The sequence below is a fragment of the Pholcus phalangioides genome, unplaced genomic scaffold, assembly GCF_987345545.1.
Source record: "Pholcus phalangioides strain wild (caught in Gottingen) unplaced genomic scaffold, Ppha-v1.0 ptg000015l_1, whole genome shotgun sequence".
Lineage (NCBI taxonomy): Eukaryota > Metazoa > Arthropoda > Arachnida > Araneae > Pholcidae > Pholcus > Pholcus phalangioides.
Window position 1 is genome coordinate 90,590,469 of NW_028301608.1, and position 61,681 is coordinate 90,652,149.

The 61,681-nt window shown below is 36.9% G+C and overlaps 3 protein-coding genes across 3 annotated transcripts; all 3 read left to right on the plus strand.

Moving 5' to 3' along the window:
• Positions 1 to 488: 488 nt before the first annotated feature.
• On the plus strand, positions 489 to 30,022 carry LOC149077015 (uncharacterized). The gene is made up of 3 exons (XM_089244749.1): positions 489 to 747; positions 18,151 to 19,075; positions 27,143 to 30,022. Exons 2-3 carry the CDS (start codon positions 18,252 to 18,254, stop codon positions 27,543 to 27,545), a joined length of 1,227 nt encoding a protein of 408 aa, XP_089100875.1. The 5' UTR covers positions 489 to 747; positions 18,151 to 18,251; the 3' UTR covers positions 27,546 to 30,022.
• A 2,002-nt stretch (positions 30,023 to 32,024) lies between these two features.
• On the plus strand, positions 32,025 to 40,521 carry LOC149077016 (uncharacterized). Its single transcript, XM_089242631.1, has 3 exons — positions 32,025 to 32,124; positions 35,097 to 35,352; positions 39,476 to 40,521. Exons 2-3 carry the CDS (start codon positions 35,180 to 35,182, stop codon positions 39,780 to 39,782), a joined length of 480 nt encoding a protein of 159 aa, XP_089098757.1. The 5' UTR covers positions 32,025 to 32,124; positions 35,097 to 35,179; the 3' UTR covers positions 39,783 to 40,521.
• A 2,255-nt stretch (positions 40,522 to 42,776) lies between these two features.
• Positions 42,777 to 46,484, plus strand: LOC149077017 (uncharacterized). Its single transcript, XM_089242632.1, has 2 exons — positions 42,777 to 42,981; positions 45,781 to 46,484. The coding sequence occupies exon 2, from the start codon at positions 45,794 to 45,796 to the stop codon at positions 46,226 to 46,228; it is 435 nt and encodes a 144-aa protein (XP_089098758.1). The 5' UTR covers positions 42,777 to 42,981; positions 45,781 to 45,793; the 3' UTR covers positions 46,229 to 46,484.
• The last annotated feature ends 15,197 nt before the right edge of the window (positions 46,485 to 61,681 follow it).

The following is a 61,681-nucleotide window of genomic DNA, read 5'->3' on the forward strand; positions in this document are numbered from 1 at the left end:
TTGTTTGTGATTATTGATACTACCCAAGTGTAATTGGTGAGTTATACAAATATGAAAAAAGTTCCAAATGAGTCTATTATGTGTCTATTAATGCAGTCGGACCCAGATATAATGATAAAAAATTTCACGATGTTACCCCGATACCATGTATACGTATGAATTATCGTGTGTACATATATTACGATTTATCATGTTTACCAACGACGCGACGCTTGTGTTCGATACATAATCGCCAGTAAAAGTGATTCATTTAGGGAAATATATCCAATTTACCAAAATGCTTGGTACTTAAATATGTATATAATAATATTGTTATATGCGATTATTATATGTAAAGTAACCACATTTATCACATTCACCGTAACGTAAGCATTGAAATTCTTGTATTGGCGAGAAACAATAACCGTGAGCGCGACTCAAAAAAACTTCCGTCACAAATTCATAAAATGAAAACAAAATCGCCAAGACAGGCTTGTCAAAGAATGGTCAGTTTTCTTGAAGTTGGCGTAGGAACCAGCTGGCGGGGGGAAGAAAAGAGAGAGAGTTGGTTTGAGGAAGAGAAAAAGAACCGTTCTCCTCCAATGAAGCCATCATTTGTAAGCAGGTAATGAGCCAGGTTCAAGTCAGTCTGTGGTCTTCATCTCGCTCTCTTCAGTTTAACCCTGTTACCTACCTTCCTGCGGTCAGTACATACTAATTGATGCTGCTCACGGACTGACACAGTTTCCCGGTTAGATAACATGATTGGTAAGTAGAACTTTTTCTGTCTGAAGAAAGAAAAAATTAATTTTATATTACTTATGTTACATAAAACTTTGGTGATGAGAAATATCTTTTTCAAATAGAAGTACATGTACGGTAGAAGTCGCCAGGACCGAACTTACCGGGGCAAGGTGAGAGAATAATAGCTAGGGCCCTCTCAATCCCGGGAGTAATCGAAATTTTAGAAAATGGAAATCATGAAAATTCCAAGTAAACAAGGAGAAACAATTTCAGAATTGATAAAAATTCAGAATAATAGAAATAAGTACAGTGAAACCTCGCTATAACGTTACTCGATATAACGATAAATCCCTCTAGAACGATATTTTTTTCCAAGTCTTGCTTAGAAATGTCTATACTCTAATGTCAAACTGCTGTCTCTCGATATAACGATAAACCCTCTACAGCGGTATATTTTTTTGGTCCGTAGAGTATCGTTATATCGAGGTTACACTGTAGTTTGAGAACTGATGAAAATTCAGAAGAAACGGAAGAAATAGTTTTAGAAAATTCTTGAACATTTAGGGAAAAAATGAGAAAAATAGTTTCAGAGTTGAAGAAAATTCACTGACTCCCTGAACTAATGAAAGTTTAGAAGAAAAAAAAATGAAAGAAATACTTTTAGAATTCCAGAAAATTATGAAAATTCAGAAATACAGAATTGATTAATTATTTCTTTCTAATTAATGAAAATGCCAGATTTCCAGAATTTATGAATACAATCTATTGCTACCGAAAATGCGGGGCCCGGTGCGACAGCACCTGTCACGCACCCTTAAAGGTGGCTTTGGAAGCTGCTTAATAGCTTTAATAGCTAGAGAAACAGCAGAGATTCTTAACCTATTTCTTGGCCGCAACCTAAAATCAATAACAAGATCAGTTTCGTGACCCATGGGACTGTTTTTTTCTCGAAAACTGATGAAACTAGTGAAGCCATAAGTGCATTTATAAAAGGACTGCAAGTGGATTTGCACGACAACATCCAGGAAGTCTATGCAAATCAAGTTTGGGTCGTGACATACAGTGAAGAATCCCTGGCTGTAAACAAGTTTTCACGACCCATCTCGGTAGCCAACCACGAAGCAAGTTTGGGTCATGAACCATAAGCTCAAGAATCTCTGGCTGTAATTGTTTTTGTGCGAAAAATCTCGAAAACCCCCTTCGAATCGAGTTTGGGTTAAGACCCATAGCGCTCAAGAATCTGTGGCTGCATATGGATTTGTATGGCCTATCTCGGGAGCCCCTGTGAATCTTGTTTGGTTGGGGACGAAAGCACAAGAATTCCTAGCTATAAGTGAATTTGAACGACCCATCTCTGAAGCCTCTACGACCCACGTTTGGGTCGTCATATTAGGTTAGAAGCCCCTGCTATACAGGGCGCATAGCTGACAGACGCATGACATTTTACTGACGAACCATTAATCCTAGAGGAGGTCGCGGTAGCCCAAATCGACAAGATACTCGCCTAAAGAACCAAAGGATATTCAGAGGTGTCGCGAGTTCGATGCCCGGTTCGCCCTTGACAGAAAAATTTCCTGACACAGGGGTACAACAGAAACGGTGACCTGACCACCGAAGAATATTACTACCGCAGGGAGGCCCACATCGAGCACCAACCTCTAGGTGAGTATTAAGAAAAGCGGCTGTTCGGAATCGACAATAAATTGTAGGTCCCGGTCTAATTAGCCCTCGTGAGTGTAGAAAATGACCTTGGTGCGGCAACAGTGATCAAATGATCCTAGAGGCATACTTCCAATTAGAAAAAATATCCAATAACGTGTAGTGCCCGGATATGTCATCCATGTTGCAAGGAGTTGTATAGTCATCAAAATAAAAATGTTACCTTTTTTTATACGGACACCTTGTACTCAAAGATCATTGTTAGAAAGTTGTTGCTCTATCTCTCCTGAAGCAAACAAAAAAATACTAGGTTTCTAAATTCAATATTCGCTGGGATATCAGAACTCGATAAACGGAAGAGAATTGGGAAAGTTGAGACAGGACAAAACAAGTTTCTAATTGGGTATTTGAGCACAGAGTGTCCCTATAAAAAGTTACTATTTTTATTTCAATAACTATGCAACCCCTTGCAACATGAACGACATGTCTGGGTACAACATTATTTGGAAAATTTTTCTAATTGGAAGTATCCTCTGGGATCAATGGTTCGCCAGTAAAATTCCATACCCTCCCCCCCCTCCCTCCCGTTTTCTATGCACCCTGTATAGTGCGTACTTTACTCTTTCACTAATAATAAAAAATATGTAACTTTATCGTTAATGAATTCACCTAAAAGCGTGTGCCAATTTCAATTTTACTGTAATTCGAGATATTTTATCATAGCTAGAGAGACAAGTCCATGTCAGTTTTACTAAAAAAACTGATTTAATAATTCACGACCCATGGAAAGTTATTTATATCCCTTTGGGTCGAAAAGTGTTCGTTTATATTTTTTATGTCTGTTTTGTCCATTGTGCTGTTTGTTCAAATAAAATAAAAATAAATAATAATAAAAAACAGTTCTATTAAACCATTAAAATGGGTATTTTTATGCTGAATAAATCTATAAGAAAAGGGCATTATTTATATTGCAAATAGTTACTCAAAATCATTTATTTCATTTCTATACTTTTATTTTCCAAAATCAAATTACAATTGCATGCAAGAATTCTTTTAAGTTTTTTTTTTTTAATTTTAAATCCAATAAGAAGATTAATCGAAATTTGCAAATAATAAAATAATTTTTAAATTACAATTTATCTATTCATTGATAAGAAATTGCGTCAATAAAATATAGAATTCAACAATGCGCGTTACTCAGCAATCATTGAAATAGTAATTGATTCATGGTAATTTTTACTCAAAGCTTTATGGTGACGCTTATACGACGGATTAAGCTAAGAAGAAAGTGATTACGTGAATCCGTGAGCCAGTGTTTGTCTGTAAATGAAATTATTGTAAAAAAAAAAGTGTTTTTATCAGGTCAAAATAACGAGTTTGGACTCTACTGAACTATCGACCTCGTAAAAGTCGGCCTTGCGGGCACCGGGTTTTTCTTCATCAACTGATGAGACCTTTTAAACAACAATCTAGGTTTTTTTTCACGATAATCTTCGATAAATGAACGTTTTCAGATTTCATTTATGAAAAAAATGTTTCGGTTTTATGTACAGGGTGTCCTGTAAGTCCTGATTCGACTTTCATCTCACCAACCGTTCGTCGTCGAACCTGTCTCTCCTGAAGCCAACAAAAAAAATACTAGGTTTCTAAATGCAATATTCACTAGGATATCAAAATTCGATAAACGGAAGAGTTGGAAAAGTTGAGACACAGGGCAATAAGTTTCTAATTGGGTATTTGAGCACATGGTGTCCCTATAAAAAGTTACTATTTTTATTTCAATAACTATGCAACCCCTTGCAACATGAATGACATGTCTAAAATGATTTCAATTTAAGAAACGCTCAAAATGTCTTTAAGAACCACTCTGTACCAGTTTTGAGAGTGAAAATACAGTGTACCAAAAATAAATAATCTAAATTTTTATACGGACACCCTGTCCTCAAAAACACAAATTGAAAAGTTGTTGCCGTGTCTCTCCTGATGCCAACAAAAACATTTTTACGTTTCCAATAACAATATTCGCTGAGATATTTGAATTCAAACATTTCAGCGAATATTGCAATTGTAAACATGCAATTTTTTTTTGTTGGCCTCAGGAGAGACACGGCAACAACTTTCTAACTGGAAGTTAGATAACATGTTGGGACTGTATAAATAACTTGAGATTTTTTTTCATTTTATGACACGCTATATTTTTACTCTGGAAACTTGTACAAAGTGATCTTATTCCGATCTGATCTATTCCGAGTATCATTCCGAACACATTTTGTGCATTTTTTTTAAATTAGTACCATACCTCTGCGACGAACGCTTGATGTGATCTTAGCACTTACAGGAAACTCGTTTATAATGACCTCGGTTGTAACGTCAAAACTTGGCTTTCTGGGCTGATTCCCTTAGACATGCGTAAAGAATAATGTTAATAAACCTTGCTTATACGTCGATGAAAATGCCACGACCTCTGATATAACGACAAATTTTTCATTTTTTTGCGTCGTTTTGTGCCGTACCTAACGATGCAAAAAGGGATTTTTAAGAAGTTTGGAGCTCCGAATGCTCCTAGTTAGCATATACGGGATATTACTGTATTTATCCGTAATTTCTCCCCTTTAAGACTTTTTCAGTTATAAAAACGTCTTGTTTCCCCCCCCCCCGGTATTTTGAATGAAATTCACTTCAGTAATTAATCTTTACTGTAATCAGAAATGAAGGCATTTTGCATAATTTACACATTGTGTAAAAATGAATATGACTAAATATCCATCTCACTTGTTAGTCATGTTAATTTTTCCCCCGTGAAATGCATTTTAAATCACCGCATATAAATTTTCTAGTACTATATTTCTTGCCAAGGATTATTCATTCTCTATGTATGTGGTGATTTCTCTGACAGTGGGTAATATTTTTGGCGAGAATTGGTAATATCTCGTATTTATGATCCCCCCAAAACATCGTTTTCTCCGGATATCAAATATAGTCACCCTGATAAAAATAAAATAACAGCTTCTTGCACAGCATTTTATCGCATTTGATGACATTTTTCGTCAAAAAAAGGTTTCGAAAATGGCAAACACTTCGGTTATTAGCATAAACATTCACGGAATCTTTGGTATCGTTATAATCGAGCTTGAGCGTATACTATATTTTACATGTTATCAAATCCAGACATAACTCGAATATTCACGTCGCTCGTGGTACTTCACTGACCTATTTGGTTAAGCAAATGTCTTGAAGAAACTTCCAAGACACCCTTTCATGTCGCTGTACGTACCAGAAGCCTTCAAAGAACTTTCAAATTTCCATCAGAAATGATGCATCACATATAAATCACTTTTACTTTTTACTTTTCTATTCCCCCAATAGAGGTACCTGGCTTTACTGTGTCTAATTTATTCTTCCGGAAGTGAATCAGAATCGGGTTAATTGAATCGTATAGCTGACACTGTTAACCTCAATAATGTTGGTCTCCTTTCAAATAGATGCTAACGCTACAATCGAGTTCACATCATTCGATCTTATCATGATAGACATTTATTTAATAAAATATTAACCGAGAGACATGAAATGCGTTGAAAATTCAATCTATGATAAAACAGTGGTACTTAACCTGGTTCTTAAGCCAATCCCCCGGGTTTTTTATTTAACAATTACAAACATATAATACACAAATAAAAATACATGATACACAAATACAAATACATGATACACAAATACAAATACATGATACACAAATACAAATACATGATACACAAATACAAATACATGATACACAAATACAAATACATGATACACAAATACAAATACATGATACACAAATACAAATACATGATACACAAATACAAATACATGATACACAAATACAAATACATGATACACAAATACAAATACATGATACACAAATACAAATACATGATACACAAATACAAATACATGATACACAAATACATGATACACAAATACAAACATAAAATGCGCAAATGTAAGCACATAATACACGAACACCGATATACAGCGTCATTATAATTGTAGTTCCCGTACTCTGGCTAGTTTTTTAGCGAGTACAGCCAAATTTTCAAGATGTCTTAATGAGACCATAAGAGAGATTTATGCAATTAAAAAAATAGTTCAATTTTTGACCACCAAGTAAAAAAGTGGAGCTTTTTTTTTCTTTTATTGCATTTCCTTCTTTTTTTTCCAGGTCCATATAGCGTATACAGTCAAACCTCGTTAGTGCGTCACCCGGTTAACACGTCACTCCGCTTAACGGGTCACTTTTTGGAAGTCCCAATTGTCCTCAGGCAGGAACTGACACAACTATGGATTACTCCGTTTAACGAGTCACTCCGCTTACTAAGTCATATTTTTGCTCTCCCAAGAGTGACTCATTAACGAGGTTCGACTGTATACCTAGTTTCAATGTAATACGTCTACCAGAACGCGCGCTACGGTCGAAGTAGTGTCAGAGTACTGACGGGCGCTACATTGGTCTGAGCAGTGTCAGTATGTTGAAGCTACTCAGACCTATGTTGCGTCCGTTCTGGTAGACGCATTCCATTGAAACTTGGTATATACGCTTTACGGAACGGGAAAAAAGAAAATAAAATAAAAAAACGCCACTTTTTTGCCTGGTGATCAAAAATCGAACTATTTTCTTATTGCATAAATTTTTCTCCCATAGTCTCAATAAGATATCCTGAAGATTCAAATGTGTTCGGATGAGTGATTTTTGAGAAAAAATATTCAGAGTACGGAAACTTTAACTATAATCACCCTGTACAATACACAACTACATACATACGCAAACACGTTGTGGTCTTAAGGGACCCAAGGGCCTTGAGCAATTAGTTTATTGAATATTTTTTGGCAACAATGTTAGTATATTTACCAACCCACACGGGTAAAAGGCTTACATCCCGGAAGGGACAGAGCCTGGGTCTTGTTTGGTCTGACAGTATATTTATTAGATATGTTTCAATGTATCTTCGTTTGCGTGTATATTTTCGAATAAAAGTTGAGAATTAAATTACTTACTGAGAGAAGCTCAATATAATATATCACTCACCACATTTTTCTCGTTTTTATTATATTGTACTCTTTACTTGTACATTCAATTTTTTTGTTTTTTTGCTCTTACAATACATCCATCAAAATGGTTTCGTACCTTTAAATTAACTTCAAATTCTCGCTCTCCTTCAAAAAACTAATATGATTACAATCAAAAATTTTTATCTTGGAATATTTAGCACGCGTGATTAAGAGTAACTAATCTAAATCAATATTACTATGAAAGAACTTTTTCCCCCCAAAAGGATACTTTGTCATCATTTTTCATTCTGAAAAAGGTAGGGGGCGGTTGCGCGTGAAATAATTTAATTGTATTCAATTAGATCAATAATACATTTTAATGAAGGGATTTTTGTACCCTAGCAGGCCTAAAAAAGATGTACCCTATTTTATTGCCCTACAGCAACCCCCAGAAAGAAGTGTGATCTCTCGGAAAAAGGTAAGCAATAAAATGAATTCTGCCGAGTATTTTATTACCCGTGCGCTCACGTCAATGGATATTTTCTTCTCTAAAGACAGTGTCACGTTCCAAAAAATGACGGTGCCACAATATATTTCTCTCAAATGTTCTGATGATGATGACCCGACAGCTCTTTCAATATGGACTCATTCCATAAAAAATCGACCAAAAACATCGAGACAGTTTCATGTGATCGACTAGGATTTTTTTCAAATTCGGTACACGTACTGGTGCTGTCCAGGTATGAAAATGATCATAGTTTCAACGCTTCGCGTACTTGTGACAAAAACAAAACCATTTACATTAATTAAAAATGGTTGAAACCATTAACAATAGTTTTGTTCTTGTCACAAAATTTAAATTCATGTAGCTCCAGAAATACGAGGAGTGGGTAGTTGAAATTTTGATCATTTTGATACCTCGACAGCACCTGTACGTGTAGCGGATTTGAAGAAAACCCGAGTCAGACACGCAACTGACTATCCATGTTTTTGTTCGATTGTTTATGGAATATGGGAGCCTTCTATAAAACATCAAATAAAACGCATTCCTTTTTACATGATTACTTTCCCTGATGAAAATTTCAAACGTATAGCGTGACGTGTTCAAGGCGTCGTATTTTGGAGGGCTAGCAGTGTACTACATGTTCATTCTATCTAGAACAGTGGTGCTCAATCGGTACTCCGCAGAGCCCTTGGGATTCAGTGGCCACTCAAGGAGAATAAAACAAAACAGTAAATTTGATAAATAAATAAATAAAACATGCTCCGCCGAAAAAATTTTATACTAAAAAGGGTTTCACGTGTCAAAAAATGTTGGGAACCACTGTTCTAGAACATGCCATCGTCTTCAGAGAAGAAAATATCCATTGACGCACGCGCGTGCTGATAAAGCTGAGGATTAAGCATGCAGAAATACTCAGCAGACCTATTTCATTACTGACCTTAGTCCAGAACAACAAAAACAAATCTGAAACAATCAATTTTTTTTTGCTTTTCTTTCTTTCTTTTTCGGCCACGCAATGTATTGCATATACTATATTATTATACTACTGTATTACATACTATACAGAATTTTTTTAACATAATTTCCAGGCTATATGGAATAATTTAACGTCATAAACAGTTATCATACGCAGTATTGTTCTATAACAGTTCTTGCAGTTAAAAAACTCTTATATCGAGTTTCGTCAATGTACGTGCAGTATATTAAAGACATTAATGAATGTAACGGACTTGTGATGTACCAGAAGCTGCGAGATAAATTGCCGTGACAGCAGCTAGAAACTCTCCCTGAGAGGAAAAATTCTGCTCTTGGGGTTAAAGGAGAGAAAAAAAAAGACATCATACTCAATTTACTCGAAAAAACTCATTTACTACGGACTAAACAGCTTTCACAAGCATACCTTTTGAATGACTCGTTCGTGTCAACGATCACGTAGTCCCTCATAAATTGTGATTCAAGAGATATTGACCTGTTGATTGTAAACAAACAGCTTTGGTGACATTGAACAGGAAGCCGCTGTGGTGGTCGAGTGGTTATAGTGCCGGACTCGTGATGCGAGGATCCGGGTTCGAACCCCACAGTGGTGGTCGGCTGAAGTTGGTTTTCTGTGGTTCCCAACTTCAAGGCGCAAATGCGAGCCGATCTCCCCGTTAAAAAGTCTCGCCACAGAGAGCAACAGTCCTACAACGGTAAATCATTCAACCATAACACTTCACTCATAGTTAGAAAAACTGGGGGCAGATGACAGCACTACACATAACAAGCATTACACAGAAACAAACTTTACGTCAGGTTGCACGCACATTCCCGCATGTACCTATTCGTTGGGGGGGGTTCCGCGGGGGGGGGGGTGCATGTGTGGTGTAGCAGTAGTAGGTAGGGGCTCAGGGATCCATGATGTTCTTAAGTCAGCCACCTCGTTGGGCAATTTGCCTGTTGTGGCGTTGTATTTGTATTTGAACAGATGTCGTCAGACGTCCATGACAGACCATGTCTTGCAAGATTGATAATAATGTGGCCGAAGCTCTAATTGTTCAGAATAGCTGCTATGGTCACACACACACAAACGTGAATCATATAAAGACTTCCGAAGAAAATTCATTTCACCAACTTGCAAAGATGTTGCAAATTAATTTTATACGAAGGTTTTTAACAGCTATTAAAAACCTTCGCATGGACAGCAGAGAGTGGCAACATCCTCGGATAAGTTGCCATCTGGTGGCGGTGTGAGCAATTGCGAGCTTTGGCCCGAGTTAGGTCAGACCGTCCATGTACGGTTCCGTTGAGTGCACACGAGCTCCAAGAAAAGATTGGGATATTCGTTGCCTCTGTAGTCTAGTGCGTTCACCCGGAAAGTGAAACGACGTGGGTTCGATTCCCCGCAAGGGCAGTTGAATTTTCTTTCTTTCCTAAATATATCTTCACATCAGCCAGCTGTTAAAGCCTTCTATAGATAAGCGAAGAGTGACACATCATCCTCGGATAAATTAATTTTCCTACTAAAAAATCTCCAAGATATTTCTAGTGTTAAATTGTTTTTTGAAAATAGGTCTAGACCAGTGTTTCTTAACCTTCTTTGCCCGTGGCCCCCCTTTTTACCATATTTTTTTCTCCTGGCTCCCCTGTCTAAGCCAGAGTCTTCCACCCTCATCCAGAAGCGAGATCCTTCCTACTTGTTGAATTGGATTTTTTTTTCCTTAAATTTATACGGAACAAAAATTTTGTAATTAAGATTGATCTCCGGGCCACTGGGCTAGAATTTATTGAGCTGTCCGAGTTCTACTCAGGGCCGTCTCAACATCATGGACCTGTAGGCAAAGTAATGTCCTTGTAGTCCCATACATAGCTGGAAGTGGCAGCCCACTAAATTACTACTTATTTTCAGAATTTATTATACTGTATGAAATCTCATGAAGTGGTGTTCTCACTCATGGACATGAAATCCCGGGGCATGGAGTGGGACTGACAGAGCCCGATAGATGGAACCCGATATGATTCTCATTATTTTTTGTTTTTTCATACTATAAATTTAATATAGAGGGGGCCCATGAAAAATCTAGCCAGGGGCCTGCGAAAGACCCCATCCTAGGGAACGTGCTGCAAAGTGTATGCAGTCAGACCCAGATGGGTCCACGCCTTAAGATGGCCCCGGTTTTATGGGTGGTTTTGCTGAATTCTGTAAGTAGTCCCACTTTTCTCCTATCATATTTCACTTAAAAGCTTTATTTCTTCACATCTTAATTTTTTTTCTCAGCTCTAGGTGGTCCTCAAAATCACCTGTCATTGCCCTCTTTCTACTTCATTTTATTCCGTGGCCCTCCTTGAAATATCCCAATACCACAAGGAGGCTATATGGCTCCTGGTTGAGAACCACTGGTCTAGACCAGTTTCCCAAACTTTTTGTTCCATATATCGCCCCCTTCTTCAGAAATTTTTTCTCTTATCACCCCCAACGCGAGTGAACTCATAGAATCCTACGTTATATAATCGTAGCTTCTATCGCCCCCTTGAACCATTCCATCACCCACCAGGGGGCGATATTGTCCACTTTGGGAAACACTGGTCTAGACTTTACTGTTCACCGCGGGTAAGAAATTTCCAAATAAAACAAAAAAGTTTCATATTCCTATCACGTTGTAAAAATGTGCCGTTTTACGAATAAAGCTTGAATTACACAAAACTTCGGAACTTAATTTTATTATATGTGCTTATTATGCCACCTTCTCTGTCAAATATTAGTTAAAACCGTAACGGAGTCTAATCCCCAAGTCGCATAAGAAATACTAGCCATCGTATTATGCTAGCTTTGATTGAGTTCGGGGATGATTTCTCTCATTTTTCCCTGATAAACCCAATTTTCAAAAGAATATACAAAGATAGAATTCACATGGAAATCGTTAGAAATCAAAGCTACATATTGCCCAGCGTATTGGAAGATTTTTATTGTAATCTTTGGACCAATTCCGATTGATTACCTCTGTCAAAATTAAAAAACAAAATCTTCTGTCAAAAACTGTAAAATATGATGATTGTCAATCACTGATTCATACATTACAAACTAATCTAATTCAGTGGTCTTCAACCGGGCACCCAGACGCCCAAAAGGGACCAACAAATCATTACGTCCTAATCAGAAAAAATGTAGCTTTTCTATCAATAAAATTAAACATTATTACCCACCATCTTCGGGGGAGGGGGGGAATTATTGGGCCCATGAAAATGAGGAAACTACAAAGCTTCTCAAAAATAGCGATTACCTCAACGCTGGACGCAACATTCGGTCATTTGGCAATTTGAACGGCTTATTTTCAAAAGGGAACATTTACACTTTTTTCGAAATGCGCTTTTTGACGGTTTCTGAATCATTATGATGAGCTCTTTTGGATTATGCAACAGGATTAATCCAAACGGGGATATTTTTTGTAGAAATTAAAATGTGAAGTTGGTCGTTTCTATCAAAAGGGGGACATGTCCAGCTTGTACATTCACTCCGGTGTTTTTTATTCAAACGAGAACATAACAAGCAGGTTGTCCTCTACTGGCGTTATAAGAGATTTTTTTAAAGCGGCACATTTTTCAAAAGCGTTTTCAAAGTCGTGTTGTGGGAGTAGAACCTCTCGACCAATTAGTTAGAAGATCCGCAGAGGAATATGGACGAGGTGCGGTTTAGTAGTAGTAGGACCTCTCGATAACAGACACCCACGGGACTGAAAATTTTGTACGCTAACGCGGAGTGCCCGTTAATGTATAGTAAAATGCGTTAGAAAAAATGCATTCGCGAAATGCAATTGCCCCCTGTGATGTAATTCAAAAAAGTGTCCCTTAGTGGAGGTGTCCGCTCGAGAAGGAGCTTTGTAACATCCCGGGCACCTTAACAGTGGAGGTTCCACTGTAGAATGATCGTGTTTTTTTCTGTTACTCACGAGAGTTGTAAGGGTACCTTCTTTGATAAGGTGAAACCTTTAGAAATCAGCAGTTGGAGTAGAAATTTGCAATTTTTCAGAATTGTCCAGCTCCAATTTTAATCAAAAGGGAGCAGCATTTCCTTCCTAATTTCCTTTCAAAATGAAACATTTCCAAAAAAAATTTCTAAGGGCCCTTTCACACGGAGCGGATGCGGATGCGGACGCGGATGCGGATGCGGGTCCGGAAGAAGTTTTAACAATTGGAATATACTGCGCCTTTCAGACGAGCCGAAAAATCTCCGCACCTAGGAAATGTTCATGCGGGTCCGGACGTCGTCCGCATGTGTCAAAACCTAAGTGCGGGCTCCGCATCCGCACATAGAAGTTTTGACAATAGGTTTATTCGGGGCTATTCAGACGATGCGGATGCGGAGCGAATTCGTCCGCATCTTTGGCTACTTTTTGAAGGTGATTTTTCACGGAATTTTTTTAATTATTTGCCATAAATACCCTTAAAAACACCATATGATGGTCCCTGCTCATTAATATAATGTACCTACATACGTGTATCCCTTCGTTTCCTTCTGAGATTGAGATATAGCAACTTTAACTGCCTTTTGTCCATATTTCACAATTTTATACAATAAAACCTGCCAACAAGGGCCACTGACGGGACCAAAATTATAAGCCGTTCAGTTCATTACGAATATTTAATTGACTACATACTTTAATAACTTTAAAATTTAATTTAAAAATTTTAATTTTTTTCTTTTTAAATTTTTAAAATTATTTAAAAATATGAATATCTGAAATATTATTTTAAATAATTGTTATTTTTTTAAATTTTTAATCTGTTAATTTTTTTAAACTTTAAAAAAAATACTTTTATTAAACAACGTTATCCCCGTACGACGTTCACTCAGGGCCAGATTAAGTCGTTTGAAGACCCTAGCACTTGAATATTTTTGGTGGTTCCCCCGATACCTACAAGTATATTTTACTCAATATTCAGTCTATAAACTTAAAAAATGAAATTTTATATTTCAGAAATGACTAATCTAAGGATGGGATTTCACTATAAAAGGTTTATGAAAGTTATTTTATAAAACTTGAAAAAAGCAACTAATAAATTTATTGGTTGCATTTGCTCTAATGCAACCGATAAATTTATTAGTTGCTTTTTTTTAAATAATTGTTATAAAATTTTTATAGTGTAATCCGGCCGGGATTATACTATAAAGTTTTATAAAAGAACTTTTATGAAAGTTGAAAAATTCAACCAAAGGCGCATCGGTTGCATTCCAGAAAATGCAACCGGTGCACACACGCACACACATTTTGCATTCAAAAAATTCAACCAATAAGATAATATTGGTTGAATTTTTCACGTTTTATCAAAGAGCTTTTACAAAACTTTTATAGTGTAATCCCGGCCTAAGGCTGGTATTACACTATAAAACTTGAAAAATGTAATCAATAAACACATCTGTTACATTCGAGCGAACTTAACTGATCGGCCTATCGGTTGCATTTTTCAAGTTTTATAAACTAACTTTTATAAAACTTTTATACTGTAATCCCGGCCTAAGACAGAATTGTGATGTGAATATTTCTAAGCACAGACATTTTGAACGTCCCCACCCCTCCCCTTTTTTTCTACTTGCAAATTCTTTGATATCTCCTGAATTTTTTTTTTAGGAACATATTAGTTTCGGATGTTTTTGGATTGGATTTTTCGAACATTGGATGTTTTTGGAATTTTTCTTTCATATTTTTCCGGAAAGACAGATTTGTTTTCAAAATCTTTTGAAAATATTTTAAGACATTTTCTCCCATCGACTACTTGTGAGGATCGGAATGAAGATATCTTTATTCCCATATTCTATGTGGCTCTAGACTAAACCACCAAAGAATACCTCTAGGCTGCATATGGGCACTGAATCAGGGGTGAAGGAGAAAAACAGTTACAAAAATTGCGAAAAAATAGTTTTTATGCACGAATTTCAACCTAAAGATGCGGGCGAAACACCCGCATCTTCAGTGCTCGTGTGAAAGGGTATGCGGACCCGCTTCCGCATCCGCATCCGCGTCCGCATCCGCTCCGTGTGAAAGGGGCCTAAAGTGAACATTTTCACTAATTTTCTTCAAAACGAAACATTTCTAAAATTTAAATGTAGATAACACCCTTGAATGTTAGTCAAGAAACTAGTGTCATATTTAATATAATAAGGATATTTGAATATACATAATATTTACATATTCTTATACCACTACCGTATGCTTGCTATGTGCTGTTGGGCTATTTCCTACTTCTGCAAACAGTCCATTCCGGAGAAAAAGGAGGTTTTTGACTTCTACCGTAAATTTAGTAATTGTTTAAATGTTCCCTTTTATAAATACGTCCTCACTTAACAAAATTTGTTCAAAAATTACCCCGAGATACTGTATTTCGAAACAAACAATATTTATGTTTTCCGAAAACAACTGACCGCAATTGCAGTTGCATCTCAGAAAATTTCATATAAACGTGAATTCCAATTACCCTTCGGGAAAAAAAACAATTTCAAGAAGAAAAAATTGCTGATACTGAATTCCAGGATATATTTCGAGACTAGAAAACAAAATAGTCGTGGTTTTGGTTGGAGATGGTTGATTAGATGCTTCGTCTTTGTGAAAGAAAGGAAAAAAAAAACACGTCAGTCATGTTTTCTCTCGCATGTTTTAATGTTTTATTGCTCGTCCTTCACCTGTAGCCCGAAGCGTTTTACTACCCAACTGTGTTTTTTAACAGGTGAATTAGCGATTTGCCTCTTTTCTCTCTCTCTCTCCACTATATTAGTTCAGCTTGGTTTGTTTGAACCAAAAAAAAAAAATTTTAACCTAGGCGTAGATGTCAAGATCATTTTTTTTTCATTCTTCATAGATGTTTGTCGAGGAAATAGAATCCATAGAAAAAAATATATACAGTATATATTGTCGTTAAATCTAAAGGTCATCATTCACAGAGATGATATGTTGTTACCTTCTCCTTCGCACACGTGTAGAAACCCTATCAATTATATAGACGTATATTTTTGCCTACTACCAGTCTAGTTGCAATCGATTGCCCTTCGATCATTATCCTGATTTGGTCTTTTATTAGGCAGTGTTTCTTAACCCTTTATATACGACATCGGGAAAAGTAGAATAAAAAGGAAATTACAATAAATTAAAACAAAAATATGAATGTAATGATAATAAAAAATATTTATCGTGTAAATTATTTGGTAGGTCATTTTAGTTCTAATTAAAGACAACCAGAAAAAATGTTTTTGAAATAATTCATGATCAAAGCAAATTATCTAACCTCTCTCTGGTACTTTAAAGTACCATCAGGATACAGAGGGTTATCCTTCTTTCACTCGTGGGCCCCCTTGTCTTCTCCAGAGTCTTTTCCCTCCCTTATGCAAGAGCAAAACCCCTTCCTGCATGTTGAATTTATTTTTTGAGCAAGTTAATAATAGATACTGAACAAAAATCTCTTAATTGAAGTCGATCTCTGGATCCATGAAGCAGTGAGGAGTTCTTGTGGGGTTCTGTGCAGGGCTGTTTCAACACCATGAACTCGTGGGAAAAATTTTGGTCTGAGGGCCCTGTGCTTGGTTAGAAGTAACAGCTTACATTTACATATTCTTGAAAATCATAGTACCAGATTTCGACAGTAAGCCCCCCCCCCCCATAGACATCAGAGGTGCCACATGTATTAAGATGACCCTAGTTCTATGTAGGGCCATGTAAATAGCACCAGGGGACCCTTTACCTGGTTGGAAGTACCTGCCAACCAATACCTGACGCACTTATTTTCGAAAAACATAGTATCAGCTCTTGTATATATATTATGAATATATACATCATCACATATGATATGAGTGAATAGAAGCACAGGGCCGTGTCTTGGTGGGGCCTTTTCATTAAGAAGGCACTGGTTCTATGAAGTTCTAAAATAGCCGTTTTTCCTTCATATTTTACTTGAAGCTTCATTTCCTCACATCTGAATTTTTTTTTCACAGTTGTTTGTGGCTCCTCTTAGCAGCTTATCATGGCTCCCCTCCAACTCGTTTTTCACCCATGGCCCCCCAGTAATATTTCAGGGCCACAAAGGGGCCATATGGTTCCAGGTTGAGAAAGACTGTTCTAAGGGAATATATTCTGAACGCTTTTTTTTTTGTGGAAATAAACTCTGGTCCCTTCTCTCGTTGTTACCTGAAATTTTCCCGAATCTGCTACAAGAAGAGAATATATACTCGTATGAATACATATTCTGTTTAATCGTCCCGTATTTGTTTGACGTAAATGCGTATTTTAATTCATCTGACGGTATTGGGTGCATTCGTAAATAGTTGAGTAACGAAATCCTTTAAACCAGGGGTCCTTAAACTGTGTGCGCCTCTTACCTTTGTCAAAGGAGTAGCGGACTTAACAAAAGTTTTTTCCGGAAAAATTCTTTGTTTAACTGCTCTGGGGAGCCGCGGATAAGGGTTGATTGGGGAAAAGGGAACCGCGGGTGTAAAAAGTTTGAGAACCATTGCTTTAAATGATCATATCGGCTGCGGGTGAATCTTGTAGACATATCTAATGATACCGGACTCTGATTTTAATAACCCTTCCGGCTGGGCACCACGCCTACACCAGAACTACCCTAAGGGGTATGCGACAGGTGCGGTCACACCGGGCTCATCGTTTTAGGGGGTACTCTCTTACATGAATAATAATTCATGGTCTATCCTATCCATTCCGTTGAACATTTTAAACCGGCGTTCGACCCATGGTCTTGGTGGCTGGCGGGGCTTTTTCTTCTTTTTCCAGCATGGCCCCAGCCGCAAGGTAGCCTGTTTATATCCCACAAGGGACAGAGCGGGGGCCATGTTTGGTGTTTGCATAGCTCAAGCCCCGTACACCAATAAGAGCGTAGACGCGACTCTTCTGTGCACCTCTCGTCAGCCAAGTAAAGGGGCTACGTCACTCTGTAGGTATGGCTTCTTAACCTTACGGCATACTCCGTTCGTCTAGGACGAAATAAGCCCCGGAAAAGTGGACGTATCACTTTAGGAGAACGAGAAGAGACCTTTTTAAGAATGAAACCTATTCTATTCGCTTTTTTGGACCAACGCAGAACAAATTTTCAAAAAACCCGAGTCGCTCGTCAATGGGAATGTACAAATCAGTGATCCTAGTTGCATCGGGCATCGTGTATTTGTCAATCTTTTATTTTCAAAGCTATTTTTACCTATTAAAATAATAATTCGATTGTTTACGTTCATCTGATCATGATTCGGTTTTGTTTTTTGGCAGGTTCAACGTAGGAGGATACTGATGAAGTTTTTCACTTTTGGGAAGAAGGATACCATTTTTTGAATTGACTCTTTGAAACATTTCTCGTTCGGACGTCCAAAATGTCCGACAAATCGGCAGATAACGCTGTCCTCACAGAATCAAACAACCTCCGCGTCACCTGCAGCGTGTCCACGCAGACTCCAGAGATGCCTCGACACGCGAGCGCGATCGCCGAATCGAATCCGATCGCTCAGCAAGCGTCGTCGTCGTCGTTTGTCGTTCTTCGAGTCGACAATCCGAAAGATTTAACGAACTTCGAAAAAGAAGCTAAAGCTCTCGACATTCCGGACGTGGTCGTCGAATACATAAGGGATTCGTGCACCCTCACGGGCAACACCGATGATGCCGAAAGAGAATTGGGGGCAACGAATCCTGGTTTTGAAAGTGCCGACAGCCTCAACCGGATACCATCCAAGAGAAGTTTCACAGAATATCAGGGAAGCGCACCACCCAGCAGAACCGGGTCCGTTAGTCGTCTTAACAAATACTTCGACGAGCCAACCGAATTCAACGAGGGTTTGCTTTCGGTAGGTTCTCAGAACAACCGTATGTACCACAGCATGCCGCGGAACGTCATCAAGAAGCATCTACTGGATGAGTTCAAGTTGCACAGCCAGCCATCTTCACCCCGGCTACCGAGAATTAACGCTGGGGAAAGAATGGACGCCGATTACTCTAACGTCAGCCTTTATCCTCCTCCAATGCTGAACGGGATCGGTAACGGTTTCGTGGCACCCCCGTCACCGAATTTCGGTTACCGTCCTATGGAGAGCGAAACCTCTGCTGTTTACACCATCATAAAGACCTACATCGACACGAACGATGTGAGAGGAATCCATTTCTTGCCACCCATGATGGATTCGATGAAATCTACTCCGAAAGTGTGAGTATAGATTGTTTATTTGTGTTCGATCGTACAATTGGAGTATCGATTCCTTTTTCTTTTCTTTTTTTTGAGGATACACCTCTCTCTATGTTTCAGAAAATGCTATTATGTAATGAGGTCAACTGTCAGTACCCGTGCTTTTTAGAATGCCATGATCCGAAAACTATCATTTACGTCACACATGCTCAACGTGACCCACGGCCATATGTGGCCCCTCGGAGTCAGCTTATGTATCCTGCAACCACAATCCTAATTTCGTGAAAATGAACTAAGCGGCATATTTCCAGACCATTCAAGTGAACTGCAATGCAGTTCCACATCCCTTAAGTGGCTCGCGGCACATTCCCGGATCATTTGAGTGGCCCTTGACATGTTCCGAGATAACTTAAGTGGCCCGCGGTACGCTCCCAGATCACTTGAGTAGCCCATCGCATAGTCCCCGATCATTTAAGTGACCCGTGGCGCAGTTGAACATCACTTGGGTGGCCCGCGGCACATTGAAGATCTTGTGCTATAGGTGGTGTTGAGTCATCGCGTCTCAGAAACATGATGTCTTCAGGGGGTTGCATTATCATGCTACTCCACGTATGGAAAGGCTGTTTCAAAACCCACCACCTTCAGCTTCTCAATGACTTTTTGGTGGTGGGGCATCGTGACCTAACCCAGTGGTTCTCAAACTTTTGCCATCCGTGACTCCATTGCTATGACAACGTACACCCGCGTCGCCCAGAATATTCTAAGAATCACTCCAAAGCATTGAAACCGCTGATCTAACCCATAGCTTGTCCACGAGTCATTGACAGTTGAAACTTCGGAGACGATTTTTGCATTCGTGAAAATTTGATAGCCGTTGGTGTCTAATGATAACACTTCACCCAACATCTTTTCTTCTGCTTCCAAATCATTCTAAAAACATTCACAAATTCATTCTAAAAACTGGAGCATTTTTCGTCGGATTCCTTTGTTGTTTCTTGATTATCGCTGAGAAATCAAGTCTTCAGAGTTTTTCTTTTGTAAGATTTCCATCACGTATGCTTCTGCAGGCCAGCAAATCACATTTTCACCGATTTTTTTTTTTTTTAACTTTTCTTTTGGGGGATTGGGAAGAGACCCATCCTCATCTTCAATCAGATATCGAAGCAACATTTTTTGCACACCTGTTTGATGTTTTTTATCGCCCCCTGGTCCATTGGCTGAAGAAAAGACGTAACATTGGGGAGGGTTAAAAAAATCACTTTAATTTCCCTGCAATTGTTTTGGTCATTATTGAACGGAATTATCTGGTCTGTAACTCTTATCCCACCCGTAGATATTCACTGTCATTATATATGTAGTTTAAAAAAAAACCATGCTTAAAAGAGAAACCCCGGTAATCCTAACTTTTTGCTAATCTAAGCAGGTCCAGATCCCAATTAGTTCGGATCAGCGGGGTTCTACCGTACTTATTTATATTAGAAAAAAATGTAACTACTTTTTAAATAAGTTAATTGAAGGCAGGCTTTATTTAATTTGCAGTCATATGGTCGTTTACGGCCAACGAAAGGGAATTAGGACTAATAATAAGGACTTGCAAGGCTCAGAGAAGAAAAAGAAAATGTAATTCACCCTCGTCTATTCGGCGTAGTTTCAAATTGCCAAACTCACTCTAGCCCCAAGGCAAAGATCGGTTCTGAACATGAGCCTCATAAAATAAAATCACGTGGCTCGGGCAATGCGACCTAACCAATCAGTGGAGAGCGATGTTTGCGAAACTTTCCATTCCCCGCGCAATCTCAAACAAGCAATTAAGTTGACATGCTAATATGTACATAGTTTTACCAATAGAGTAGAAGTCATTCAAAGGTAATGATATTAGAGAACAGCGGCTAAATCCATTAAATCAATCTCTTTTCAAGGGCGTTTCATCAAGTTTCAGGTTTTGCCCATGTCCCATGCCATATTTCTTTGTCGAACGTCAATACATGAGTAAATACTGTATATACAGTGTGCATAGGTAACAGGGCGTATAGAATTTTACTGCCGAACCGTTGATCCTATAGGCATATTTCCAACTAGATAAAATATCCAAATAACGTGTAGTATCCAGGTACGTGATTAATATTGTCCAATGTCTTCAAAAACCCAATTACAAAGTTGTTCCCTGTTTGAGGATGATTTCCTGATGCCAACAAAACAAAAACAAAAATTCCATGTTTCTAAGTGCAATAGATATATTCGAAAAACGGAGGAAAGTTGGGTCATTGTCCATCATTGTCCTCACTCACGGGCGCGTCCGTCATCTACTCAACAAGTTGAATGCCTGTGGTGACTCTTCCGAACGAGAACAAGTGCATTCTCGCTATTTCCCATGAAGTTGTTTACTTTAATTCTGCCACACCATCAGATGTACCTTTTCGTCCATTTTTATAAATTTACTTGAACAGGTTTCTTTTCGAGAGAGTGACCCCTTTTATACAAAATTTCTTCTCTCGGAAAATAACTTCAGGGGATTTTAGATTTGATTAAAGATGCATACACACACGCACACACACACCTGAAGAGAGAACGAATCCAATCCAACTTCTGAATGACAGAATGTTCGAAACTTCTCAAAATTCTTTTCTCTTCCTCGGAATGGCATAAGAATTTGTGTCATTTTGCCAATTATGTGTTCATTACCAATCATTATTCTGATTTCCTTATATGAAGCAAAGCTTTATCTCGGTCAAACACACGCGTTTGGTTCCTGTCTACCGTGGCAGTGATTATGTAACAAACGTAATCTTTCATCGCCAGGAGCCAGATCTAGAAACATCTCAGACACGTGTGTTCCTCGTTTACCTCTTTCTACTTTACTATTCGTCGAGTTTCCAAATGCAAATGAAAAAAAATTGTTGTAATAATTCTAGGCTACAACTTTTCCTGCTCTGAATAATATGTACTCTTATGTTCGTTCTCGTGATGAATATCTCGTCTCTTCGTTTTCATACGAGGGGAAGTCCATTTCGCTCTATTCAGTCACAATATAAATTTTAAAGTAGGAAAAATTCATTTTTTTTAAAAATATGTCTCTAAGAATATGATTTTAAAATGGGATTTTGAATTTTTATTTGGGGAAGGTTGCTTAAAGTACAGGGTGTCTCATAAATTCGTAAATAGTTTAGAAACTCATAAAAATTGGAAGCATTGGTATGTTTCAATGCGGTTTTTCGAAAGCGCACGAATAAAAAAATTTTTTGGCCAGAAAAAATTTCGTTCAAACTTTTATCGATAGGGAGAGCTGCACGAAAGCAAATCACTGGAAAAATTGCGCAAATCAGTAAATAAACCATCCTATACAATGCAGGGTGCTCATTTCTGAATTTACCTGTTACAGGTACTTTTTCAGGTTTTGTTTTCAATAAAAACTAAAATAGTTTTTTTTTTAACTGTTTAATGTTGACATCGGTCGATAAAAAACTATTGGTGAAGTTGTTTTACCTCAGCCACGAATCACCGGCTGAAGCTGTGTCCAAACGTTTCGGACACAGAAGAGATTGAAGAAAAGTTCAGGTCATAATTTTGTGATTTGCTTTCGTGCAGAATCGACAAAAATTTAAAGTATTTTTTTTCCCTGTACTAAAAAAGGAACCCCCCCCCCCCTTCAAGAGAAAAACTTTTTCGCAAACCGCATTCAAATACACCAATTCCTTCGCAAATTTTTATGAATTTTTCAAACCCTTAACTGTAGAACGTGTTGCGGAAAAATTAATAATTTTTTTTTGCTATCACACACAAAAAAACTCGTGTGCGTTCAGCTCCCTGGTTATAATCTTCAACAGAAAATTCCCCGACAACAATTCATCGTCACGCGAAAATCACCGAAAACAAAATTCATCGATCAGTAAATTGACTGAAAATTAATTCATCGGCTAAGATTCACCTCCAATCAATCAGCACAATATTTGTTATACTTTATTGACGAAAATCCAGTTCGAAATAAACGTAAAATACAGTGGATCCCTCTTGTGTACCGTTTTTCAAAACAACCATCATTAAAAGAAAACGTTGTGAGTGGGAAAACGCTCTAAACGGGGAATCTCGAATGAGTATTAATAAGTGTTGGGTCCACAAAAATAAATCGCACTAAGCGGAAAAACGTTCTAAGTGAGAGTGTTATAAACGTGATCCCATGTACTGTACATTGTGGTTGATTACAAATATTATAGTACAGTCTTCGTGCATCTAATACCACAACGAATTATGGTGGGTGAGTTTTCCTGTACATGAATCAATGTCGGCGAAATTTCTGTTCATGAATTTATGTCCGTGAGTTTTTCATCAATGAATTTATATCGGTAAATTTTCTTTAGATGAATTTTTTTTTTAATTTAGAAGAATTGCTGTCGGTGAGTTATGCGTAGGTATTTATGTCAGTGAAATTTTCGTTGGTGAATTCATGTCCGAGAATTTTATATCGGTGAATTTTCTTTAGATGAATTTTCGATTGATGAATTTATGTCAATGAATCAATTTTCCTTAGGTCAATTTTCCGTTAATGAAATTGAATTTCATTATGGAATTCGTTAGTGAATTTTTCTCCGATGAATAGCCATCGATTAATTTACAACAGTGAGTTTCCCATCAATGAATTCATGTCGGTGAATTTTCCTTAGATGAATTTTCCATCCATGAATTTATGTCAGGGAAATTTTTGTTGATGGATTTACGTCAGGGAATTTTATGAAATTTTCATCGGTGAATTTATTTCGGTGAATTTTCCATCGATGAATTTATGTCGGTGAATGGCTTAAAAACTGATATCTATGCTAATGCACCATATTTGCTAAGAAAAATTGCTACAATAATTAATACAGTCTGTGAAACACGAACATCACATTTACCCAGATACGCTGTAGAGCATCAGTAAATATATCCAGTTCGTACAATTTTCTGCAGTCAATTTAGATTGAGCTGTTATAATATACAGTAGAACCTCGCTACAACGATACTCTATATAACGATAAATCCCTCTACAACGATTCTTTTTCTTGGTCCGCAAAATGTCAATATATCGAGATTCCACGTGTTATAAAAAAACTGCGTTCGATTGGGAAACATCCCCGATACCAAATTGGATACTTATGATTATAAAATATTCGTTGAATTTCCAATTGCATGCGATATCGATAACAAAAATAGCTCGTTTTATTCCCCTCTTCTCTTTTTTTCATTGCTAACTCATTAATGTTTCAACTGCCGATTATTGCGAGGTCAGTCTTTCGCGACGACAAATTGGCATATGCTTATGAAAGAGCTGCTCAGTGTCAAATTCCCACATTTGCTACTTTCATTTCCACACGTAGAATTCTGTTACTTCATTTAAAGTGTTTTATTTCTCATTTATCAAACATTAGTGCGGCTGTCTCGTGTTTTTTCCCCTCTTCTTCTTCTATAGTCATTTAAGAACAATAAATAAAATGTCTGGATATTGCGTTGCAATCACTATCGTTGAAATGACTTTTTCCGTATGATCACGCTCTTTATTGGTATATATTTACCAATTCCCTTCCTATTATTGTAATCTTGTGCAAACGTCGAGATCTTTGCAAAGCTTCATTAATTTGTAGCTTTCATCAAAGACTGGCTTCTTTGTTACCTTAACCCAAGGGTACTCAACCTTTAAGAGAGGGCGGGCCACTTCATTGGTTTGTAAACGTGCCGCGGGCCACTTGAGTGATCTGTGAATTTCTGAATTTCTTTTCTGTAACTGGGCTTTAGCCTGTTGTCTGTATTTTCATTTTTAAATGAATAAATAAATGTGCCGCGGGCCACATAGGTCATGTAGAAGTGTGCCGTGGGGTGCTGCTGCTACTACTACTACTACTAAACCACACATGTACCTCATCCATATTCCTCTGCGGAACCTCTAACGAATTGGTACATGCGGGAATGTGTGTGTACGTGTAGTGAAACCTGACGTAAAGTCTGTTTCTGTGTAATGCTTGTTATGTGTAGTGCTGCCATCTGCCACCAGTTTTTCTAATTATGAGTGAAGTGTGACGATTGAATAATTAATCGTTGTAGGACTGTTGCTCTCTGTGGCGAGACTTTTTAATGGGGAGATCGGCTCGCATGTGCCGTGGGCTGCTGGAATGATCTGTGCAGCGGATAACTTGAGTGATGGGGAAGTGCGCAACGGGCCGGTCAATCGCTCTGAGACTGTTTCGCGGGTCACTCAATGACTGCAAATATGCCGCAGGTCACTCAAATGATGTGAAACTGCATTACAAGTCACTTGAAAAAAATGGACCTTTGAAGGGTAAATGTAACCCGTGAGATCCAAATACATTTTTACTTGATTTATTTTGTGAATTTTGTCATTCCGGATCATTAGTGAATATCAGAAAGTGCTAATTATCGATCACTGAATATCCGTTATGTGTGTGTGTGTGTGAGAGAGAGAGAGAAAGAGATCGGGACCTAGATAATTGAGCAGAGAATGCATTTCTCATGAAATTTTAGATCTAATTGATATGCTTCTTTTTATGCTTCGATATTTTGTACCTCGAGTAGGAATGTAATAGGGTTACCAGACCTGTATTTAGCCGTTCGGATGGTTCTCGCATGAGCATGGGACTCCAAATTTTCCGAGAAATTATAATTTCCTTTTGTATATTAAATTTCTTCATTATTTGGCGCGTGTAAGATAACATATGGCATAGGCCCCCCTCCAATTACAAATACAAATACAAAATACAACGCCACAACAGGCAAATTGCCCAACGAGGCGGCTGTACTTAAGAACATCATGGATCCCCGAGCCCCTACCTACTACTGCTACACCACACATGCACCCCCCTCCCCCCCGCGGAACCCCCCAACGAATCGGTATATGCGGGAATGTGCGTGTACGTGTAGTGCAACCTGGCGTAAAGTTTGTTTCTGTGTAATGCTTGTTATGTGTAGTGCTGTCATCTGCCCCCAGTTTTACTAACTATGAGTGAAGTGTTATGGTTGAATGATTTACCGTTGTAGGACTGTTGCTCTCTGTGGCGAGACTTTTTAACGGGGAGATCGGCTCGCATTTGCGCCTTGAAGTTGGGAACCACAGAAAACCAACTTCAGCCGACCACCACTGTGGGGTTCGAACCCGGATCCTCGCATCACGAGTCCGGCACTATAACCACTCGACCACCACAGCGGCCTTAATTACTTTTAATATAATACATGGTGATTCAAATTGTTTCTCCATAGGACTAACTCTGTAGTCTTTTACTTTAGAAGTATACTGTCAGTTACAGTGGAACATCGTTTATACGACGTTCAAGAGGCCGAGTCAAAATGTCGTATAAATGTGTGTGTAAGTCGAACAACTAAGACTTTTTTAAAATATAATGGCTTCTCTCTTCCACAGACATAAAATTATGTCTGATATATTATAAAATACAATATTATAAAATTCAATGATCACATTGATCATTTTTGTCGCACCACGGTCATTTTCTGCACACGAGGGATAATTATACCGGGACATACAATTTATTGCCGATTCCGAGCGGCAGCCTTTTTTTTTCTTAATAGTCACTGAGCGGTTGGTGCGCTAACCCCTTGATGTGGGACTCCCTGCGGCAGCAATCGTTTTTCTCTGGTCATGTCACCGTTTCTGTTGTATCCCTGAGTCACGAAAATTTTCTGGCAAGGACGAACCGGGTATCGAGCTCGCTACATCTCTCAAGGCGACTGTCTCATCGACCTCGGCCGGAATGATCGGAATTCCACCGGAAATGATCGAAAGAACTTACTGTCTAATATTCATATTTATCACCCATTCGTCAAATAGAGATCATTCGAATTTCTTGCCATAAGCTTGTAAGCGAAGGGGTTAAGTATTCTTTTGGCGTAATTTTTTGTCCTTATCGTGGTAAAACTGGGTAACTTAACCTTTCGGGCATCAATTCAAAAAAATATGGTCAGTGGTGCGTGTCTGTTGTTTGTTAGTAGGTTTGCATGATTTTTTCAACATAATGTGAATAACTTCTCTTGTGAATAACTGTGAATGTTTCTCTTACGCAATGGTATTGATGAATGTTATGTCTCTTCCAGCAAAAGGAAGTTCGAGTTCGTACCAACGCCTGCAGCTGTCGAACGCAAGAGACGACGGCTTCAATGCGTGACAGATGCGTGTTCGCTGATGTTCTTCCTGCCAGGAGTCTTGTTGGCAGTCCTAACACCAATCTTCATAATACCGATGTTTCTGTACCCGATATCCTACTTCCTATATCTCGCCCTGATCTTCGTGGCATCCGGAGCTCTGTCAGCGTGCATCATATTCTTCTCGGGATTCATCGGAAACATGGTGTGGTACTACGATGAGAAATCCAAGAAGCTCAGACTTAGGCTCCATTGTGGTACGGGTCCCGTGAGACATTTCTGGGGGAATGGATTCTATGGTTGGAGCGATGCGGCTGCGATTAAAGAGAAAGACGCGAAAGAAGTAATCATATAAAATGATAACACATGCAGATGTTTCTTTCTATTTCGAACTACAAAACAAGGAGATAATAGTTATGATAACTGAACACATCGAGAACACATTTAATTTTGAGTGTGTATGTGTACGGCTGTGTGCATTATATTTCGCGCATAATTTTGATAACAATCATGAATGAAGTGAAATTTGACGATGATTTGATTGGTACATCGTTATTGGCAGCTACAGGATGTGATTCCCTATTCAAATGTGAGTCGTGTTCTAAAGACAAAAATATTGCAACAGGAAGTATGTTCTTTATATAATAAAGCTATTATCACAAGAAAAGAAATCCCTGTAAATATTGTCACTCTCTTTGCACGACAAAGTTCATGTCCCAAACATGTGGAATGATCGGTTGTGTCTGCAGTGGTCCTGTGAATTACACGGTGAGCCTAACAAACGATGAAGGCCAGTCTTCAAGTCCTGAATAGAATATCAACTGGCATATCGGTTTATGTGGAGAAGTCGGCCGTCTATGTTACCTCAGTGTTTCGAATTGCGGGCTGAGTTCTTCTTCAGATCTTAGAATAAACAGTGGTAGAGAAATGGCAGAGATATTTTTAATTTGCTCCACGTCCTCTCAGTATTCATGGTTATACGGTGCAAAAATCAATTTGTGTAGTCGAGCACAGTTTTTTATAAGTGAACTTGAAGAGTAATTTTTTTGCTCACAAGAATAGCACAATATAAGGTACAGCACAACAATCAAAGCACCTGAACTTTCATGTGTCAAATGAGTTTTTTATGCTCCTTTGTCGTATATATACTCGCAAAGTTGTAGTAATTTTAAAGAATATTTTTTAATCGTAATTTAAATCTCTCGAAAATCCGAGACACTCGTAACTTGAGGTGCCAATTCTTCCTTATAACACGCATTAAATGCGTGTTATAAGGAATTGAAAAGGGTGTCTCTGGTGTATTGGTTTAGCGCACTCTTGTCCGGTATGCAAGGGGAACCCGTGTTCGATTCCCTAAGGGGACAAATAATTTTTCTTTCCAAATATTAGTCTCGGCATAACATCCAGAAAATTCAGCTTCTCAGTGTATTTCAGGCCGAAAAAAATACCATCTCTTGATATTGATTGCAAAATGATTGCCGAAGAGAGCAGGCAGACTTTCAACACGATGCTTACATAACAAGAAAATTCCGTCGCATGCAATTTTGAAAGTTTTTAACAACTGGCTGAAGCGATGATGAACCTTACAATTTTCACTTTAAAATATGAAATGCAGATGGCAGCACTGGAACACGAAACACATAACTGTGAGAGCATAAATACGCTTAGACCACCCATAATACAACCACAACCTGTGTTCCCTATAAATTCGTTGGAAATACTTCAGACGAATGTTTACGGAGGTACAGGTACGGTGTTAAGAAATAGTACAGTACACATATTAATTGATATTTAACTGTTTTTACTGAAAAATGCTCTACCGATACATCAAAACAAGCCGCTACAAAATTTAAAAAATTTGGACAGATGATAAAAATTAATTTCCAATCTTCAAGCGGCATTTCTCATAAAAATTTATAAATTAAAACCTCGATATAGCAATATTCTTCTGACCGAGAAAAAATATCGTCGTAGAGGGATTATCGTTATACTGATATAGGCAGCAGTTTAACATTAGAATATAGACATTTCCAAACAAGATTTTAAACATTATCGTTGTAGAGGAAGTTTATCGTTATATCGAGTATCGTTGTAGTGATGTTTCACTGTATTAATTATTTATAATGTTATGAGAAGGTTGTATATTGAGATTTTCCATCGTTATAATTCGTTATCTTTTATGTGAAGTCAATACCAAGGAATGGAAACACAAAGAATAAAATATAGTTTCATTTTGTCTTTCTATGTATTTTAAAAAAGTTCAATTTAATATTCTTTTCTTCCAATAAAAAAGATCTTCGAAGAAAATTGTCTTTTCTGTTTTGCCGTTTTTGTGATTCTTAACGAGGAAAGAAAAATGCTGCTTTTTCTTTTCCCTATCATTCGATGGAACATTAAGAAAACTACGAAGAATTAATGGCATTCATTTGCCACAAGGTCATATGGAAAAATGAAGAATTACATTCGAGTGTCTCAATGACAAGTCAATTAAATGGTATTCATGGTATTATATATATGACGTTTCATTTCCTCCTTTCCTTAACTAATGAGAAATCGGTTTCGCTGGATCTTCGGATTTCAGTTTTTCCTGGAAATTGATCAAGAAATTCATTTTGTATCATCATTTCGAAGATATTGTTTTTTTATGATTCTTCGGTTGAGAATTAATTTATAATTTATAATAAGTTAGTTATTAATTTAAATAAATTGATTCTATTTTGAATTATCATTTCGGATATATAGTGTTTTTTTATATATAGTTCATCTGTTGAGTATTGAAAATATTATTCATTTTCTTTTCACAATGGATAATAAAAATATTTATTTAAACGCAATAAACCTGTGGATATGTGTTGAGTTTCGATATTTCTTCACCTTTAAATTGAAAACACTTAATGCTTGGATTCCGTAATTTTATAGAAACTAGATAAAAACTGTTTCTAATCTTATGCCGTGTGCATACCGTATTTTTTTACTAAATATGAATTTTTTAAATACCTGCAAATCAAAATATTGCGCGAAAAATTTTTTCCAATATCAATATATATTCTGTTAATTTCTATTGAAAAGTTTTATCAAACTTTTTTTTTCTCAATTCAAACATTTTCACCTAGTTTGTTCCTAATCAAAATTTCCAATAATTTTAACAGTTCAGTTAAACCCCTCTTTTGTGGATACTCGCGGGACAAAAAAATTGTCTGTAAAAGAGGGGTGACCGTATCTGAGGGGGTTCCTGTATTAATTGCATTATAGTGAAACCTGTACGAAACGGAACACCAACAGACTGAAATAATATTTCATTTGAAACAGATTTCCGTCTTATAAAGGTGCAAATAAAAGCACTAATCATTGAACAGATTATATTTTGATTCCGTTTAACACAGGTTTCCGTCTTTAGACAGGTTTCACTGTATATAGCAGTGTTTCCCAAAGTGGGCAATATCGCCCCCTGGTGGGCGATAGAAAGTACGAGCATAACATAGAATCCTACGAGTTTACTTGAGTCGGGAGCGATGAGAGAAAAAAATTCTGAAGAAGGGGGTGATGGAACAAAACGTTTGAGAAATTATGGTACATAGTATTAACGGTAACTGAAATAGTTCTTTATTTGAATATGAATGACATTCTGACAACATGAGATGCGTTTAACGTCATGAAAGTGCGTAACTGTTGCATAGATACGAAATTAGAATTACGAAAGAAATATTATACAAATTTTACATACTGAATTAATATGTTTTGGAAAAACTGATCAGTCGCCGTGTGGTAGGTTTTGCTGAGTATTTCAACTCCTTCAAACTGTATTTTAAGCTAAAAGACTTGATCCAATGACTTTTCATCATTGCGTTAACATGAAAAATGTATTTAATCAAGGCATTTTAAATTCATTTGCAAACGCACGAACTCCAATTTTACGTTTTCCACTGCATTTGTGTCATCAATTTTTTCTCTTAGTGATAGAGAGCGACGATTATACTAGAGCTGGTCATATTAAACAGCGGGGAATATTGTAAAGGAGAGCAATCAGTAGCACGTGATTTCAGATTCTAAATGGACATCAGAGTTGCCAAACATTAACAAACTTCAACCCAAAATTTCATTCAAAAGTAGCCAAATATGAAAAATTTGATCAAATATTTAAACTTTTGCTGGTGCCGAGCATAATTCGAACCAAAATTGCAGGTATTGATGTCCATACTGGGGTTTTAGTCCAATCGAACGAATGATGAGAATGATGTGCATGACCGTATCTGATTGTGACCGTTAAACAGGAGTTCGAAATATATTATTTAAATAGGTTTCTTACCGGGATATTTTTATTTCACCGCAAAACAAGGATGACCGTTAAGAGGGATTTTACTGCGCTATCATTTATTGTTACTCAAAAATTCCATTCATGGTTGTAGTGAGAAAAAAATGTAATATTTAAAATTTATATGATGTTTCATACAGTATACGGCTGCTAAAAGTGAATCCAGTGAAATTTTACGGTAAAAATTGACTGAGAAAAAAGTTTTAAAAATAATGTGCCAAGATGTAGCTGTCTCCCCCTACATGTAATTAATACAAAAAAGAGAAATGCTACGTGTATAATATTCGTCATAAAAAAAATATTTTAAAAAAATATCCGAATAGTATGTCGAGTGTGAATCTGAGTGTATAAAAAGCTGTTTTTATTATTTGTTGTTGTCATAATTATTACTGTCGAGTCACGTATTTACTAATTACACAAGTCTACATCACTGGCGTGTGTATTAGATTCCAGCGTCGTATGTCGCTGAATCATGTACCGTGCCGATACCTTATCTGTCCTCTTCTACACCAATTATGATTCTTATACGTCCGTGTCATTCTCAAAACGCTATGCTGCGTGAGTTACGGCTACTAAGTTATTACGTTTCACTTTCTTAAAAAATTACGTCAGAGAATAACATGTAAGTATCTTAAAATATAGCTGTCAGATATACTGTATATATATATATATATTTTTTTTTTTTTTTTTTTTTGTGTTCGCAATGTTAATAATTGATATCCTATTCAGTATATTAAATAGAACATAAATTTGTTGGCGAATTTCCTGTGTAAATGAGAATTATTTTACGCTCCAATCGGAAACAATTTCACCACTTAGCTTTTGTTTTGATGCTGAGACTAATATTCAAATTTTAAAAATCCCCCCATAATATACCGTACATCAGGGGTCTTCAACGTATGGCCCGTGCGCCACATTTGGTCTTAGGAGCTTTTTCGTCGTGATCCGCCGATCATTTTCAGAAAATCGTTGAAAACATTGAAAAATGATTTGTTCTGGAATTAATTAAAGAAATGATTTTGGAATCAATGAAAGAATTCTATAGTAAATAAAAGAAATAATTCCGGAAACAATTGATGAAAACATATAATTAATGAAAGTAATGATTCCATAATTGATGAAAATTCAGATTTACTGAAATAATTTAGGATATTTGAAACAAATAGTTTCAGAATTATTGAAACGAATAACTTATAAATCAATGAGAAAAATAACTTCGTAATTTATGATAGAAATTATTTCGCAGTCAGTAAAAGAATAATTGCATAATTATTGAAAGAAATTTTTTCAATATGTATTGAGAAGAAAAATTATTTCGGATTATTTATTTATTATTTATTATTTATTATTTATAAATTATTTATGGATTGGATTTTGATTTTTTTTGGCACAAGGACCATCTAGGTCTAGCTGCGCCATCGGAATTATCGAAATAAATAATTACAAAATCATTTACAGTAATTTCAAATTGAAATCATCTCAGAATTATATAATTTAATCAAACTTTTCCAGAATAAGTAAAAAAAATTATTTCCGATCTTATTGATAATTAATAAAAGAAATAATTTCAGAATAAATAAATGTCTTCAATTATTTTTGTCCCCATTTAACTAGGGGCCCCTATTGGCCCCTTCTATTAAGATGACACTTTAGACATGAAGTTACTTGAGTTGGGGGCCAGCAGACTTCATGGAAAGTTTCGATAAGGCCCGCCATGTCTGAAAGACTCCTGCCTTAATACATAAATAATAATATAATATTTTTAGAGATAAATATATGAATTATTTTCAACTAATTATTATTTTTTTTCAAAAATAAATTTTGACACGGTCGGGTCCAATGATCTCGCATGTACTCCATAATTCACACGTTCTCATAGCCTTTCTTAAACAGTCTCGCATTACGAACATTGCTGTCGCTCATGGTTTACGTATTAGGCACTCAATGAATGGATCTAACAGTTCATATATGCCAGTCAGGAAGTAAATAACAGACTCTACCTAATAACAAGCATTGTCCGGATTTTCTGGTGTATAATCAGCAGATTATTATACTAAAAAAAATTGAGGTAGAAACTGTGTCATAGACACGGCCGTAGCTGTTGGCGTGAATATGATCTTTGTGCCTTGAACCGAGGGGTTGGTACCGACTATTAATACTAATACTAAACGAAACTGGTACTGACTGAATTAAGTGGGTATCATCGAATTTGTCTGTCAAGATATCCAACAGACGATACATTTGTCGCCTATATGCGTTGCGACCCACCCAAGATATGGCGTAAAACCATTTTGTTAAGAATTCGGGCCGCGACCCCTGGTGCCCGGACAGGACCGGAAGAGGTATCGAAAACAAAAGGGTACAGTTCGATTTTTCTTGACGAGATCTACCTGTAGTCGTCAAAAACACTCTGATACATTATGAATGCTTCCTGAGATATGAGAGTTTTAATCATTTCGTCACGCAGCTTTTTGAGAATGCATACAATATCGTCAAAAGACAAGTTGTATAAAATAATTTAAAAAAACATAAAATTTCATGTGTATATAATATATATTTATTTATTTATTATTGCCAAAGCTTAAAGCGCGGCCAATTCGCGAATTGGCCAAGAGTTTTTGCCCATAGTCCGAATTGCAGAAATGAATCGGACTTTAGTCGGTAATTTCGCGAAGTGGCCGGAGATCCCTGGCCAGAGCACGATGTGTTGATGTAAGACAGCCCGGTAGGAGCTAAATCCATATTTTTAATCGCCAACGTGTGATACATGTCTATATATATAGCAACTGTATTGCATTAGCTGCATGTGACGAGAGGCAAAAAAAGTGAAATTTGAGAGAAAAACTATACGTTCTGTAAAAGTAATTATATAAACACATAATTTTCGTGCCAAATTTTGGAGAGAAAAAATTAATACCGCATCGTGACTGCGGTTTGATGAGTTGCCATAAATAACTAACGTGGACATAATTATCACGAAAAAATACACCAACTTGACGATGATCCCCAAATCATGATCTTTGTGATCGGACTTTGCCCAAAGATCACCGGCCGCTTCGCAAAATGGTCGAATTTTGGACATTAACCGGGGTCAATATTTAACGAAATTGGCCAATACGCCATCGCCACTATAGAGGTGATCGGCTGAATTTGGTTTTCTGTGGTTTCCAACTTCGAGGCGTGAATGTGAGCCTATCGCCTCGCTAAAAAATCTCACCACAAAGAGCAATAGGCCTACAATGGTACAAATACTCAATCATTACGCTTCACTCAGGTCGTTTCTGAAATGTAGATGAAGTTGGATATATATAAATATAGAAGAAATATGGATACCGTTAGGTACACACACTCACACTTCCGGCGCAACTCACTCGGTAGTAAATTGCCCATGGGGGCGATAGACTTGAGTTGTGCTTGGTTTGAAAGAAAGAAAGGTTCACTGCATCTTTTCAGGTTTGAAAAGCTCTAGAAAGTTGACACCAAAAAAACATGTTAAGAGGGTTCGTGTGTGTTGTATGCATTATTCCTGATTTTGACATTTAATTATCATATTTTATTATTTACTCTGAAGAAAATGGTATTTCATTGTTTTAGGCATATTTGAGGAATCCAAATGCATGGAATCTTCATTCACCACATAGCTCTATAAGTTGTTATGAAACTGGAATATTGATAATATGGATGAAAACGTCTCTACTGAGCATCCGAAAAGTGAACCAGCCGTCAGATTTGCAGGAATAGAAAACGTTAGCTACATTCCCGATGACGACGACCTTCGCCATGTAAGCTTCAGTGCCGATGAAACGGAGCTTATGGATAGGAATATGGATCATAAATTCCAAAATTCTATGTGCGTAAGAAAATTAATGTGTTCCTTTATACGTATTAATATTAATTAATGATATACAGTATAATTCATTAAAACTTCTGAACTTTACAGAACTGAAAGATCAGTTCTGTAATTACTTTAAGCATTGATTTGGTTGGAAATTCAAGGCTCGTTTAACACACTTTTTTCATTCGAAGATTCAAATAAATAGCTGATTTTTATGTGAGATAAAATACAAAAATAACACATATCTTACATTACAAACATTAGAAAATCTCATCTTATTAAAAAGTGGTGCTCACTAAACAATTTTGTCCGGTGTAACAATAATGTGCAGTGTTATTTGTATCAACAAATTTATCCAAAGAGGACACTGTGACAATTATAAAGTACGAACGAAATTATATGTATTTTATATATCCTATTAAAATGCAGTGCTTATTATAATCAAATTTAATCTAATAAGGGTGGACCCGTATTAAATAAATTTATCCTAATGAAGTTTGGCATTATTTTAAAAAGTTTTAAAAATTTGTCATCATGAGATGTGGTAATTAATAAAGCATGAGCAAATTCATCTTATTAAGATGCTGTGCTTATTAAATAAATTTATCCATATAAGATGCGGCACTTATTGTAAAATATAAACAAATTTATCCTGTGATAAGGTATGGTGTTTATTATATATAGTGTGAAAAAAAATTTAACCTCACTTAAGATGTGGCGCTTATTATACAGAATAAAAAAATTCATCCTGATGAGAAGCGGCACTTATTAAATGAATTTATCCTAATAAGATTCAACACGTTTTGTACAGTGTAAACAAATTTATTTTAATAAGATGAAGCACTTCATTGTATATAAAGTATTCCATAGCAACTCCTCCGATTGCCTATATCAGCGGTTCTCAAAGTATGAGATTCTTCAAAATAAAAACGTCCAAATAAGAAATGCATTTTTATTTTAAAAATATGTCAAAACTAAAAAATGTCTTTACTCAGCTGAGCAAATTACCATGTATCATACAATGTAATTTTATCAAATTGTACTTATATATAATCAATATACAAAGTGCTCTGTAAGAGTGCTAACACGGCCTTTATCTCATCAACCGTCCGTCGTAGAGGTATGATACCGGTTCAAGAAATGCTCAACAGGCTTTCAAAAATTACCCTGTACTAGTTTTGAGAGTGAAAATACAGTGTGTGACAAAATAAAAAATCTGAATTTTTATAACGTTTCCCTGTGTGCTCTGACATCAACTTTCTAATTGGAAGTCAGAGCACAGGGGAACCATTTAAAAATTCAGATTTCTTAAGAAGTTGTTGAAAGTTAACTGAAGGTTGTGTTGTCCTGTGTCTCATGATGCCAAACAAAAAAAAAAGTTTCTAAGTGCAATATTAATTGAGATATTCGAATTCGAAAAAGGAGGAAATTTGGAGAAGAACATCGTTATATATGTGAGTAAAACAGTTTTTTCCGAATTTTACGATGGTCTTTCCCAAATTTCCACCGTTTTTCGAGTTCGAATATCTCTGTGAACATTGCACTTACAAACATGGATTTTTTGGCATGGCAAACAATTCTGTTGGCCTCAGGTGAGACAGGGAAACAACCTTCTAATTGGAAGTTGGAGGACAGGTGTACCGTATAAAAATTTAGATTTTTTTTATTTTGTGACACACTGTATTTTCACTCTTAAAACTTCGATAGGGTAGTTTTTTAACTCCTTTTGAGCATTTTTTTAATTGGAATCATACCTCTACGACGTACGGTTGATGAAATAAAGGCCGCATTAGCACTTACAGGGCACCCTGTATAATTCGAATAGATGTAGTGTTGACCAGAACATATTTCACCTGCTGTAGAACAAATACAAGTATTCAAGGACACATTCACATGGTTCCGGGTTGTGACGAAATTCGGTTGATCATGTGCTATATATTAGAGAATACTACGATTACAGGATAAAATCTTCATCCTCTTTTGAGACTCAAGGATGCCAATGTCCATCAATGTATCTGTTCCAGAGTCCAAATTTTCCTCAACGTTTCTTACATTCCCCCATTTATGTACGTCTTACTTCTTCGCCATGAAAACTATTTTTTTCATGTGTCATGGAGAAGTCACCATTCTTCCTCTATTACATGGCACTGTAATATTCTCGACAAATGATAGGCATTAATTTCATTTTAATGGTTTGGGGGATCAGAGAGAGAAACATTTTATCATTAAATTAATTGTTCTTGAATAAGGTAAAATATGTAGGAAATGTAGAAACCACATAACAAACTACACTATCTAGACACTGGTTTTCTACGCACGGCCCTCGGAGCTTTTTGCAGTAGCCCGCCGACAAAAAAGGCTTAAGGCTTACAAGTTACAGGAATTAATAGAAATGCTGGGGAAAGAAAACTCAATAGAGAAATGTATTCTGGAGTTGGCGAAAAATAATTTCTCAAAATTAGTTTTAGGAAATATTCAGAACTAATGAAAAATAATATCATAATTGTATGAAGAGATGGTATTTTTTCGGCCTGAAATATACTGAGTAATTGAATTTTCTGGATGTTTATGCCGAAACTGATGTTTGGAAAGAAAAGTGATTGCTCTGTAGTTAAGGGAAGACTGCTACGACTCCACTCAGCGCTTCACGCTACTAATGCGTGTTATATGGAATTGGAAAGTGTGTCTCTGGTGTATTGGTTATCGCACTTGCCCGGTATGCAACGGGACCCGGGTTCGGTTCCCGGAGGAGACAAAATCACTTTTCTTTCTAAATATCAGTTTCGGCATAACATCCAGAAAATCCAATTTCTCAAACTCATAATTATTGAAAGAAATGTTCTAGAATTAAAATGAGTATATATAGTATTCAGAACTACTGAAAAAAAACATGATTTCAGAGAATAAACAGAATTGTTGAAAGAAATATTTACAAGAATTATTGAAAATATATTTCCAGAATCAATGAAGGAAATATTTTCAGAATTGTCAAAATACTTTTTTTTAGAATTAATGAAGAATATTTCCAGAATTTTAAAGAAAAATATTTCCAGAATTTTAATGAAAAATATTTCCAGAATTTTAATGAAAAATTTTTTGAGAATTAAGGAAAGGAATGCTTTCAGAATTAATGAAGAATTGAATCTTTTTGAAAAAAAGTTTCAGGATTAATGAAATTCATATCCAAAATGAAAAAATAGTCACAGAATTTTTATGGAATTTGAATGGAAATTCAAAACTAAGGAAAAAAATGCTTCCAGAACTAATAAAAATTCGAATTTAATGGAAAAATAATATAATTATAATTAAAGAAAATTCATACTTGATGAAAAATAATTTTTCCAACAATACAGGAGTCCTGTAGAACTGAAGAACTGGGATAATAGCCCTGTAGAACTGGAGTCCCTGAACCCGTTATTCTCAGCCGTTGAAACACCACTGTGTGAATGTAGATGCCACACTTTCACTTGTTGGTCCCCGGGCTTCATGAAAATTTGTTTTTTGGCCCGCAATGTCGGAATGGTTGAAGACCCCGATCTAGACTCATAAGTAGAATGACCATACATCACGTATTTCCTGGGACACTCCTGGTTTTTTCCGTTTTTCTCGCCGTCCCCACATTTTTGTAAAAATATCCCGTTTCTTAAACGACGCCTATTAGAATTTTTATTCTTTATTGAAATCAAAGACACAAATTATTTCCCAACTCTTAAATTAAATCATGATAATTACATCTATAAATAAGAATATTGATCTCAAATATTTGTCATGGTGAACGTTTTACTTTATGGAATTCATTTTATTCTGCGGTAGTTCTTCATTTCTCGCCCTTAGCAATTTTTCCGTGGTTTTAGCAATATTTGGCAAATTTGCTTCTTTTTGGCACCGTTCTTGGCAAAACAATTGGTAATGTCCCGTATTTTCCCGTATTCGGAATACCAATTTCCCGTATTTGTTTCGAAAATATATTGTCAGTCTACTCATAAGTCCTACTTGCAATATATTCGAATATTATAAAAAGTCAACGAAAATCATAGTATTGTGATCGAGAATGTACACTTGTTCTTAGTCTGATAGATATTGCGGAAAATTTTACCATAAATTTTTTAAAAAATATTATAATTTTTATTTCCGACAGATGTTGCCTGTTGCAGAGCAGAGCGGCGTCATCTGTTGACGAACGAGTTAAGCAGCTCCAAGCGGCTTCGGATCTATTCTCTTGGTGTCTTTTCGTGCCTGGTTTCGTTTGCTTGTCGATCACCGTCTTTTCGGTGATACCGTTCTTCGTCTTCCCGATCGGTGAACCTTTCTTGTTGAGCATCATCATGATTTCAGGATTCTTGCTAGGAATATGCTGTATAACCCTCGGTGCGATGATCGCTAGAGTGAAGTGGCTCCATGGCGAGGACACCGAAGTCGTTGAATGTCGTTATCAGTGCATTTGAGAGAAGAAGAAAAAGAAGAATCACGATTTCTATCTAACACGTTGTTACTGTGATCAAAAAATTTACTTGTATATGTTACGGTAAATGTGACAAATTGCTTATTATGTAACGGGTTCTTATGCATACTTTCCAATCATCTTGGTAAGTTTGATAAATGTATCACTCTTACCGGCGAACATGCGCACTGTACCCAAGCATCGTATATAAATTTAATAAACAATAATATACATATTGAAAAAAGCACCACTTTTTTTACCGGTGATTATGCATATTTAACCAAGTGTCGTTGGTAAATTTGAGAAAATACTTGCGATTATGCATAATACCCTTGTGTAATTGGTGAATTTCATAAATATGAAAAAAAATTCCAAATGAGTCTAGTATGCGTGATGGATATAGTCGCACCCTGATACAATGATATCAAATTTTACGATCGTACCACGATATAATGATAAAATACATGTATGGATTAACATATAGTATAACACTGTATATCATATAGTACGATTTTTCATGTTTACCAAGATCGAGACGCTTGGGTTTTATGCATAATCACCGGTAAAATTGATAAATTATGAGGGAAATTTATCGAACTTACCAAAATGCTCGGCGATTATGCATAATTAACATATATAATTACTGTTGTCCAATATTACTGAAATTTGTTTATGGATATTAAATTGATGTTAATTATGTTTTAAATTGCTTTAATAAAATCATTCGTCTCAATGGTTGTTTTAAAACAACCGTCTTGTCATTGATTGTTTAATCTCTCTGCTACTGCTTATTATAATCGCGGGTAATGTCATTCTGGCATTATTGTTACTTTCGCTTAGTACGGAACATACATCGAAATTTGAACATATATCAATATCATAAATTCGTTAAAAGTTTTTTTTTTTTGGTTATTTCGAAGCTAAACGAACTGTGTACGACCAGTCTCTGTCGCACCAGAGATATAGGCTCCATGTCCCCCAGAGGGCGCTGTTGTTCCGAAAAAACTCTAACTGGCAGTCCGACCGCGTAAGGGAGGGAACAAGAAGAGAAGAAGAAAAAAAAAGAGAAAATAATAATAGAAAACAATATCAATAAATAATAATATCAATAAATAATAATATCAATAAATAATAATATCAATAAATAATAATATCAATAAATAATAATATCAATATAATAAAAAATGCAATGGATCCCGCTTTTGTTTGTCACGTCGCAGTGCCAGCTCCTAATTAGCCGCGCTGTTAACGCAATTTCTTTTATTTTCAATAAAGTTTTATTCAATTACACTGATGTTGGGTTATTTTATCATGCGTGCAAGGTGTTCTTAATGCATTTTTAAACTTTATTTGATACAATTTAAATTATATTTTGGCATATTTATAATAATTACAAATTTTCGAAAATTCCTGGAAGTTTACTTCCGTGCGAGATTCTCGTCCAGATTTTTTATTGATGAGCTGAATATCGTATCTAGATTAAATTGCATTCAGTTACGTACAGGGTGTCCCATAAATTCGTAAATACTGTGCAACCTCGATATAACGATATCCTTCATACCAAGAATAAGTATCGTTGTATAGGGACTATCGTTATATCGAAAGGTAATATTATCCTTACGAGTGATAAACTTTATGCTGCTGTTGTCATCTTTTCTACATCAGCAATGAAAAATTTTAATTGATTAATTGTTTAATAAAATTCTAGCTTTCGGGGATTCGGGGATTCTTTAGTGCAAAATATCGATGTCATTAAACGACTTCAGAAGACCGTGAACAAGTGATACAGAGCGCCAGATCTTATTCGGTGCGCCAAAAATTGAAGAAAAAAAACTTTCGATAGTTATTGGGCACCTGCACCAACATTCCCCCTATTGATAATTCCCCTACAGAGCCACTTTAGTGATCTCTGAATGTTTCACGGATCATTCAAGTGTTCTGGAAATGTGTCCGAGCCGCTTAAGTACTATGGAACTGTGTGCCACGTATCACTCAAGTGATTCGTAATTATGCTACGGATCACTTAAGTAATCTGAGAATGTTCCGCGGGTGACTTAAATGCTCTGGAATTGTGCCACGGATCATTTAAGTGATTTGTAAATGTGCCGCTTAGTTCATTTTACAAAATTAGGTTTGAGGGGTTCAAGCCACATCAGATAGCCTTCAGGGCCATGTTTGGTCTGCGGGTCTACCATATATAGCCATATATGGTAAACCCTTGACATGCAGGCTTTAAAGGGTGGGTCGGTATTTTTTAATTTATTAAAAAAATTATTTGCATTAAAAAACTTTTTTTTCGTCGGGGGGGGGGGGGGAAGCGCAAGTGCGTCCTATGCCCCCCTCCCGCGTACGTTTCTGATCCCACCAATATGCGTTAGGAGGGAGGGGCAGTGCTGACGAAATTTCGCTGACGGGAGGGGAGGGGGGAGGAAGTCAGGGGGGGGGGTCAAAAATTGCTAAAAATTTGCTGTCGTAATACTTGAACGTCCCCTAAGCAATTCCAAGCAAGATTTGAAAAATGCAGTTGTAGAGGATTTTATCGTTGTATCGAGCATCGTTGTTGCTTTATACACCAAGGTAAACATCACAATGAAAACTTTATGTAAGTGCCACAATAGCACGAAAATTTAAAAATGAGCTATTAATCGTACGCCCCGTATTTTATAGGACTCTGATTTTCATAACTCCAATAATATTCTTTCTTGGGACGCCCTCTATCAATAGAAATCTGAACTAACTTTTCCCTCTATTTAAAAAAATCCCCCCGATTGAGAATAACTTCGTCGCGAGAACCACATTCAAATATACCACTTCCCTTAATTTTTATGAATTGTTAAACTATTTATGAATTTATAGGACAACTTGCATTTCTTTAGCACACACTTTGCCTTAGAATATACCGCCAAAGCTTCACAATTTAAAGGGGAAATTCAATTTTAAAACAGAGGAAAAAAACTGGTTTTTTTTTACTGAATTTCACAAAATAATCTCGATGAATATTGGCAACAACAATGACCGAGAAATGTCACGGGAGCCACGTCATGTGCACTAGCTTCAGTCTATATTTCAAATATTTTTATACGTATGGAATGTGTTGTTTTTAAGTTAGAAATATTTTAAATCATTAAATTTTTATCGCTCCACCCCTTTCTTCCGCATCAAGTATTGCCGAGTTTAAATTACATCAAATATCAGAGTTTCACGTGAGTAAAATCGTTTTTCAACATCAATAAAATCATGAAATGATATCAGTGATATAGTGTATCTATGAATCATTCTCATATTAATAGAGTACTAGATCATAATGACTAATATAGTAATTAATTCGATGATTTATGTTGAAATTGTATTTTTTGCGTTTCGATATCAAAGTGATTTTCAATATTGAATATTATAATACCGATTTTCATGTTTGCTTACATAATTTCCTGAGGTACCATGTGCTTTGATGTGTAGTGTACTATAATAATGTTAATTTTCACGTTGTTTAGAATTGGTTATCAAACTACCCTAAAACCATTAGATCAGTTTTCATAATTTTCATCTCCCTCATCAAGGATTATGCTCAATTTTCTGCAGATCGGTCGGAATATTTTCAGTATTATCATTGATGGAAAAATTGCTACGACAATAAAAATCTTGAATTAATGCAAGGGTTACATTCCCTCAAACTTTTTGTTCCACATCGCCACGATCTTCAAAAATTTTTCTTCACTTCACCAGCCAACCCATAGGATTCTGTACTAAACCCAAAGCTTCTGCTACCCCCTCTCCTAGACCCTTCCATCGCCCCCTTTGGGAAACACTGGGTTTCATCAATTAGTAGTACTGGTCCCAAGCAAATGACAAGACTTTTTTATCATTAACTTCGAAAATTCATGCGTCCATTATGAAATCAGTGAAAATTGGTAGTAAGCTTACGTTGTTGAAACACAGAGTATTCGAATAATAAAATTATGAATGTCTGTTTTCAATCTCGTTGTGAAGGCATGTTCAGGATCCACTGATCGATCAAAATATTTATCCCATTGCATGCTACACCTATAACCATTTTTTTTTTCTAAAATTATCCTGAGAAACTCCAATCTGAAAAAAGTTCAAGTGCTCATTTGATATTATTTCATCGATAGTTCACTGTTCAATAAAATATATCTGCTTCTATATAGATCCAACACAAACCCCTTCAACACCCATATTAACCCTTGGCAGTCCAGAGACCTCCAATACTTCGTCGGTGCAGTTTGAACTTTACAGGCCCCCCCGTCACCTCAATGAGGATAATCCCTGGATATTTGTCCTTTCACTGTTTTTGTATAGCTTAAGGCCGGGAACTGACTACGGTTAGAAGGGTGTGAATGATCTTATCAGCACCCGCACAATTTCGTGTGAAAAACACACCGCGTTTAGCACCCGCGTTTGTTTTGCTTTTTTATGTCACGTGACATGAGGACTTGGCTAAATTATTTTACGCCAAGCAGAAGTTTGCTACGTTTAGCGTTCTAATTCGCGTTCATAAATTGCATTATATAATAAAAATTTTCAAGTAATGAAATTATTTAATTCTTTGTTGCAATATTTGCCGTTTGAAATTATTTCGGAGTTAAAGGACAATAGATCGCTAGCCATTAACGATTCAGAATCTGCTGAGGACATGCTGACACAACAAAATTTCGTTCACACAGCCGACTAATGGAACTGGTAAATAAGAAATGGTACGAATAAAATATGGTTAGTAATGTACCGTGTGGCACTGTGCGAGCGCCAAATATTAAGCGTAGATGCTATTTCAGATTGGCGTACTGATACCAAAACCTGCCTGAAGTTGGACAGCTACGGTTCCATCGTAATTAAGCGGTTCTGTATTGTTGACATTCTGTGCTGTAGAATGATGACGGCGCTTTTCAAAGTTGTCCTATATAGGAGGTGTCGAGTTGACAGGCTCCATTGAGGGCCCTTCTTATTACACTGTGTAACAAAAAAATCTTTTCTTTGTATATATACATTCTTTCACATTTATATATAAGATTGTACTTATAAATTATAGAAAACATACACACGTGTAGACGCCTTCCTATATTTTTTCCTGATGTCTATTCAACCTCGTCATAGTGCCACATTTTATCCATACAGTGGCAATCCCGAGATATCTCAGGTTCTTAGTTCTCTCGTTTCGTCATCCCCGAGCGCAGATACCCTTGTAAGTTTTCTTCTTCTGATATCATGTTTTCCTCTCCCCCCCCCCCCCGTCCTGTCAATAAACTGCCAGTGGGCGGAGCCACCTTTTGTTCAAAATCTGATTACAGAAGGGGAGAGAGAGGACGTTTTTTTCTTTTCCCTTCGAGTTAGCATAGTATTATCGCGTGCAGCATAAATAATAGAAAACGGCAGTTTTTGTTTTTTTTTCTTTCCCCCCCCCCATTGTTTTTTCATTATTATTTTGTGTTGGGGAAGCATTTTTCAGCTCTCGCGCAATCGAACAAATACATATTCTTGAAAATAGGTGGCAATTTCTAGAAGGTTTAGTGATTTCCACTGTGGTAGTTATAAAATGTGGATCACAGGAAATTTTTATGAACCGCTTAAAGAGTTAATACGCCGATATTGCAAGATAGACTGGCATTGAGCACTCTTGGGTGATCCAGTGGGCATCGCGATGCCTGTGGACAAAAGGTTGAAGATGCCAAATCCCGCAGCTTCAAGCAGATATTAAAAATAAGGATTCGGTAATAAAAACAAAAAAACCCGAGCTATCTGAAGCATATAAAAATACAGTCGAATCCCGTTATAACGAACTCCCAGAGACCGGGTATATTACTTCGTTATAATGAAATTTCGTTATAAAGGAATTCCAGGTTTTTGCGTTGTTCCTGTGTAAACTTATCTGAGGGAATAAAAAAGTGTTCGCTATGATGGTATTCGTTAAAACGGGATTCGACTGTGTGTGTGTGTATTACTTACTGCGTTAATGAATTTTCACGCATTTCATATATTTCCTCTTTAAGGACGTGCGTCAGCATGCGGAGTCCATGGTTAGAAGTCATTCTGTACGTAGTTGGAATGGTGTGTCTGACGGCAGCGCTGGGAGCATTCATCTCTTGCATCGAACCATCGCCGTTCTCTGGGATAATCTGGTACGCCCTGATGGGTTCTGGGGCTATGCTGATGCTTTTGGGAGCGGCTCTCCTCATACTCGCCGTCAAAGTACCCGATTACGGGCAGAATAACTGGACCAGAAACGGAGCTTTTTCCACAGCATATAACGGAGTGACAACAAGCGTACAGGACCTCATGGGCAACGAAGAAGTCGTCTTCCAGGGTGACAGTGCAATAGTTGATCTGCACGATGCAGAGAGGCTGACGAAAGTGATCAAGAGCTGTATGATGATACAGACTCCATCTTCGGACTGTATCAATTACGGTATCGACTTATTCAAGGAAACATACGTTTGATTATTGCTGCTCTGTCCCGCTAAATTTACCATTATTCCATGTATTTTAGTACAACATTTATGTGCCATTTTAGGTTTTATTTCTAGTTTTGTGTATAAAGTACAGATGTATTTCGTCGTTTTAATGATCAAGAAATTTTATAGACATTTTTAATATTCATTTTGATTTTTTTGCATTGCAATTCATTGCTCATATTTTTATTTGTATGACATGTTTGTGTGGAAAATATAAAATTTTACTTGATATTTGCATACACAGAATCTCATGCACCCTTTTTATTACTCGTATTTGAATAAATTTTTCTATTGTGGCACATCACTGTCACATATCGAGCTGCTTGAATCAACAATTAACATTTATGGTGTCTCATATGCCAGGGTGTCCCATAAATTTGCAAATATTTTGAAAATTGATAAAAATTGAAGGACTTGGTATACAGCGAAACCTCGATACAACGATAATCTGCGGACCAAGAAAAAATATCGTTGTAGATGGTGTATACCACTCGGCGCCGACAAATTTATGCTGTTGTTGGCATCTCTTCTGAAGTGGCCTTGTTACTACCATTATAAAATGCATTTATAAGCATTTGATTCGGTAGCAAAAAATTCTAATTGTTTAGTTCATGAATAAAATCCAGTTGATTGTTCCTTGGCAATACTTTTGTGTACTCTACAGAAAAAATAGCTTCACAGTAACTTCATTAACACTTTCGCAGGATAGATAATGTAAGATATGTATAACATGGTATATATAATCATCCTCGAAAGAACAAAAACTGATGAGAAATTTGGAAATATATTGAAGGCGATTTTGAGGGAAATATAAAAATTATCGTTGTAGTTTTACAATCTCCTCAAAAAATATCGTTATAGAGGGATTTATCGTAGTGAAGGATAATGTTGTATCGAGAGGAGTTTAACAGACTATAGGCCATTTCAAACAAGGTTCGAAAAAATATCGTTGTAAAGGATCCATCGTTATATCGAGTATCATTGTAGCGAGGTTTCACTATTTGTATGCGGTTTGCGAGAAAGTTATTCTCACAGGGATTTTTCTGAGACGAAAAAAATAGTTCTCATTTTTGTGTCGATAGAGGACCAGGGATACAAGTTTGACAAAAGTGATTGGACCTGAACTTTTCTTCAATCGCTTCTGTCTCCGAAACATTCGTAAAGCTTCAGCCGGCGATTCGTGGCTGAGGTTAAACAACTTCAATGGTGCTTTGTCCACAAATGTCAGCATCAAAATGAAAACTGCATGTAAGCGTCAGTAACAAAATCCAGAAATGAGCCTTAATCGTACACCCGGCATTTTACAGAACTTTTATTGGCATATATCAAGTAATTTCCTTTCGTGCAGCACCGTCTATCGACAGAAGTTTACATACAACATGCCAAAAGTTGGCATATATCTATACGGTAGTCAAATTTATCCTAAACTTTTGCGAGCATTTTTGCATTCACTGCGAGTGGACAACGTGCGAAAAACTGTCGGATGCGCTCCACATTTTCGTCTGACATGCGGGGACAGCGAGGGGATTTCCCTTTACACAGTGAACCCGTGTCTCGGAATTGTTTATATCATAGCCTAATGCTCTGAGCGGTAGGAAGTGCAACACCAGGCTATCGTCGACGAAAAAGCGCGATGAACAGTTGTTACAGACTCGCACTTCGTGAAGCTTAGAACACGAAACGATTTCTGTTGCGCAGTCGCCATCTTGACAAACACTGAAGGGGCGACCGAAGAAAAAGCACTAGCGCTACCTATTCATCTCAAATGCCGTTGGAATGAAAAAAGTTATTAATAAAAAGTAGGGCTGGTTTTCGATTAATCGATCAATTGTTAATCACAGTTAAACATTTTAGTTGAATTAAACGACTCGATCAATTCGATTAAAATTCGATCTAAACTTTTATTAAAAGTTTATAAATTGACTTGATTTTTTTGAAAAAACCGATTAGATGTCTCATATAAATCATGTTCTGTACAGAACATTTTGGATAAGTGACCATATTTTAAAATATTTGAATCAATATTTTGATCAAATTAGATTCAACGAAAACTGAAACTTACGAAACGCTGATTCAACGAAAATTGCTTGAAGCGAGCACGCTTCGATTTTTTTTTTCCTTAACCTATATTTGTTTACTTCGACCGAATAGGGAAGTGAAATGAATGAAATACATTTTTATAGCATCTATTAATATTATATGATCGCAGAAAAAATATTTGATAAAAATTCGATTAATCGGTCAATTAATCGATTAAATATTTTGATTAACCTAGTTAAAAATTTTGATCGATTCCCAGCCCTAATAAAAATTAACAAATCATAAATTTTTATATTGTCCTCTAACTTCCAATTAAAAAGTTGTTGCTCTGTCTCTCTTGAGGGCAACAAAAAATTTCAATATTTCAGAGTGCAATATCGGCTGAGATATTTGAATTCGAAAAGGGGGGGGGGGAGGAAAAGAACACCAAAAATCAATGGGCAACGCTCCTTTCCCTCGTTTATGCTGTTCTTTCCCCTTTTCCCCCTGGTTTTGAATTCTAAAATACCTCAGAGTGAAAATTGTACTTAGAAGCACATGCGATTTTTTTGTTGCTTCAAGAAAGACAGGGACAGAACAGACACCTTTCTAATTAGAAGTTAGAGGATGGAGAGACCGTATAAAAGTTTAAATTTTTCAACTTTTTTATTAATTTTTTTTTCCATTTCAATAGCATTTAAGATGGGTGAGACATCATTTGAAAATTTTTTTTCTGATTGGAAGTTGGCTCTAAAACCAACGTGGTTCGGGAAATAGCCATCGGACAACGATAAATGTTGATACCCTGTATATTAATTTTCAGTTATGTTTCTGATGTTATGTATTTAAAAGAAATAGATTTAACGGACAACACACCCATTATCCGTATTTGCTCCGTTGAACTGTAGATTCACCGCATTTTCCTTCTGAAGCTAACGAAGAAGTCAAACATCAACAACTCTCTCAAGCAAACTGATGTATGTTTCTACGCGTAATACAGACGGGCAGGATTTCCGAATAAAATCGTCTATTTATTTAACGAGATGTCTTGGAATTCTTTGTGCTCGAAAAATCAGTCAGTTGCAAAGTACATCTTTTGATCCGCAAATTCACGCGTAACTTGTCAGATTTTTTTTTTTTTAATCTTAAACGTCGATTATTATTTTTATTTTGTCCAATTTCTTTGGAATAGTTTTCTGTCGCGTATTCATCATTGTTCCCAAGAAACCAAATATCGCACAGCTCTTGCTGGTCCCGGAAAACAACTCGTGTTCTCTCAGTAAAGTTGGACTACAGCCATTGAGCAAATAAAATTGATGCTATTCGAGTAAAGAAATTCGGTGAGTCAACATATCAGTATTGCATTTAAAACTCGTCAAAATTTATTTGATACAGTATGCATTATTTTTAATGCAAAGCAAAATTGGTGTCAATAAGGATGTTATATTAGGGCTCAGATTGTGACCTCTGATTATGACCTAAAGGTGAAACGTCGTTGCTGATAGGCTAAAAAAACCTAATTTTTCAAGTTTCTTAACTGGTCAGCAATGATATTATGAAACTAATTATACTTTTAAAATTTATTATTTTTTATGTGCAATAAATTTTAAATTAATAAAATTTCCAACTATTTTTCTGCATATAATTTGCATGTTTATTCAGTTAAACCTCACTGTAAACTACAATGACCCCAACTTCGAGGGGTGCGAATGCGAGCCGATCTCTCTATTAAAAAGCCTCGCCACAGAGATCAACAAGCCTACACAGCGCTAAAATCTTCAATCATTACACTTCACTCATAGTTAGAAAAATTGATGGCACTACACATCACAAACATTACACGGAAACAAAGTTTAAGTTAGGTTCACAACATGGACACGCTCATTCCAACATGTCCCAATGCATTAGAAGTTCCGCAGAGGAATGTGGACAAAATGCATGTTTTTAATAGCCTATATAACGATAAATCCCTCTACAACGATATTTTCGTGTATTATTTTGAACTTGTGCCTCTCGCTATTTTATCCTGGTCGTTATATCGAGAATTCATTGCAGGTTTTAAAAAAAAAACCAAATTTTCCTAATGCGGAAAAAATTCCTCTTTGTATTTATTATGTTTAGCTTTTTTTTCTGAGAGGTTGGAATATAATTAAATATTTGTAGGAATTATTTTTTTAAGAGATTTGTAGATGTGAATGGACTAACGTGGACTAACAACTTCCAATTTTTCAGGATTTCATTGTTGGTGAATGAAATTTTCACATGCAGGATTATACGATGACATTATCTCTCAAAGTAGTGAAATTTGCATCTGCAGATTATACGCAGGACAGTACAGTAAGTTGCATAAATAGTTCTATCGAATATAATTTGTTTTTGCACTAACTCTTCATCACCTGCTGGTTAATTTTACAGAATTTTATCAGGTATTTTCATTATGTAAAAAAAATACAGTATTTCCAAAATAATATATATATCTTTTTTTCAAATAAACCGTTATATGCTCAGTAGGTTCACAAAGCAAATAGTGTTGGTTTTAATGATGAATGTCGTATGATATAAATGGTGTCGTGTAAGTCCTAATGCGGCCTTCATCTGATCAACCGTTCGTCGTAGATGTATGATTCTAATTTAAGAAATAATCACGTCAAAGAGTGTTTTGGAACCACTCTGTACCAGTTTTGAAAATGAAAATACAACGTCATAAAATAAAATAAAAATCTAAATTTTTATACGGTCAACCGGTCTTCTAACTTCCAATTAGAAAGTTGTTGCCCTGTCTCTTATGAGACCAACAAAAAAATCGCATGTTTATAAGTGCAATATTCGCTGAGGTATTTGAATTCAAAAACGTTCGATAAAGATGCATTCAGCCAATTGAACGGGTTTTTATAATAAAGATATTTAGGAATTTTTCAGAATCTGTGATTCGAATCATACGGATAATCCCAATATATTTTTCTGAGGGTACGAACTTAGTGCACACTGGTTTCCCATTCTACAAGTCGGCACTGTAATTGATTGGTTCAAAAACTTGGAATTCGAGTTTTTAACCAATCCATAATAACACCTACCCGCAGAATCGGAAACCAACATGCACTATGTTCGCACCCTTACTCAATGTTTCGCGGCATGCCGGCTAATATATACAGTAGGTGTTGCGCCCATAAAGACGGTTATTAGAACCCACTTCGGTGTAGTGCACAAAAAGTAGTGATACCGAACTCTTCATCGACATTTTCGGCGATCAGGTGGATTTTCAAGCATTGAAAGGTCTTTTTCAACCACCTACTTATAGACAATCGAATCCCGTTTTAACGAATACCGTTATAGCGAAAATCCCGTTTTAACGAATACCGTTATAGCGAAAATCCCGTTTTAACGAACACTTTTCTAATACCTCAAATAAGTTTACATAGGAACAACGCAAACAACCTGAAATTCCTTTACAACGAAATTTCGTTGTAACGAAGTGATTTCTCCGGTCTCTTGGAGTTCGTTATAACGGGATTCGACTGTATATCTTCGAATACGGTGGGGCCATGGTCTGGTTAGTAGGAGATGATCAGGCGGTACAAAATACCGATATTATTAGATGTCCTTGGAAAAACTAAAATATATGAAGAGTTAAAAAACAAGAAAATCGAGTGAAATATACAAAAAAAAAACATGTGCGAGAATCTCGCACGATAGAAGTGAAATTTCTAGGTAGTTGAATGTGTTAAAAATCCATACAAATATCTTTTAAACTATTTTGTTTGTGCTGGTTGGAATGAGATATAAAAACTTTTGATTCCTAATATCGCATCATTTACAGGTTAAACGGGCTTTTAATTTCCTTGGAACTCTGACGAAAGAACTTTCGAAAAAGTTGCAAAATGATGCAAGTCTGTGTGTTTTTGTTAACTACATTATTTATTCCCTAATTTTTTCTATAATTTTTTTCATCAATTTTTAATTTATAACAAAAATGTCGAGTTATCACTTTCAATAAGTTCTGTAGAGTTACTTCTTATACATTAATTTCCATTTTCATTAATGCATGATTATGACATCACTCAACTATACCAAATCAACTAGGATCATGAGGAAGTGTGTGTGTGCACTCGTGAGTGCTCGGTCCTACCTTTATACAGGGTGATTCAGAAAAGATGTGAAAAACTGTAAGAGGTGATGAAGAGGTTTGTAAGAGGTCTGTAAGAGGTTTCTAAAATGAAACGGAAACAGCTGCTCCGCAAAAGTTAAAACGGCGTTCCTATTGAAATTTATCGAGAGAAAAAGAACACCATGCATGCAAATGTAACCTGGAAAAGAAGAAGAAGCCATGTGAACTCCTCTGCGTCACAGTGAATAAAAAGTGCGGACGCCAGCCCTGTGAAGGTATTAGTTCCAATAGTTGTAACGTACTGGATAATGGCGCACTTCAGTAATACTGAAGAAGCAGACATGCACTTCATTTACGGAGCTGCAAACGGAAGTAACACAGAGGCAGCACGAATGTACGGTGAGCATTTTCCCTGCAGACAGTTGCCCTATCCGAAAACATTTGCATGCTTATTATTACTATGTTGCGCCCTGTAGCACGTTTGCATTTCATTTTAGACCATGCATTCTTTGATGAAAATTGTTTGTTTTGTACGTACTCCAACCTCTTTAAGTTTTTCACATCTTTTCTGAATCACCCTGTACATGGGATTTCGAATTCTGAATACTAAACGTAGAACGGTTGTACAAAATACAGTGAGTGCTTCAACACCCACTGCAACCTCCGCTCTGACACCTCTGTTGAGATCCCCGAGTCTAGCCCAGGGACCTGAATCAATCACAGGGCTGCAAAATTATAAGCTTTCGGTAATTATGTCTTTCATGAATTCTGAATTTTCATCTCTCTCACTGTTTGGTTTTGTTGACTGCATTATTTTTGCTTCCTTAATTTTGGTTCTCATTTTTCATCAATTTTGAATTTATAGTATAAATGCCGAATTATCGCTTTCAATAAGTTCTGGAGTTTACTTCTTAAATTAATTTCCATTTCTATTAACTTATTGTTGAGATATTTTTACCACGCCTGTAAACGTAAATCCCGCGCGGAAACAGATGCTTATAACTTGATTATCGCTACCATTCAGCATTTACCCTGTGATTATACTTGAATTTGAGTAATGTGCATTTTTCTTTAAGTCATTAAACTCCGACTTCATATAACTTCGGATAGCCTATCTTAAGTATGGCTCCATTACTGTATACATATATATATATGTATATATATAGCCCCCCCCCCCCTGCCTACTTTATTTTCTAGAGTTTCTGTGATGGTTTCTTTTCTCTCATAAAATTTCCCTACTATGCCCGTAAGAAGTTTCACTTCGAAATATCATTTTAAAGTGATCATATCGGTTTAATAAGACAACCATAAATATTTTTATGGGCATTGTATAATACTTTATCAGGTACTTAGTTTTTATCATTTCACTTTTAATTTAGTTGCTGTATTTCAGAAATATATGATATCCGTATTTGTTATGGGCATCTTTTTCTCAGACACCTCGTTGGACATTTTGCCTGTTGTGGCCATGTATTTGTATAAAGGGGTCTATCTTAATAAAGGATATCGATGTATCGAGAGGAAGCAACATTATATAGACTATAGGCGATTGCAAACATGATTTAGGGAAATATCGTTGTAAAAGGATTTATCGTTATATCGAGCATTGTTGTAGCGAGGTTTTACTGTATCCTCAACATTGAGAAGTCCTGAAAGAAAAAAAAATTCTTTAGTTACAATATATTTAATTTTTACGGTCAGTGTGTTTGAGCAAAATTAGAAATTTTGTGGTTGATGTTTTCATGTTTACCCCGGGGCTACGCAAAGTTCGATCCAGATTTGAATCCTTTCGAAAATAGAGAAAGGGTTCTCTAATTTGTCCAACCAGCCCTCATCATATGGCATGTAGCCAGTTCAGGACATACACGTGAATCCCATCCTTTTATCAACTCGTATATGTAGATGTCGTTACACGACCAACTCAAGGGCAACGTGAATGTACATTACGGTAGGCGTAGAAAGCCCTCCTTTTGCAATCATCCATAAGGGGGAAGGAGACGTATTCAGTGGTACCATTTTAAGAGGCACCCTTCTGGAACCGAGAGGTTTCGATCAATCAATTTTTTTTTTGCAGAGACCGTCGTTCTAACCATAGCAGTGTGGGCCGGGAATAATAATAACAAAGCTCAGCTGTGATTTGGTCATTTTCCAAAATATTTCAGGAGAAGTACGACGCTTCATTGACCTGAGAGGAAATTACAATTCATCGAAGCGAAGTGAAATGGCATTTCGAGCTTATTCATTCATTCACAGCATTCAATACGGAACGTCATAGTAGTTCTGTTTGATTATCAGTTTTTTTGTGCCTTCTCTAATATTCCAATATATTGTACGCTTACCAAAATATAGTTGTCACCGAGCAGAAAGGTACTTTTCCCAATTATGCAAGATTCCCCCTGCTTGATGATCGAGACTCAAGGAAAATACACAAAAATCATAGAAACATTGATATTGCTGATGGTAATAGTTCATTTATAATTCGATGTTATTAATTATTAACACTCGGTGTCAGCAGGTAACTCGACTCACGTTGAGTGATAACGAGTTCTCTTAGGTGAGATAATGATCCAATACCCGAGTACTAAGACGCCTACAGAGAGAAACACATCCGCCATTTTGGTTCCTAGTTTCTTGCATTAGTCTTTATCGGCAGGCGTTCTGAGCACTTTCTGAAAAGCCTTTCTTTAAATCGGAATTTGAATATTTCAAAGCCCAGAGAACAGTATGGCATTTCACGTTTGGTAGAAAAAGAAATTCTAACGATAAAAATAGAGTAGCTTTGAAAGGTGTATCTACACAAGCGATCCTAGAAATCAGCACTACCGCGGGTACTAAGATGTCCAATACGTCAGCTTGATATTTGAAAGAGATCTACTCAAGAACAAAGCACTACTGCTTTACCGCACGCCAACGCCAATCATATCGTCGTTATACGGCAATTTCCTACCGATGCAATCGGGTAGGAAATGAAGGTGCCATCGCCATCCATCGGTGGCCAGCTTCGATAGGTAAAGAAATTTTTTATGTTCTTCTCCCGGATCTAACCCCATGGACCCTGACGGTAACCTTCATGATGGAAGACGAGATCACCCCCCCCCCTCGGGTGCTAATGATCTCAGATTCACTCCAGTGATTCAGATTCGCTCCAGTGACTAGAATTCATATCTAGCTGTAAGCCATTTGAGAAAAATGAGCTAGTAGCACGCTTTTTGTTAGAAGTCCCTCAAAGTAATGTGTACAGGGTGCATGTGAGGTTTTAGTAGTTGCACCGTATCTCGTATCATCCATGCTGAGTGTCTACCAGATGCTGTTGCAGTTCGTCTTCCCTCGTCCCCTATGTACTTGCAGGAATCGCCACGACAGGCCTTAGAGCCCAGCCCATTTGGCATTTTAAGGAAAGGTCAGGTCGTTTCCAGATTTACGAGACATCTTTTTTCCATGCACGACTTGGCTTAGATTGGTCTTGGCCGTCCCCGAATCGCCCGCGATGTACTGTAGACAAGGCGGCAAACGTAAAAAAGTCCTAATCGTATGGTTTTCAACGGCGACTAGCCTTGACTGAATTGGTCGAGGTACACTTAGAAATTATCCTGGACTTATGTACAGGGTCACAACCAGGGAGGAGCCGAGGGTTCTGGTTCCCCAGGCACTGGACCAGGAAGGGCGCGAAAAAGAGTTTACTCTTTTTCCGTTGAAACCTACGTGGATAGGGGCGCTCCGAAATTGATACTGGCCCCTGGTGACAGAGTAAGTTTTCGTTTCTACTTGCAGCCCTGCCTTTGTTGCAGCCGATGTCCGAAGAGGTCTGAGGCCTCGGACGATTCGCGAACTGTTCACATTTCGGAAATTGTTCATAACATAAACACAAATATCGTGTCTCTTAATTTACTTATATTCTGTTATTTGTTTTACTTGCAGAACATAAAGGAAATAAATTTGCAGATTCTTCCCGATTCCGGATCGTTATCGATGCTCGATGGTGGTGAATCTGGCACCGTCGTCCCACTTATCGACGAGCTGGAAGAGTCTTCGAGCTTCGCCGCAGAAACATGCCAAACGAGAATGGACTCCTCTACAGCTCTGTTCACGACGTCTACGGACCTGCAGCAGTCGCAGATGCCGGAAGAACCGAGGTCGACACCTCAAGTCATCATCACGGATGATGGATCGATATCTCTGGCACGAACGCCCACATCACCTGGAGTGTCCGTAATGTGCGATCCGCCGGATCATCAGCACCACAGACAGCAGTCGTCTGACTCGGCTGGCAACACCCACCGTTCCAATGGGAACCCTTTGGTTCACATGAGGTGCTTACGTTTTTTCTTCTTGGAAATGATATTCGCTGATTTCTTCTTTCTGTGCGTGTTGAAGATATTGTACATCTTCGACTTTGTTCCACCGGAAAAACAATATATTTTAGCTCCGATCGCTATCGGATTATTGTTTTTTATATTCTTCATATGGATCCTCATCATGTGTTTCAGTGAGCGCTGCGTCAATGCTCTCGTCTAGATTTATCTTGTTCTCTTGACTCAGCGTTTCTCAACTTTTTATAAGACCGGTAGGTAGGACCAGTAAAACGTCCGAAACAATTCGGCAGACCAAATATTTATGCCAGGGCCGTCCTTACTAGACCCTGGGTCCGGTGTGAAAGTAAGTGGGGACAATTGCGTCTCAACAATGTTGGAGCACCAGAAAATTATTAGGACCCCCCCCCCCCTTTATATATTTTGTGGGGGGGAGGAGAATCAGAGCATCTATTATTTCAGAATATACAGGAATATGCTGAGAAATATCCAAACAAGGAATTTTAAACACAAAATTTAATTTAAATTTAAAATTTATAAAAATTATTGGTGAAAATTTCAGCACTGAAGGTGGTTTTAAACTAATGGGAGAAACAATTCCTGAAACTAGTGAAAAAATTATAAATTAATGAATTGAAAATAATTGAAAGAAATAATTTCTGCACAATGACAATTGAGAATGGATGAAAGAAAGAGAGGGTTGAGATGAAAATTTTTAGAACGAACGAAAGAGATAATAAACAGGGTGTCCTGTAAGTACTAATGAGGCCTTTATCTCATCAACCGTCCGTCGCAGAGGTAAGATTTTCCAATTTAAAAAGTGCTCAACTGGAGTTCAAAAATTATCCAGTACCAGTTTTGAGAGTGAAAATACAAGGTGTCACAAAATAAAAAAATTTAAATTTTTATACAGTTCCCCTGTGCTTTAACTTTTCCAATTGGAAAGTTGTTGCCCTGTCTCTCCTGATGTCAACGCAAAAAAAAAAAAATCCACGTTTCTACGTGCATTATTCACATAGATATTCGAATTCGAAAAACGGAGGAAATTTGGAAAGAAACATCGTTAAAAATGCAGAAAAACCGTTTCACCCGCATTTAACGATGTTCTTTCCCAAATTTCCTCCATTTTTCGAATTCAAATATCTCTGTGAATATTGCACTTAGAAACTTGGAATATTTTTTGTTGGTTTCAGGAGAGACAAGGCAAAAACTTTCCGATTGGAAGTTAGAGCACGGGGGGGCCGTATAAAAAATTTTATTTTTTTTTATTTTGTGACACACTTTATTTTCACTCTCAAAACTGCTAGAGGGTAATTTTTGAACGCTGTTGAGCATTTTTAAAATTGGAAAATCTTACCTCTACGACGCGACGGACGGTTGATGAGATAAAGGCCTATCTCATTAGCACTTACAGCACACCCTGTATATTCCGGAGTTGATCAAAATTTAGAACTAACGAAAGAAATAATTGCAGAATTAAAAGTTTGAACTTATGAAAGAATAATTGCAGAATTAAAAGTTTGAACTTATGAAAGAATAATTGCAGAATTGATGAAAGAAATGATTCCAGAATTGATAAAAGAAATGCTTCCAGAATTGATGAAAGAAATGATTCCATAGTTGATGAATGATAAATGATAATGTCATTGTGGAAGCTAATTCCAAACTTGATGAAAATTAAGAATTAATGAAACTAATAGTGCCGCGCGTGCAATATTGGTGAAAATTCAGAACCAAACGGTTTAAAAAAAATCCAGAATAAATGCAAAAAATAATTTAAGAATTGGTGAAAAAGCCTCAAAAATAATTTACCGATTGCGGGATCTCACGGAGCGGAAGGCCCCCGGTACGACCGAACCTGTTGCACACCCCTAAGGGCGGCTCTGATTTTTACGGGTCCAATCTTTTAAGTGGGTTTTTCAAATAAAAATTGTTGGTAATTAGTTGAACAAGTTTATTCGATTAGAATTAATGCCTGAAGACCACTCTTGTGTCTTATTAGGAACATGAGACAAACACTGCTTTAACTGGTTTAGTTGTCTGTGAAGAAAGACCATATGTAATGAATGATCCATTCTCAGTATTTGTTAATTATTGCATGATTAATATTATAACGCAGACACAATTTTAGGTTCATTAGCTATCATGCTTTTGTTAATTTTTTCCCGTTCATTATTAATTTTCAGGAAAAATATATTGATATTTTAACTCATGATTATACTCGCCCGGGCCGTTATTCCATCATAAACATAGGATGTTAAAATGGGCGTTACGCTCATTGGCTGAGATCACTGGATCACGTCGGGGGACTTTGTTTTAGCGTACATGCTACAGTAAAATTGCAATAAATCGGATAAATGCATAATTAAACGATTTATTTGCTCATCGTCTTCGTGAGTTCGATAAAATTTTTCCCTACTTTTACCGGTGATTATGCTTAATACCGAAGGATCGTGGGTAAAAATTGGATGAATACTAAAAAAATTTACATCATTTTTACCAATGATAACATAATACCCAAGCGTACCTGTTTAATTTGATAAATACTTGTGTGAAAAATCCGGTGATTATGCGTAATCGCCAATTTTAATATTAACAGCAAAGAATACTTGTTGCTGGGGGATTTAAATCTATTTTGAATACGACGATCGGAAAAACCCCTTATTTTAAGAAGTTGCACGCTTTAATAGTATTAGCAGGTTTTAGTTGAATGCCAATCCAGATGGCGCTATAGTCAAAACAAAAACCACAGCTTGCCTCGCTATTTAATGACGTAATTATAGTCTTAGCCAATGAGCGTAAACTCCCATGTTAAAATCCTATGTATAGACTGGAATAACACTATAATAATAACACCCGGACGTATCAGAAACTAATGGCTTATACTGAGAGAACCACATATACTCCGTTGTAGGAAATGCTGCACCGTCTATAGGGGAATTTCTCTAAGTCTTCTATCCAAGTTCTCTACCAATATCACGCATGCGCACAGTCGACAGCTGCTTTTCGCAGCAATTGCACTGACTGCCAGCGTGGGGCTGCCGTGGTCAATGGTGATCAGCTGAAATAGTTTTCTGCGGTTTTCCAGCTTCGAGGCGCCAAGGCGAGCCAGTCTCCCATTTTAAAAAGTCTCTCCTCACAGAGCAGGCAGACCTACAACACGATACTGACATAACATGAAAATTCAAGCATTTCCATCTTTACTTCAGAAAATGGAAGACAGATAGCAGCATGAACACGAAACAAGTCCAACTCGACAACATAAATACGTTAGGGCCACTCATACACTCAGAACACACATTCCGGCATGTGCCGAATCAGTAGAAATTCCGTAGAGGAATGTGTGCGAGGTGCATGCACGGTTAAGAAATAGCAGTACTTCTGGAACGCGTGACCAGGCATTCCTCAATAATAGGCATTCCTTCATAAACAAACTTTACGATGGTATAAAGCATAGTTTCCCAACCTTTTTTGTCCCATCGCCCCCTTCTTGAGAAATGTTCTTCTCCCATCGCCCCCCCCCCCAACGCAATCTAACCCATAGATAGATATAGATAGATAACATAGATCCTATGTTAGAACTCCTATCCCCTAGAACTTTCCCTCGCCCCCAAGGAGACGTTAACGCCCACGTTGGGAATCACTGGTATAAAGCATATGCGCAGCACATCTCGACTAGCACTCAGAGTAAAGTTTACGAAGTGCATCTGCGGTTTACCTAGAAGTAGTAGCATGTGAAGGCAACAACATAATGTTCAGCGCATACATGTCTAGGTTAGTTTGAATTTAAATGAATGACGCGCGTTTTAGAGACGCTGTGCGTGAACTAAGTGAAATGTCCTCCCATATGATTTGAAAGAAGGTATCTCTGTAGCAGTTGATTTTTAATAACACTTCTCTAAAATGCTATTAAACACCCAGCAAAGGCTCGAGTGCCGTCCGGGCACCTTCAGAGCCACTGATTGTGCTCACGTTGAACTTTATCAACCTGAAAATGAACTTGAGGACTTTCCCTCTTCAATGGAAGTAAAATTTATAAGTGATCATGTGTGTGGTTCTCTCACGATAAGTCGTTACTTTTGAATACCTTTAGCTCGGACACCCTGCTAATCACATTGTATTAATGTATTAATAATATTTATGTACCGTGTAATTCAGTGAGACAGCGTTTCACAACCGAAGTTCTCGAAATCATCTCGAAGTACTCCTTTGGGACATTTCTACCGAATCGATACATGCCGGAACGTGTTGCGTGTGTAAGGGCCCTAATAAATTAATGTTGTCAGAGTTGATCCTGTTTCGTATAAGAGTACGAACATAGTTCACGCTGGTTTCCGATTCTGTAAGTCGGTGACGTTGATCATTTTATCTGGAAGTTTCGCCTCCGGCATTTCGCCCCCGACATGTTTCGTCCCTGACATTTCGCCTGCCCTGCCCGTACGAGTGATAATAACCAAGTAATTGACTGACTGTGAGTGACCAGATGTTGGGCAAGTGACAGTATGAATGACTAAGTGAATGACCGACTGTGTGAGTCACCAAGTGATTTTTGACGAGTGACCACATGAGTGACAGAATGAGAAAATGAGTGTGAGTGATTCTATGATCATATGGAGAGTGAATGACCACATGAGTGACTAAGTGAGTAGTTGAGTGGCCACGTGAGTAATTAGTGTGATTAGTGACCGCATGACTGCCAAGTGATTAGGTGAGTAAGTGTATGACTGACCAAATGAATTTGCGAGTGACTGAGTGAATGAGTGATCTTATAAGTTAGTGTATGAATAACCAAGTGCTTGATTGTATGAGTGACCAAATGAGAGTGATCGTTTTTGTGATCAAGTTAGTGACCGTATGACGGATCAAGTTAGTGACCGTATGACGGATCAATTTAGTGACCATATGAATTACCACACTCACTTGGGCTCTCATGTGACCATCCACTCACTTGTGGATGGCTTGGCTCACTTGGCCGCCCACTCACTTGGTCACTCACCCAGTCACT

Bases quoted from the DNA above. Each gene is read 5' to 3' on its own strand.
- LOC149077015 (XM_089244749.1), top strand. From the start codon at position 18,252: ATGTCCGACAAATCGGCAGATAACGCTGTCCTCACAGAATCAAACAAC. The intron at 19,076-27,142 runs GTGAGTATAGAT...TGTCTCTTCCAG, and splicing joins ATGAAATCTACTCCGAAAGT to CAAAAGGAAGTTCGAGTTCG.
- LOC149077016 (XM_089242631.1), top strand. From the start codon at position 35,180: ATGGATGAAAACGTCTCTACTGAGCATCCGAAAAGTGAACCAGCCGTC. The intron at 35,353-39,475 runs GTGCGTAAGAAA...TATTTCCGACAG, and splicing joins CATAAATTCCAAAATTCTAT to ATGTTGCCTGTTGCAGAGCA.
- LOC149077017 (XM_089242632.1), top strand. From the start codon at position 45,794: ATGCGGAGTCCATGGTTAGAAGTCATTCTGTACGTAGTTGGAATGGTG.